Source organism: Akebia trifoliata, chromosome 2 (assembly GCF_017979445.1).
Source record: "Akebia trifoliata isolate Shusen 1 chromosome 2, ASM1797944v1, whole genome shotgun sequence".
Taxonomy (NCBI): Eukaryota; Viridiplantae; Streptophyta; class Magnoliopsida; order Ranunculales; family Lardizabalaceae; genus Akebia; species Akebia trifoliata.
The window spans coordinates 23,060,340-23,132,428 of record NC_141376.1 but is presented as its reverse complement, the minus strand read 5'-3'; the positions used below and the strand labels follow the sequence as shown (position 1 = coordinate 23,132,428).

The following is a 72,089-nucleotide window of genomic DNA, read 5'->3' as shown; positions in this document are numbered from 1 at the left end:
AAGAAGTATTAAATGGTGTGCAAATAGTAGTGGTGTGTCTATAGTAAATATATGCATTGAGGAATAATATTCATGTCAAATATGAGTAAAACATAATAAACGATGTAATTGGTGAGAAAAATAAAGGTAAAGAATAGAGAAGATGGGAAAGAATTGTTATTGGTTGATACTGGTGGGGAAGTGATATAATGTGAATTGATTGTTATCTTAGAATTATACAAATGATGGATTAGTTGGAACATGAAAGTGATTTGGAGTGATTAATTGATGGATATATTGGATTGATGAAAAATATGTGACATAAGATTTATGAATTGAAAATGAAATTGGCAAAAATCGAGAATAGATGATAATTGATAGTAGGTATCGTTTATTATACATATTGTGTGGTCACGATGAAGTTTGATAAGGTATGATTTCAATTTCAAGGACGGAATTTTTATTAAGGGGGGGAGAATGTAAAACCTTGAGTTTTCTATTCCTCTCTCAAGGAAAAATAAATAGTGAAATTTTGAGAAAATCTTGAAAGTAGGACTTAGGGTAAAATTGTGAGATTTTGTTTTAGTTATTTTTAATGAAATCTGACCTCACCATTAGATTTAAAATGACCGGAAAACATATTTTAGCCTATAAACACGCTCAAATGAGAGTCCGAACAGAAAAGTTACAAAATTCCTCGATTTTCAAGTCGGACCAGGTCAAAATAATAACTTTTTACTAGAGTAAGAATTTTTAAAATTTGATCATACCATTGGATTCGTAACGAAAAATGATTGAAAATGGACTATTTACTTGTCATTTTTGGAACCCAGAAAGACGAATTATCATCAAAAACGAAAACGACGTCAATTTTAGGGTCCCATCGGATCGAAAAAGTAAATTTTTGTTAGAAACATAATTTATAGAATTTAACCATACCATTAGATCTAGAATGAAAAATTAGATAAAATAGAATATTTATTCATCACTTTTGGAGTCCAGATGGTCAAGTTATCGTCAAATGAAACAATAGGTAAAATACCGATTTCATCTCAAAAAATATTATTTAAATGAAAATACTATTCATTGTCATTTTAAACAGAACAAAACCAGCCAATGTATTTTGACAAAAAATTTGGTTTTTCTCCCGAAGTTCAACCTCATATTCATCGCGAACAAGTCACCGTTGACTTCCAATGTAGAAGGGAAAAACGTCCGTAGCCTCATTCCCTACAAAACCAATCTAATTTTCTTTCATTTTCTTTTCTTTTTCACCCCGTATCATAAAACATCAGTTGTATATATACACTGGGATTTTGAAACATCGACCCTAGATTTTATCTATTTTGAGGTCAAACCGTCCTCTGTCACAGAAGAGAGAAAAGACGACGACATCGAGATCTTCAAAATTACCGGGTCAAATTAAAAAATCAATCGTCTCAAAGTTTGATCTGCATAGATTTCTATGCCGATCATCTCGATTTCCGCGTACGCGTTTCATTTCTTTCGCACAAAGATTGTATGTACTCTCAATTTCTATTAATATCCGTAGATTGTGAGAATTGTATTAAGGATTTTTATCAAAAATTTGTATTGGATTTAAAAACTATAGAATTCTTTTAGTTATTTTAAATTTACGCCAGAACTTGTATATTTGATATGTTTAATTATATTTTATAACAAATTATCGTGGGTAGGATATTTCACCGGGTTATTTCCGTTAGTTGGGTTTTGTGCACTGTTCAGATCCTGTTTTGATATAAGTTTTGTTAAGTTTCAATGTAAATTGTGGGGGAAATTCTTAAACATGGACACGTGGCTCAATCAAAGCCCGGAATTAAGCTCGGATAGACTGCTATATTGGCCCAGTTGACTAAACTCTTCAGATGCACAGATGTCCAGCTCAGACTTGGGCCACCGACCAATTAAGTAGCCCGGACAATGGTAGTATAGGTCGGTAAGACGGATCTGACAGATGTGCCATTGATTGACAGCTCTAACGACCCCCATCATGTCAGATCAACCCTGATCATCCCAGAAGTGGCAGGGCAGTTGCAGCAACTCCTGCAACTGACATGTCAAGAAGTGAGCTAACTGCCCTTATCAAACTAACTGCCCTGGGTCATTTCAAAGGGTGGCACAGAAAGCGATCAAGTTTAATGCCTATAAAAGGAAGAGGACTATGGGTAAAAGAGGTTCGAATCCTTCTTCTCTCTAAACTAAATTACATTGATCAACTTGTCTAACTTGATCGTTGGAGTGGGCTGATTTGCAGGTCCGCCCGAGCTAGGAGAGAGGAAAAATGTAGAGCGAATTCTTGCATCTACATAAATGATAAAAATAAATTTTAAAATGTGAAAAAGGATTTGATATCGGAAAATGAATCTTTGAGTGATTGAATCTGAAAAATGAATAATGTATTTGAAAACGTAAAAAGTACAAGAATACAGGAAAAATAGGATGAAATGATAAAATGTAAGAATCACACCAGATGGGTGATGTCTGCATTTTACATTGTAATGTTGTGTGTAGATTGGCGAAGGGATATCTAGGGATAATGATTGGTTGCATATTTATTTAAATTATGTTGGCACAAGGGCTTCGAGTTCTGTTATTTATTTTAGGCTAGATGGCTATAATTGCATGCTAGGAAACTGTATATCCATTCTACACCTTGTATTGTTAATTTCTCTTTGGTTTTCAAATGAAAATAATATATATATATGGAGGGCGTTCAATGGCAAACTTTTTAGCAAACTTTTTGGCAAAACATTTTTCAAAACATGAGTTAGAAGTTTTGGAATGGGCTGATTTTTGGTGAGGATGATCTCTACAGTGAGGAGATCATCCTCACCAAACATTAGCTCATTCCAAAACTTCTAACACCATCAAAAATAGTTTACAAAAAATGGACGGTCCACGATTTTTCAACTGGCAAACATGGGTTAGAGGTTTTGGAATGGGCTGATTTTTGGTGAGGATGATCTCTACGGTGAGTAGTGTACTATCTTGGGATATACGGTAGGGACAACCAAACTTATACGTGGTATGGTCCGCATTTGATAGTGGAGTCATAATTGGAATACGAGTTTATTCTTCTCTATCTTTACTAGTGAACTTGTAATGTAAAGGTGTTTGTATACGAATGGTTTGTATATTTGGGAATCACATGCACGCTTGATAGGCATATACGAAGATGATTAGTCCGTGATCACTTACAATCTATAATAGTCGAACATTCTAACACATCAAAAAGAGACCCATTGCTTACGATCACGTCAAACGACCAACTTAAGTTGGATAAATGATCCCACAAGTGTGGTAAATAGTGACCAATCACAAAATCAATAACTAATACATTATTATGAAACATTATGTCTCAACTAGGTGTGATCCTGTCGTGAATCTTAATTCTTTAATTCCACTACTCCACCATTGTGTATTATGTATTTATTACCTTATTTTGATATATAAAATGAAATGCATGTTTAATGTTTCCATTTGGTCAAGTAGATTTGGATAAAAAGAAAATGCTATAGTGGGTATTGTTGATTGATGTAATGTGAGTTTTAAAATGTTTAGTTGCTCATCCCTAGCTATATGTACTAGTTAATCGTAATTTCTTCTGTAAACTTTACATATTTTAAAATGATTTAGTATGTGTATTCGTTCATGTTAGGAGAGGTTATTGGTAGAAATTGTTTGCTTTCCTACTGGGTAACCAGTATTACTCACTTTTCCTTCTACATTTTTTTTAGTTTCAAATTCACACCTTAGCGAGGTAGGTATAGAGCGTGAGTAAGGATCATCAGGTGGGTCAGATGGACAACCAGAATTCTTCACCTGGTGAGTATTGGGGCTATACTCCCTAGTGGTGTCGATTTGTTCAAGAGTATTATAGATTTTGTACTGAGCGTTAAGATTTTTGTTAAAGTGAGGAATGTTTGTATATTCTTGTATTTTGTTTATCTTTTCGCACTCTGATTTATTGTACATTATTAGATGTATATAGGCTTTCGTTAGTATTATATTTTGTATGTATATCTGCAAGATAATGTATGTCATCTATCAGGTGCAGGTTGAACGCCTTGGAATACTAACATAAACAAAGGAGGCCGTGCCAAAATTTCGAAGCGCTACCTTGTGCCTTATGATCTGACATGGGGGCTTTGTGTTAGCGTTTGGTAGGTCGCCACATCTTCACCCCTTTAAACATCGATCTTAAGCCATTCACGATGGCTGGGTCTCCTCTTTAATCCTTAGCCTTAACAAAGAAGCTTTTATTTTATTTTGTTTTTGTTAAATGATTTTGGTTCTATAAGAAGAAGATAGGAAGGTAAGAGTTCATAACTTTTTTCTTATTAATAGATTGTTATTGTATTTTTAAATATACAACAGTAGTTTAATTAAATGACATTGGTTGTAAAAAAAATTTAATATACAACTGTAGTTGTATAACTATACCACACTGAGTTTATCAGAACTCTATAATTGTTGAGATAATGCATTAAATTGGGATTTTTCAATATACAACAGCAAGTTGTATAATAAATTGCATTTAGTTCAACAGAACTCTATATTTGTTGAAATAATGGATTTAAATGGATTTTTAATATACAACAGTAGGTTGTATATTTAAATAACATCGGTTATAAATATAGATCACCAATTTTATATTGATTATTATAAGGTGTAGCCTTGGAGCAATTTTTAATTCTAAGATTTTTTTTATACATCACCCTTCAAAGAATTGTATGGATGCACTTTAAAATAACTAAAATTGCTTACTAATAATGTAGCACATATCATGCAAATGTATATCTTTGTATATATCTGTGATTATTTGTTTGATTATAATTATTGGAATAACATGATGTCAACAATTATTTTTATGATCAAACCTTTGGGGTTCCTCTTTAAAATTTGCGAGTCATAGATTTTGCAATTAATATCAAAAGAGATGATTGCTAACTTTGACAATCATCAATGTTTAGTTTTTTTATATGATGTCATAATATTGATCTTGATTGGTTAATATGAGGGATTGATCAAATTTTGTGTGTGGCATAATTGATAAATATAATAATTTTTTTTTTTAATTTGTGCACGTTTTTTGCATTTTTTATACAGTATATTGCAATGACATCTAAAAACGTAGTAGCGGATTTAAATAAGGGAGAGAAACTGGATGGTAATAATTATGGCATTTGGTACCATAAGATCTAGTATCTCTTAGATGAGTAAGGGGTCCTGAATACTTTGACCATAGTTATGGACAGACCAGAAAAAGGGACTTCTACACAACACCGTCGTAGCATAGACACATACTTGAATTGGCAGAAATAAGATCGGTGTACTTGCTTTACTATGCTGAGTAGCATGCATAATGATTTTATTGGCAAATTCGAGGGTTATCAAACAGCCAAAGATATGTGGGATGCTTAAAACTATCATTTGCAGGTGCTTCAACAACTAGATTGCGTGCATTGACGTTTAAATTTGACTCATATAAGAATGCTACTAATGACATCATGGTCGAGCATCTTAGGAAAATATTTCAAATGAAATGCGATTTAAAAGCTACTGGAAATGTTCAGACAGATGAGCAGCAAATTCTTATTGTCTTGAGATCTTTACCTGATTCATCGGAGAAGATGAAACTCAATGTGACACACAATGAGAGTATTACCAATTTCTCTGAATTGTCGCGACATCTTGAATTAGAAGTTGGACGTCAATATGCAAGGACTAATAGTGTCGTTTTCACTACTGAATCTGGTAAGCGCGGGAACTTCAGATCCAAACGCAAGCCAATGAAAAGAACTCAGACTAATGAAATTATACCTAAGAAGAACCCAAATTTGAAATGCCGCAAAGGTAAACATGGAGGAAAGAAAGACAAATCTAAAATGGCATGCCACAATTGTAAGAAATTTGGACACTTCGCTCTTGAATGCACTGAGCCGAAGAAGGTAAAAACCAACTCTTCAACCCCCTTTCATTGTTTGTTTGTACAAAGGTACTTGTTGCTGATTCTTGTGATCCTAATTGGATTGTAGATTCTAGAGCAACTAAACATATATCTGTGGATACACCATTTTTGTATTTTCCTAATTCGACAATTTGTCATCCAGATTCCATGATTTCCTAATGATGAGCGCAAAGAACTCGAAGGCTTATGAGTACTGTTTTTTATTCCTTTCGTTTCTAGTCTTTTCATCCTTCTACTTGTCACGATTCGACATAGAAATTTATGCACGCTTAGGATCATTACGCCTTACGCCTGACTTAGCAAGCTTGTACGCCTAGGTTCGCTACACAGTTCGATAACTTAAAGACTTCGCTACTCTAGGAAAATATGACTTTGAGACTTAAAAATAATCACGTTGGAATTGAAAGAAATTTCACGTCAAAAATTATAAAACTTGCAAAAATTACCAAAATGATGAAAATACCCCTCACAAATTTTGGACCTTCGAAAAATCTTGAAAATACCTTCATCACATTTGGATTATGATTTCGAGTCTAACGGGACCCAAATCGACAAAAATAGAGAAATTTATAAGAAATCACAAAAATGATTGAAATGCCCTTCAATGTCCAATTGTAACTTAGAAACCTGATTCTTAGGAAACCATGATAAAAGTTAATAAAATCAAAATAAAATTAAAAATCTAATAAAAATTGAAAATCTAATAAAAATTCAAAATTAAAAGTGAACCGGCCAATTAAAATCAATTTAAATTTCAAATTCAATCAACCTATTCAAAATTCAAATTAAAAACCAAACAAATCAAAATCAAAATCAAAATCAAATTTTAATTTAAAATCAAATTAACTCAAGTTAGAAATAATTAAAATTCAAATTAAAACTCAAATTAAAAATTAACTGATCAAATTGAAAATTGAACCAAACAATCGAATTTAATCCAATTCAAATTTAATTTCCAATTAAAAATTACTCAACCAATTAAAATGCAAAATCAAATTAAAATTTGAAAATCAATTAACTAATAAATTCAAAATTTAAATCAAATCGACCAATCAAAGCGAAATTAAAGTCCATTTTGCCGATCAAGTTGAAATCCAAATCCAATAGAATTAAAATTAAATTCCAACCGACCAATCGATTTAAAACTGAAAATTCAATCATCAATGAGAGACCATTAAGGCAAGTAGCGTGGGATCACTTCTCCCATTCTCCTATTCAAGAAAGGTCGAAAAGAAAATATAAAAAAAAAAAAAATGTTGGAAGAGGAACAAAAAAAAAAGTTTATTTTTTAAAAATACTACCTTGAACCCACGTTATCAATCCCTTGTTCTTTGGTAGTTTAATTCTTCTCTCTCTCTACAACCTCTTCTCCAACTATTCCCATCATCCCACGTCCCTGCTGTACTCAACCCCTCAACCTTCACGTCCCTACAACTGCCTAGCCAACCCCATTGTCGTCTTCATCTTCTCCATGATCTCCATAAAAGGGGTAACACAACCCACTTGTGGGAAGGATGCATCGATTGGACCTTCACTCACCTTCTCCATTAACTTGCAACAGCCCTTACCTTCAATCACCCATTCATAACATTTTTTACAGTCCCATTCATTACATTTTCACAGCCCCAAACATCACCCATTCATTACCATTTTACAGCCCCATTCATTACGTTTTTACAGCCCCAAACATCACCTCTTTCATTTGATTTTTTAGCCCCATTCATCACATTTTCACAACCCCAAACATCACCCATTCATCATGATTTTACAGTCCCATTCATCATGTTTTTATTGCTCCAAACATCACCTTTCCCGTTCGACTTTTCAGCCCCATTCATCACATTTTTACAGCCCCAAACTTCACCTGCTTTGCTGTCCCCCCCTTTGGTTTCTCTATTAAACTTGTAACTTCTCTCCAGTACCCTTTGCTCCATAAAATAATAATAGTAACTTTTCTCTCTTTGGCATCCTCTACTCAAACGAGAACGCTCCTTCTCTGATTTATTGGACACCTCACAACAGTCACCATCTTCTCTTCTTCCTATATCCTTTGGCGTCACATGCTATTTCGAGTTTTTTTTTAGGAATCCCAGCATCCGAGATTATTTGGTGAAGGTAAGCCTTTTTTATTTAATTCTTGATTTCATTTTTTTATGCATCTGAATTGATTCGTTGTTTTTGGGTATACGTGGCACTAATAGCAATCTTTAAGTTTTCGAAGTATTAGTGGATCGATTCATTGATTTTTAATGTTGATAGATCGATCAAATTAATTTTTATACAAAATTAGAGAGTCGAATCATTGATTTTTTAATCGGATCGACTCATTGATTTCATGATGTTAAGGAATCAACTAATTGATTGATATTATTATCAGATTGATTCACTGATTTTGTGATATTAATGAATCAACACATTGATTGTTAATATTATCGGATCGACTCGTTGACTTTGTGAAATGTGTGGGCTAACTCATTGATTTTGGTGCACGTGGCATTTTAAAAAATCATGTTTCTTTAATTAAAAATGTGTGAACTAATTCACTAATTTTGGTGCACGTGGCGATTTAAAAAATTAAGTTTCTTTGATTAAACATGTGTGGGGTTAACTCGTTGATTTTGGTGCACGTGACGATTTAAAAAACCATGTTTCTTTGATTAAAAATGTGTGAGGCTAACTCACTGATTTTGGTGCACGTGGCGATTTAAAAAATCAAGTTTCTGTGATTAAAGATGTGTGGGCTAATTCACTGATTTTGGTGCACGTGACGATTTAAAAAATAATGTTTTTTTGATTAAAAATGTGTGGGGCTAACTCACTGATTTTAGTGCACATGACGATTTAAAAAATCAAGTTTCTTTGGTTAAAAATGTGTGGACTAATTCACTGATTTTGTTACACATGGCGATTTAAAAAATCAAGTTTCCTTGATTAAAAATGTGTAGGCTAACTCACTGATTTTGGTGCACGTGGTAATTTAGAAAATCAAGTTTCTTTGATTAAAATGTGTGGGCTAGCTCACCAATTTTTGTGCACATAGAAAGTTTAAAATCATATTTTTTTCTATAAAATGTCATCAATGAGTCAACTCACTGATTTGTGCGCATGTGGTATTGAAAATTAATTTCCTACTTTTCAAGATGTGACCGAATCGATTCGCTAATATTAGTGCCACGTAAACCTTATCAATCATGGGATTTCACTATGTGAAATTCGAAGAATTCACATGATAAAGATAAGTTTTGAAAAAATCGTAATTTACATGAATTTGGAGATTCATGTAAATTCGAATTTTTCATTGGGTGGGTGACTTTCCTAAAATCATAATTTTCTATTCAGGAAAATTAATAAGTGTAAATTGTTAATTTGGAAAATTTAATTTTCATAATTGTCCATTTAGTGTTGATTTTGAGGAATCATGAGATATTTGAGGAGAATTTTAGTTGTGAAATTCGTTTCGCACCTTTGATATAAATTGATGATGATGGGACCTTAGTTTGACCTTAATTTTTTACTTGTTGACCGTAGGATAATTTGGATCGTAGTAGAGATTGATCATATCGATCGGGCGGATTCGGTGCCTAACACCTTTTGAAATCCGTAATCTGACCCCTTACCCATTTCTCTTAATCGTAGACCAACCCGATCTATTTTAGAGTTATCTATGGTTCCTAAACCTAAACTAGGTGGCGACTCCCTATTCTTTAAAAATCCTTAATTTACCAATCCAACCCTTATTCGCTATTTTGTGACGAATGGGTCGAGATGATTTCAATAGCAAGGAATAGAATTGGATTCGTAGAGTTTTGTCGAGTCTCGCATGGTAGCATGAAGATTTTCATGAGAAACAATTCTTGTGAAGATGTAGTGAAGTGGGAACATACAAACTATAGATGCGCACAGAACGTACATTGTTACTACACAATATTCTTTATGCGCCAAGAGTTCGACGTAGTTTACTTTCAATTACATCACTATTAGATTTAGGTTTTGATTTTCATTTTTCATTAAAAATAGCTGGCATTTCTTTGGATTCAGTTGTTTATGGCTATGTTTTTATTTCAAATAGTTTGTTTAAATTAGATGTTAATTTTAGTAATTTAAACCTTAATGCTTATTTGATTTCCAATGATGTTATTTCTGATTCTATAAAATGATATGCTAGATTAGGCCATATTGGGCAAGATAGGATGAAAATACTAACGAATGATGGATTATTAGGTCCACTTTCAAAAGTCGATCTTCCGGTCTGTGAATATTGTTTGCTAGAAAGTCGAGTAGGAAACTATTTGGAAAAGCGGTATTGCGTCAATTCCCTTAAAGTTAGTCTATTCTGACATCTGCAGACTACTTAATGTGAGGGCACGCCATGGAGTGACCTATTTCATCTTATTTATTGATGATTATTTACAATTTGGATATGTTTATTTTATTTCACATAAATCTGAAGCATTAGATTGCTTTAAGAAATTAATGTTGGAAATTGAAAATCAGTTGGAGAGGAAAATTAAGACTCTTAGAACTAATCGAGGACACAAATATTTATCAGAGACTATGAAGAGACTCTATAAAGAAAAATATATCTATAGGCAATTAACAATTCCTTCTACTCTGCAACAAAACGACTAGCAGAAAGAGGAATAGAACCCTTTTAGACATGGTGAGATCGATGATGGCGCAACCAAACCTTTTTATTTCTTTATAGGGAGATGATCTTTTTTACTACAACCTACATCCTTAATAAGGTATCCTCCAAATCTATTACATCCACCCCTTATGAATTATGGACAGGTAGAAAATTGGATTTGGGTAATCTACGTCCATGGAGATCATCTGGTTTTATTCATATTCCTTCCCATCAAATTGGGAAGTTAGACATGAGATCTAAGAAATGCATGTTTATAAAATATTCTGACCATTTTAAGGACTTTGTGTTTATTTATGAATGAAACAATGGTGGAATGGTAGAGATTGGATTTCATTGAGAATGATTTCCCAAGCAGAAAGAAAACTCAAACATCACATGAGTTATATGAGATGATAGAATCAAATCTGAAATCATAAGAGGAACCTCCACCTATTCTTGGCGAAGGTAGGGTAAGTAATTCTTTTGATGATCCGACGATCGACAAGGATAGTAGGAGTGTACTAGTAGATGCTACTAATGATGATCTTGAATTACGTAGAAGTAAATATAGAACAATACCTCGTCGTCAATTTGAAATTTGAAGGGGAATCATTTATGTCTATTTTACTAGATGATGATGAACCTAGAAATTACTGGGAGGCATTGGCATCATCTACTTCTAAAGAATAGATGACTGTTATGCAAAATGAAATTAGTTCTATGATAACGAACTAAGTTTGAGAACTTGTTGATCTTCCGCCTAGACACAAGACTGTTGGAAACAAATGAATTTTAAAAGTCAAGTGAAAGGCTGATGGAACTATTGATAAGTATAAAGCATATGTGATTGCGAAAGGATATACCCAAATAGAGGGTATTGATTATTATGAGACCTTCTTACCAATAGTAAGACTCACATCTGCTCATCTCATTTTAGCCATTGTCGCAAATTTAGACTTAGAACTCTTCTAGATGGATGTTAAGATAGCATTTCTCGATAGAGATTTGGATAAGAAAATCTAAATGGATCAACCTGATGGCTTTAAAATAGAATGACATGAACGCAAAATTTACAAGCTTAAAAAGTTCATCTATGGTTTGAAGCAATCATCTAAGCGATGGTACTTTCGTTTTCATTGAGCCATTACTACAAATGGGTTTACAATGATTGAAGAAGACCATTGTGTGTACGTTAAACTGAATGGAAATTGTTTCTTAATATTGTCTTTGTATGTTGATGACATTTTGTTGGCTGAAAATGATATGAAGTTGATTGTCGCCACTCAGAAGTAGTTATCCTCAAATTTTGAAATGAACGATATGGATGAAGCAAATTTTGTAATTAGAATTAAGATCACACGTGATCGCTCCAAGAGACTTCTTTGTTTGTCTCAAGAGACTTGCATTAAAAGAGTATTCGAGCGTTTTCATATGCAAAATTATAAATCCATAGACACTCCAGTCCAGAAGGGGCATTCCTTACATCTTGGTCTTTGCCCTATGACAGATGCAAAGAAGGAAAAGATGGCACAAGTACCCTACACAAATGTAATTGGGAGTCTGATGTATGCTATGATGTATAATTAACCGGATATTTGCTTTGCAATAGGATTGGTCAGTCGTTATCAAAGTAATATAGGAACTACTCATTGGAAGGCAGTAAAGAGAATTTTTCGATACTTGCGACGGACTACAGATTATTCACTATTTTACCAGAGAGTAGATTTGCGATTACAGGGCTATAGTGATGTGGATTGGGCTAGTGATCTAAATGAGCGTAGATCCGCATCAGGTTATGCATTCTTTCTTGGAGGTGGTGTTATTTCTTGGTATAACAAGAAACAGTCTTGTGTTGCTTTATCCACGATGGAATCAGAATAAATTGCATGTAGTACTACAGTTCAAGAAGTTGTGGTTCAAAAGGTTCTTTATTCGAAGCACATCAACATTCGCTACCACTACATTTGAGATATGGTTGTTGTAGTTTTATCACATATTTCTTTAGGTCAGATGGTAGCAGGTCCTTTGACTAAACCTATTCCCCGTGACATTTATTATACTCATGTTAGGAGTTTGGGACTTCGTAGGTTTTGATTTGTGATTGTAATAGACTTCCTTTTTTATTGGATATTTCTTTCTAAATATAGATATTTATTCCTTCCATTCGATTATATCATCATTATATTGCATTCTTTTTGGATTATCTTATGCCCATACATTTTTTATTATGTTTTTGAACATGGACTTGATTTTCGTCATCAAGCTAAGGTCATTCACTCACACAATGATCATCCTAGTGCATAGACTGTGACAAGAAGGTATTATTTATACAATTAAATCTTAAGGGTTGAATCAATTTTACAAGGCGCAATGATTGCAAGCTTGATAATTGCATTATTGTCACCTCGAATATTGTCAAGATGAGATTCATAGGAATCAATTATGATTCATAGACTTGTAGAATCATAAAGCCTGAAAAAGTCAGATGTAAACTTTAATCAGGTGCTTTGGTAAGCATTTGGATTAGAAAGTTTAGGTTAGGCGCTCATAGTGCAACTTAGATCTATATAGTGTCGAGGTTGACAAACTCTTGAGGAAGTCCACCATAACATGTAAGTCATACTACATGCGCTATTTATTTTTGACTTATGTTTACCTATATGAGTAAGTGAATGATTCACTGTTTCCTTACTGTGTGAGAATTTTGAATAATTAGGTAATTATTGTGCCCTTAGTGACATATGATTATGTCATAAAGTAGAGGTCAATGTTTACTGACTCTAGCATGTTACCTATGACTAGGATTAATAAGATAGAATGGAACATGACTGGTAAAAAAACTTGCCCAATACTAAGTAACATGAGGGCTTGAGAAAGATTATTTGGCATCACATTCTATTGATAGATTGTACACAATGGCTAGAGCTTGTCCGGTACTGATATTTTTACTTTCAAAAGTTTTTTTAATATATACTATTGTATATTCAACAAAATATATAGATTTAAAAATTAATTCATTTTTGGAAAGAAAGCTCATGCATTGTGTACAGGGTTGAACATTGTTCAGAGCTTAGGCTCATAAGGTTTGGAAAATGCTCAATCTGATGTAGCCAAATAAGTCTGGGGCATATGTGAGTTATAGGAGATGAGATGTGTTTGTCAGTTAGATAGAAACTTAGTATAATGCTCTCTCTGGAAGTCAAACTACTGTTGGTCGAACACCTTATTCCTTTGTATGAAAAAAATACATGCATAACATGAGATGAGAAGATAATTGTTGAGTCCCACCATGGACGAGTGGGAGATGTTAGTTGTTTTGGGTGTCCATGTGGAACCAACCCATGTTGTTAACATATTAAAACTCTTCTTGGAGTCAGAGTCTTAATAAGGTTGAGTTCCTATTTTAATAGGAGACTGCAATCTCTTTTCTTCTAATTATCTCTATAAATAGATGATATGTGGAGATGTGAAACATAACAAGAACAACAGACTACAGAAAATCAGATTCTTAAAAAAAAAAAGAAACTTCTTCTCTCTAAGTAGCAGTTTTCTAGGTTTCTATCAAAAGGACCTTAGGGTTTAAGATGTAGAAACAGCGACAGCTTTAGAAGCGTCAACATGACAGGTATTTGGACTTTCGATATTCAGCAATCGACTCAACGTGACACGACTCAAGGTTCGGATCTCCACAATGACAAGAAGGTACGGTCCCTAAAACCTTTCAGTAATAGTTATTCAATCATCCATTTTCTAACAGCAAATGTCTCTTTGTACTAGAAATGCGTACAAAGGAACTCCCAAATACACCACATACAACCTAGTAAAGTAGAAGTATACATTTATCCCATCTATGACACCCTATTTAAAAGAAAATGACTCAATTTTAGACAGGATACAGTATGATCTATACACAAAGCTAATTTAAAAAAGAAATACCTTAAGGTCTAAGATCAAGAATATACAAGATCAAAGGAAAAAAAAACTTGAGCCCCTTCCTCCAGCTATTGAATGGCATAAAACAAAACCCTCAAGACTATCACTTCCATTTGCTTCTCTGTCAACCATGTTCATTATATCCTCCTGAACTTGCTCTCCCTGATTGTAGATTTGTAATTACACCAACAATGACACATAGACAAGAAACTCAAGAATCTTGCACATACGGGTATAAACTTGACAAACTAGTCTCACCAAAGTAGAAAACTAAAGACATAGTAAATTAATTGTGTTAATATATTCATTTGAGATGTAGCCTACACAAAGTCTAGGCAATAATTTATTTGGACAATGTTATTTTTTATCCCAATTCTCATATATTAAAAAAAAAAACCATAAACTACATAGGCAAAGTTGGAAATAGTAAAAAAAATAAAATAAAGTAATACTATAAAAATATATATTTATTAATAGATTCCAAAGTTATAGAATGATGTTTGCTATGTGAATGATGTCAATAAGAAACTTGACATCATCTTCACCCAGAGGACGCCCATGTACAGTAGAAGGGGTAGTATCGTTTTTCCAACTAGAACGATATTTCTTCCCCAATATTAAACCACGCTTTAGAAAGCATTCAAATCGTAACCTTTTGATGATTATCAAAGAAGCAATATGTATACTAACATCATTAATTAAAAAATAAGAACTAAGAGCCTAGACATGCTTAGGTGACTATTTTTGTCATAGCATCCACTTAGGCCCTCTCTTAGGTGCTGAGCATCCAAGCGAGGTAAAAAGTTAGCATAGAAAACTACACGAAACTAAATTCTATTACTTTATGAAAATCTCACAAAAATATAAAATGTTTTTTTATTTGACATACAAAGGGTCCCAATTAGACAAAAGTCTGATTGTAATTTAAGATGTGTATAGTTTTTTCACTAGAAATTAAAGTTATCACATTCGGAAAATCTCACAAAATACACAAAGATTCTTGATGATATTTGTGATACTTCTTTATCATAGCTATAAAAGGGTTAGCCCCTATTAGAAAGAATATGCAAATTGATTGTTATACAAGAATGAGTGGAGGACCCAAAAAAGAAGGATTGAGATAATGAAAGTTGACATGGACACACTTTCAATAACAGAAGGCAGAACTCAAGCAAAAATTGATTGGAAGAACAAGGTTTGATTAGCCAACCCAAAATCTACGAGATGAATCTTCACCGCTGTTGATTTTTTGGATGGAGCAACATATGGTTTATATCAGGGGTGTTCCTGCCTTTCTTGTTTCTATAGCCCATTGAGGACATTTATAGAGTTTTTGACATTGGGGATTAGAAAGAACACTTACTTTCTCTTTTTATTTGTTCTGCTTTCCCTTTTTTCCTTTCTTCTTATCTTTCTTCACCATTTTAGTTGCCTATGATTTCAAACAAAATTAGACCACCATATAAGGGTTGGAGAAAACACTACAACACTTAAAACAACAAAAATTAGAGTAAGGAACCTACTGAAATAATGGAATAAACATGAGAACTTAAAGCTGAGAGGTAAATGCCATTTTGGTCAAGGTAGTATCACTTTTCATTAACAAAAATGTTTCTTTTTTTTTTGTTTGGAGGGGGGGTGAGGGGCTTGTAAGGATTTGTTCTAATTAGTATTCCCACTATTCAGCATTAAAAAGAAACTTCATACTCATTGCTTAAAATGAATTTTACCATTTAGTAAGGGATGCTATCAGAAAGCCTCGGAACACAGTTTCCTCTAGTAGTGGCGCCAACACACCAATGATGGCTACTAGAAAGGCAGTGTTATGTCCAACAACATCAATAATATATCATTAGTATCATATTCTACAAGGAAAGTATCTTTAAGCAAATTAGATTTGCAATTTGACAATCACATACGAGATTGCTTAATTAGGAAAAAGGAAAAAAAAAGGAAACAAAGAAATAAAGAAAGATTTATGTTGGATTCAATCAAGAACATAAATAAGAAAATTTAAAATTCAAATTTTAAGATTTATATGAGGTTTTCATTGTAGAAAAAGTTCATGTTTTGTTTTATGTTGTATTGGATTTTTGTTGTGTTAATATTATTACTTTCATATATTGTTCTTTTAATATACCCTACCTCATGTATATGTTTTACTTGAAAATCTCTAGAATTAATCTTTAATATAACTGCATATATGTTGATCAAGAGACACAAGAGACTAGTGCATGGAATACTGCCTCTATAATCCTTTAAGATTGCAACCCATTCTAACAATGGATGAGTTAAGTCTCAACCACTAGTAGCCTAAGATTTCTTTAGTTTTCTTCTTTTAATTTTAATCTTTTCTAAAAGAGATAGAATAGGAACTCAAACTCATATCCCTGCAACCTAACATAATGTTTAAGGTCACCTACCAGGCATAAATGAATTACTGTACAAAAAACTAAAAAATTCAAGTAGACAAGATCAAGATTAGAGATGCCTTCATACATTCAAATAAACGCCAAATTGTATAGACAAGAGCTTATGTCAAGTGCTAATTACATATACACACACTTGACAATAGAAAACAGTCATTACCATAAGTAGGAACTAAGGGTATTGATATTTAGATGAGAAAGGAGCACCTAAGAGATCATATACACGCGACAACAATCATGGAAAACCAGCCACACGTGTTAGCTAGTCGTTCCATACTCGACAAAAGGTCTTGTCATGCCTCTCATGAAGCTCTCATATTTGTTGCTTGATAGAGGGATCAAGGTTCATGTTTGTGAACATAGAGTACATCCATTGTAGGGTCATGGTAGCATTATAACATCTATCAAAAAAATGTTGGAAAAGAACAAATAATTTCAATCACACCTTCTAATTGCTTCCAGTCAATCCTCAAACTACCCGTCTAAGACAATATTGCTAGATTTTCCATCCAATCAACTACTTAACCCAGATGCCTCTGCAAGGAAAATACTTTTAGCAAGAATATATAAGTTGGATTAATCAAGTACAAGATGACACCATATATATATATATATAAAAGTACAAGAATGATAGTAGTGTATAAACCAATAATAAAAAGAACACAAACGTACAAGGAAAGAAGCAAGAAAAAAATAAATTTACTATTGGATTTTACCTGTAGGACTATCAATTTTTACCATTAGTTTATAACCCACTTTTGATACTTGATATATATTCGAATATATTGGATTTTACCTGTAAGACTATCAGTTTTTTCCATTAGTTTATAAACCACTTTTGATACCCGATATATATTCGATCTACACAAACTTTCTTAGAAAAACTAACTTTTAAAATGGAGGGAAGAGATTTCCATATGAGAAGGAAATGTAAATAATAAAATAGAAGAATGGACCACAACCATAGTCGACCCAAAAATGTTGCATACTTTAATCCTGAATTAAGTAACTCCAATTATCAATGAACTTTAAAATTTACCTCCCTAAAATCATTCCTTATTGATGCCAAGTCAATAAGATATGACTGGAATATCTCAATACTTTTTTTTCTGGCTAGGAGGGAATATCTAAATGTCAGTTTTGGAAAATCTGGGACTTTAGTTCCTTCCAAAGATTTGAACACAAAATGTCAGGCAGAACCTTCCATAACCAGTAATAGCTATAACCAAGGAACTCACAACACGTTACTTTACTCTCTTTAGCTCTTTGAGGTGGTCCTCCTAAAATCTATTATTCTTATTGCTACTAGCCCGGTGCATCAAGTTTGTATCTCAAAATGGTAATGTTTTATATCTTTACAAGTGAAGTCTCTTATCATCTCATACTCGACTTTACTAACATGATACACTCAGTCATCAGTTCATATCTATCACAAAATATAAATAGAAGAACTTGGTATGGTTTTACTCACTTATACTTTTTCATCATTTCCCAATCACTTACACTCTTTAGTATAGTTTTCCCCTCCTTAGTAGAATCCTTATTAGAAATTGGGATTTTCAAAAAAAAACAAACCCACATTTGAATTTCTATTTTGATCTCATTTACCTAAAGCATTCCCACTATGTTCTTCTCTACTATTTTTTCATCAGATTTTTATTTTCTGAAATAGACCAGATTACTAATGCATTATAAAGAATCCTAATGACTCAAGTTAAACCTCTGTTTTCAAGTTCAAACCTACTTATCATAGGTAATTTACTCTACCCAACACTAAAAAGATCAACACTCCAATATCTGATCACAATACCAAACCAACCCAGATCGGAACCAAGTCTTATGGATCTCCCACTCTAATGGTTTCTCAACCATTTCTAAAAATCCTCCTCACAGTGGATTCCTCAAAACAGCATTGTCCAACAGTTCACATTAGACCTCACACTAAATCGCTACCAAACCTTAACGTTAGGTTTGAGCTTAGGGATGAGATTTGAGGGAAGACAAGAGTATCTCCAACTGTAGACTACAATTAGGTTCGTTTGCTATCAATCCAGATAAAAACAACAAAAATCTCTAACAACAAAGCAGTCAATTTGTCACTCATCTACTAATAGAATCATGTTAGATGCATGAACGAAAACAACCAAATCAAGAGCAAAAAATATATCAAAAAAAAAAATTATAGAAGGTTTTCTTACATTTTCCCTAAAAAGAAAATTATAAAATCGTAATTTGATATTAGGGTTTTAATTCAATTCAAAATGATAAGAAGAGAGTGGGAAACCTTACGAACCTTGATAATGAGATCGAGAAAAGATTTCTTCTGAGATTGAGATCAAGAGCAAAAGAAGATTGCTTGCTTTTTTTGTTAAAACAATATCAAAAGAAGATTAGCATTAGGATTTGGGGTACTAACCTTGAGGGGGTTCCAAGGATTCCTTCTGCGAAAGTAACATTCGTTGTGTTTGGGTTTCAATTTCTTAGAAAAAGTAGAAGCTATGCAACCACGAGACCAAGTTTTGATTCCGAAACTTGCGTAAAAAATGGAGGAGACCGAGTTTTTATTCCGTAAAAAATTGATAGTAGAGAAGGAGACGATTTAAGATAATAGGCAACCAATATCAAAGATTTGAGTGCGAGCCGAAAGAGAAAGAGAGGAAGAGCTCTTCGTTCTTTAATGGTGTTTCCAACGAAACTGCCTCTAAACCTCATTTTTCAATGGCATTTAAAAAAAAAACTACCTCTAAAAAGCCATACATCTACTTTTTAAGAAAATTGTTAAAAAATAGAGCCTCTAGAAGCCTTTAGTTTTGTAGTGGAGAAATCGAGAGAGAGAGACTAAGAGAGATCCGTTCCCATGTAATGAGACGGGAAATGGTACATTTAAAACACAATTAAAATAGTTTTAATAGGTAAAATAATTGTAGATACGTGGATTTCATCATTACGATGGCCACATCTACTAAGAATTGGAATCGCCACCATTCATGTTATAAGTGGGTGTAAATGGTCACCCGATGTACATTTTCCAAAAATGATATTTTTGGCATTTTAGTGACTCATGACGGATAAGGGGCTAATCAAACCTAGAGATCAAGATAAGTGGCTCGATTGGAGAAAAGGGAAGGTGTTAGGCACCCCTTTCTCCCTGTCAAGTGGTGGTAGCCTCAAAGAACTCGGTCATTTTGATTTTAAAAAAAGATGAAAATAAAGTGCCACGTGTGTGCATTTGTACCCTACAAAGAGATTTTATTCTTGATTTGATCATAGGGTATTTTCATTGATGGAAATTACCCTTATAGACCTTTAGCCTTGGGGTCCATTCATCCTAAATCATCTAAAATAAAATGAAGAGGATGGGGATGATAGAAGAGGGAGAAGGAGAGGATAGAGAGAGAGAGGGGGGATACATTTTTAACCTACCTTGAAGCTTCTCTTCTCTTATTTCTTTCTTCTTCTATGTCTTCTTGAGTCCTTAGTGAACTATGAGAGAATGTGTATATATTTTTTAAGATTATAGTGAGAGTAGGAGAGTAGAAGAGAGATAAGTTGAAATTATATTTCTTTTTTTCTAGTGAGACTTGATGAGGATTAGTGAGAGAGAATTAGTAAGATTTTTCTTAGTGATAGTGGGTAACCCATTTTGAAAGGAGGGGAGGGGTATTTATAGATGTTTGGAGGAGGTTTAGGGGTATAATGGGGTGAAAGTTTGAAAGGAGGGATAATGGCATAGGTTTTACAGGTAGAAGGTATGAAATTTAGAATGAAAGTGAGGGTATTTCTGTAATGAGAAAAGTGGGTTGTGTTTTAACCCAAATGGTTTAGATCCTACCCAAATCCATTTGGGTAGAGTGTTTGGTGGGATGAGATGAGTGATGGTTGATGGGGGTGTAAGGGGGTTGTTTGGAGAATGAGTGTTAGGTTGGTTGAAGAGGTGAGGTGTGTAGATTTAGGAGAATGAGTTATGTAAGAGGTTGGTAGATTGGGTAGTTGATGGTGTTAGAGAATGATTATAGGTTATGGTGTGTGAGGTATGGGTTGTGGTGTGGGTGATTGATGATGTTAGAGAATGCGGATAGGTTAGGGTAGGGTAGGGTATGGGTTGAGGTGATTTGGAGGAAAAAGTGATGTGGTTGGTTGATTTTTTAGAGAATGATGATAGAGGTAGGTGATTAGATGAGGGAGGTGAAAGGGGATGATGACATGTGTCATCTTTTGATGTTGAGAGGATGTTTGGTTGATTTGGGTAGTGGTTAATGGGTTAGGGTTGTGGGTTGGATAATGAATGGGGTATGGATAGTGGTTTGTGGGCTTTTAATGTATTGGGCTTGGGTTTTAGGAGGGTTGTGCGTTATTTTGGATTAGGTGGGGTTTGTTTCGGGTTGGATTCTCAAGGGTAGGTTTATTTTAGAGTTTAGGTGATATGGGATTGATTTTAGGTTGAGGGTAAGGTGAGAAATTATTTTAGGAAATAGGTAAAGGTTTGTGGGCCTCGAATGGGCTTAGGGTGTTTGCGGGTTTGGATGTGGAGTAATGGAAGGTAAATAAGGGGTAGGTATCCCAAGTCTCACATTTTTTTAATTTATTAATTTTTTTGGATTTTTGAAATCATTGATTTGATCAAAAATGCCACGTGTTGGCAATCTGGGCCTTTTAGGCCCGTTGGATAATTTTATCGATTTTTGGATGCAAGCGTGGAGCGGTGAAGGTTGGGACAACGTAAGATGAGTCTAGTTCCTTTGGTGGGTCCCTTAGACCATTGGGTGGTCTTAGGGGCCTCGATTCAATTGAAACGACACTGTATAGTGATTTGGACTTTTGAAGCCCGTTGGCCAATTTTGTCAAAAAATCGATGTTTTGAGTGGAGCGGGGTAGATGGGAGCATGTCGAGTGCTTTTGGTGGGCTCACAACCTAGTCGGGAGGTTTTATGCGCTTCGATTTTTCAAAAATGTCAGATTTTAATGCTTCAGACCTTCGAGGCCCGTTGGCCAAATTTATTGGAAAATTACTATTTTTGGGCCCTTTTGAGTGAGGGCCCGTTCAAATTGGGTGTATATAGCTGCCCTTCTTTGTAGGAATTACGTGCAAATAACTGCAAAGGGCCAGATGAAATTTTGTAAAACGCGACTTTGAACTACTGGTTGAATTGACGACTTTTGTAAATAATGGTTACTCAAGCATGGGGTCTGACAGAGTTACCTTATTATTTCCTTGATCTCGATGGCGCGGAGCTCGTGTGAGACCTTAGATTTGAAAATTTTATTATTTTTTTCTTTTTTTTTTTTTTTTTTAAATGTGGGTACTTTTTCGGTTGTGTTTTTGACAAATCGGAATTGTGTGCAACTTGAAAAAGCTTTTGAAAATTTTTTTGATTTTTTTTTTCTTTTTTTTTTTTAGACTTTTTTATATACTCATATATATATATTTTGTATTTCCTTGATTTTTTTTATTTTTTGTGAGAAGGTTTAATGGGGTTTGAATAAGCTGGTGTTCACACTCTCCTTGCCTAAGGTCTCGTTGCAATGAGGCTTCATCGAAGCTATGTTGACATGTTGGGTTCCCGAACTCAACCTCTTCCATTTTGGGGAACACGAAATGATTCCCACCATTGAGGAGCTTGAGGTGTTGCTGGGTTTCGAGATGTCGGGTATGGTTATTATTCCACCTTTGTGTGATGGTTATCGAGGCGAGCTTCCGACTTCTTAGAGATAAATCGTAAGTTTTTGAAGATTCCGGATGGTGGATCAGTTTTGAAGACAATGTCCAAATCCTTCTTGATTGAACGCCTCACGGATCCATTGAAGCCATTGATTCACTTTAATGCTCTCATTTTGATGGTGGTGAGTCAACTCTTGTTTTCGGGTGGTGGAGAAGTCATGGAACTTTCTCTCATTCACGTGATTCAACAAGTCCGGGAGGGACGCCGGTTGGCACCTATGCTTTTGAGCGAGATGTTCCAATCTCTCACGGCTTGTTCGTCCGGTCATGATTTAATTTTTCAAGGATGTGCTCCACTCCTGTAGCTAAATTCCAAACTTAGCTTAAATTTAAATTTAAATTTACTAGTTTCCAAAGTTTAGAATGTTCATGTTATTGTAGCTTTGGTTTATGGATCACATGGCTTCAACTGAAGTTGTTAATTGCCCATTTTGCGTTAATGCCGATCTCATACTTATGATGTTGAGACGAGTTGCTCCCTTTATTGGCAACCTTGATGATGAAGAAGTGAGATGGGTTGGTGCCTTCCAACCTCGAGGGTCTCCCGTGATTGCATTCGATGGTGCTTATTTTCTCGTTTTGATTGGTCTTCACGGGGCAACCCATTATGTACCACTTTGGATTCTTCGTCAATTTGGTTATGACCAGGGTGTGCTCATCCCTAGAATTTCAATGAGTTGGTTGGTCCTTTGTCGACTGCACTTTTGAGTCGACTTGTAAAAGAATAGGGTCGAGTTGAGGTTCTGAGTCGACCCATCTTTGCAACACACCTATTCCCAGCAAACTTGCATTAGATTCGAGAACTCATTTCTGGGAGACCCTCGGTATCGATAGTTCCCCGAATGCGCCATGGTACTTCATCCTTCTTTGATTATCGAGATCAAGTGGAAGAGTCTCAGACTGATCATCGTCGAATTCAGGCTATCTGGCTCAAATCCAAGAAGAAAATGCAGAAAGAGATCGTTCGGTTGACATCTACCCTTGTCCAGTCTGGATCTAGTGATAGCGGTAAAGTGGCTAGGCTTCGAGCTAAAGTTGTTGAGTTGAGGGATCGACTTGCCCAGTGTCCTCATTTTGAGGACTTTGCAATATATTTGGTGAGTCGCGATGCTTCTGATGCCGAAAAAGTGATGATGAGCCAGGCTGCCCGGATCTGTGCTTTGGAGGAACGCCTTGATTTTTTTTTCATTTCTCACCATGATGTTTGACTGACTGCGTTGTATTCCCTCTGTTTGTATTTTCTTTTCATTATCTGAATGTACGCAAAATGTTGAAAGATTAATGCAAAGAAAATAGGTTTTGTACTTACTTGACCTCAGGTATATCTATTGTTCTTGAAAACTCGAAGTTTTGTTGAATACATCCTAGATTTTTCATCATCGGCCAAAATAGTAGTTTTCGAAATGCAATTTTGTGAAATGTCTTTATCAAATGAGTTTGATAAATTCAGAGTTTGTAAAAATCTTTGATTGTGACGATCTTGGTGTTTTTGCCAAATACAGGGGATACAAGTGTCAATTATCTTTTGGTTCCTTTAAAGTCATTCCCAGTGCCCTAGTATTGGAAGACTGTTATTCGTTTGGACCATGGGTTTTGAGAAAGATTTCACCGTTCACAGTTTATACTCTTGCGGGCCAGGAGTTTTTTTTTTTTTTAATTTTTTAATTTTTTTTGTTTACCCTTATTGCCCCTAGTGCCAATTACGATTTTTACCTGACCCGATTTTCACATTTTTGCGTATTGGCGTCATTTTTGAGATTTTCATCGTGTCGGTGGCTTTGATCTTGTCATAGTCTGATTTTTTTACTCATAGTGCCATTTTGGGTTTTCACTATGCCCTTTCAGATTATGCTTGTATTTTTGAATTTTTACATTGCGGTTCATGCTTGGAGTCTCTGTGTCTTTGTGGCTTGGTAACTCAAGTTGAGCTGCGAGATCGGCGACTCTACTCTTATAGTAGTACTCTTTCTTGAGTAATCGATCTAGATTCCCCTCTCGAGTTTGCTGACGACTATTCGTGGTTCGGTAACTCAAGTTGAGCCGCGAGATCGGCTACTCTAAACTTCGAGTACTATTTTTTTTTGAATATCCGACCTGGATTTCCCTCTCGAGTCTTCCAACGACTAATAAAACTTTGAGATCTGGATCAAGTTGCAAGATCATTGGTGCTGCTACTGTCACTATGTTGTCCTAGAACATTCCCTGATCAGAAAGGACTTTTAGTAGGATGAAACATTGGCTTAGGTTAATGGTAGTGGAAGGATACAAAAAGGTTAAGGTCTGGATGTATTTAGAGTGGTTTAGACATGGGGCTCGTCTATTTTTATTTCGAAAAGGTGATCTATGTCTCCTCCCAGCGTCTCTCGAACTTATTTAGGCTGGAGATTTGGGTCGAGCTCAGATCAAGTGTCCAAGTTTTTGACTTTTTTTATTTTTTTGTGTTTTTAGCCGTTCACAGTTTATCCTCATACGGACCAAGAGTAATTTGATACTTCTGATTTTTGTGATTTTCTCTTTTCTTTTCTTTTGTCACCTCTTTTTTTTTTGTATCGTTTTGTAGTTGTTGACTTGCCCTATTCTTAAGTTAAGAAGTGAACGTGATGGCTCAAAAAGGTTGACTAGGGTATGATAGTTAGTTTGGGATAACAAAGATGGCATTTCTTCGTCTCAGGATCATTTAGGCGTAATATTTCTTGACAGTGTCAGCATTGATCGGTTGCGGGAAGACTTGTCTATCCATCTCCGTAAGGATTAGAGCTCCTCTTGTCATTACCTTCTGCACGATGAATGGTCTCTCATAGTTCGGTCTGAATTTCCCTCTAGCATTTTCTTGGATTGGCAAAATTTTCTTCAGAACAAGGTCTCCTGGAGAGAAATCTCTAGGTCTGACTTTCTTGTTGTAGGCCCGGGCTATCTGTCTCTGATAGATCTGTCCGTGACAGATGGCTGCGAGGCGCTTTTCTTCAATCAAATTCAGTTGATCAAACCGAGCTTGAATCCAATTCGCTTCATCTAACTCTGCTTCTTTTAAGATCTGGAAGGAGGAAATCTCAACCTCTACGAGTAAGACTGCTTCCATTCCGTAGACCAAAGAATACGGAGTTGCCCTAGTCGAAGTTCTGAACGAGGTTCGATAGGCGTGAAGTGCAAAAAACAACATGTCGTGCCAATCTTCGTACGTAACTGCCATCTTCTCGATAATTTTCTTAATATTCTTGTTGGGTGCCTCGACTGCTCCATTCATCTTAAGTCTATAAGGTACATAATTGTGATGAGTGATCTAGAAGTCTTCGCACATCTTGATCATATATTTGTTCTTTAAGTTTTTGGCATTATCAGTCACTAGCCTGCTAGGAAGCCCATATCTGCAGATAATATTGTTCTTGACAAACTTCAAGACATTGCTTTTTATGACGTTAGCATAGGACGCTGCTTCTACCCATTTAGTAAAGTAGTCGTTAGCAACTAGAATGAAGTGGTGCCCGCTTGCAGCTTTAGGTGAGATCTGTTCGATGACATCCATTCCCCAGAGCGAAAAAGGCTAAGGGGTAGTCATATTATGCAGTTCTGAAGGTGGCGCATTGATTTTGTTGGCATAAATCTGACATAGATGGCATTTATGAACATGCTGATAGCAGTCACTCTCCATTGTCGATCAATAGTATCTCATCCTCATGATATTTTTGGCCAGCATATGACCATTCATGTGGGGCCGACAAACTCCACCGTGTACGGTCTTGATTAGTCGTTTCGCTTCTGTTTCTGCCACACACCTAAGTAAGACCTCATGGTGCGACTTCTTGTATAGAATACCATTACTCAAGAAGAATTGCCCTGCTAATTTTTGAATGGTCCTTCGATCGTTTGGCGTTGGATCTGAGGGGAGGGTTCGATCTTCTAGATATGCCTTAATGTCCGAGTACCGTGATTTTTTTTTTAGATTCTTCTACTTCGACGGGTAAGAAATAGGCCGGCTCATCTTGAATTCCAATCTCAATTGGGTCGATGATTAGGTCTTCCGAGATGCTGATCATAGAGGCAAGTGTAGCTAGAGCGTCAGCAAACTGATTCTTAGCTCTCGGCATGTATGTGAATGAAATCCTATCAAAGTGCGAGCTTAATTCCTCCAAATACTCGTGGTAAGGGACCAGTCTCTGCTCTCGGGTCTTTCATTCTCCAGTCGTCTGATAGACTACTAAGCTTGAATCTCTGAAAACATCGATCTTATCCACCTCGAGATCCAGTACTGCCTTCAACCCTGCTATGCATGCTTCGTATTCAGTTTCATTGTTAGAACATTAGAATTTCAATCTGATTGCAATGGGTACGTGGGATCCATCCGATTTGACCAAGACTGCCCCTATTCCGTTTCCTTTTTTATTAGCTGCCCTGTTGAAATACATTTTCCAGCCTGGTTCGTCATCATCGTCTTCAATCTCTGTGAACAGTATGACTTCATCCGGGAAGTTCGTCTTTAACGGCTCGTAATCAGGCAATGGGTGCTCGACGAGGTGATCAACTATGCCTTGCCCTTTGATGGCTTTTTGAGTGACATAGGTGATGTCGAACTCAGATAGTAACAATTGCCATTTCGTTGTGCGACCTGTTAATGCTGGTTTCTCGAATAGGTACTTCAGGGGGTCTATCCTAGCAATGAGCATAGTCGGGTAACTCAGCAAATAGTGACGCAGTCGTTGAGATGTCCAGACTAATGCACAGCAAGTCTTCTCAAGTGTCGAATATTTTGCCTCATACTCGGTAAATTTCTTGCTGAGATAATAGATGGCATGTTCCTTCCGTCCTGATTCGTCATGTTGCCCTAGCACACACCCCATTGACGTTTCTTGCACTGAGATGTACATAAGTAAGGGTCGTCCTAGAGTTGGAGGGACTAGGACTAGTGGATTGAGCAAATATTACTTGATTTTATCGAACGCTTCCTGACAGTCCTTGTTCCACTTCTTTGACGTGTCTTTTCTGAGTAGTTTGAAAATTGACTCACAGATAGGTGTAAGTTGAGCAATGAAATGACTAATATACTGTATTCTCCCCAAGAATTCCCGTACATCTCTTTATGAAATGGGTGCTTTCATCTAGAAGATATACTTGATTTTTGCCGAATCTATCTCAATACCTCTTCTGCTGATGATGAACCCCAGCAGCTTGTCCGATGTTGCCCCGAATACTTATTTTGTCGGATTTTGCCTCAAACTGTACTTCTTCAACCTGTCGAACAACTTCTTGAGATTCACCAGATGGTCTTCTTCAATGCCGGATTTAGCAATCATGTCGTCTACGTAGACCTCCATTTCCTTATGGATCATATCATGGAATAATGCAGTCATTGCTCGTTGGTAAGTCACCCCTGCGTTCTTCAGCCCAAATGGCATGACTTTGTAGTGGAAAATACCTCATGATGTGATGAATGCAGTCTTTTCTTGGTCTTCTTGTGCCATTTTTATCTGATTATAACCTGAGAAACCGTCTATGAACGAGAACATGCCGTGCCCTGTTGTACTATCGACTAGAGTGTCGATGTGTGGTAGCGGGAAATCATCCTTAGGACTGGCCTTGTTCAAGTCTCGGTAGTCAACAAACATGCGCACCTTCCCATCTTTCTTGGGTACTGGGACGATGTTAGCCAACCACTCCGGTACGTAGAGATGGCGAGAAATCCTACTTCAAATTACTTCATGACCTCGTCTTTGATCTTGAGGGTCCATTTTGGTTTTAGCCTTATCATTTTTTGCTTGATTGGCTTACTTCCGGAAGTAATGGGTAGTTTGTGTACAACAAGATCTGTGTCTAACCCAGGCATATCCATGTACGACCATGCGAAGACATCCTGATACTTCCGTAAAAATTCGACCATTTCTTCTTTCTGTTGCAACGTCAATAAGGCTCCGATCTTGACGATTCATGGGTCCTCTTCGGTACCAAGATTGATTGATTCTGTATCCTCAATGTTTGGCTGAACACCTTTTTCGCAACGTTCTACCAAGTCTTTGATTTCTTTGGATGGGTACTCCATTTCGTCTTCAGACTCTTCTTCGATCCCCATGAGGTCAAAGTCAAATTCAAGATCGAAATTATACTCATCCCTTTCAAACTTCGTTCTATCTGGATACTCATTTGATTGAGACAAATCTCTTGAAAACTCTTTTTTGGTTTTTGGAAAATATCTATTTTTTTACAATTTTGAAAATTTTTTGATTTTTTTATTTTTGAGAAAATTTTAATTTTTTTGATTTTTGAGGAATATTTATTTTTTTGTGATTTTCTAGGTACCTGAAATAAGGAAAACAATCATGCAAATTCACTAATAAAGATAGGGAGCCCTCAAAATAGTCGTTCCCCGAGGATGAGGGCTCGTTATGATTCTCGGGCAAACTAAATTCAACTAATGGCATTTTTTTTAGGCCTCAGCAACCTCAAGGGTCAATGGGAATTTCTTTCAATTGTTTAGAACTTCTCCTTCTCTTAGGGGGCGAATGAGATGAGAGAGTGATTTTTTGGGTGATTTGGTCAATGGTTCGGAGATGACCATGATCTCCGATTGATTGTTACTGTTGTTGTCAGGTTGGGGCATAGTCCCTCCCAAGCTTGGTGAGATGACAACTGACGCCCAGTCAATACCCATGGGGAAATGTGATTCGTTCCCTTGGCTGGTAGTAGTTTCCACTTTGGTGGATTCTAGAGCGGTCTCTAATTGACTTTCGTTGGAGTCCCCATTGAATAAAATATCAATGCCTTCTATGAAGGATGAATGGGACTCAACAACTGAGTCTTCATGAATGTGCACAGGTTTTAGATTTACCACTTTTGGCTTTTTTACTGATGTTGTTGGCAATGGTTTTGATAAACTGTCGGGTCTAATATGAGATTTTGGGAAGCTAACGCTGATATGAGGGACCTTGCCCTGATTCCAAACATTCGTTTCCCGATTTTGCTTTCTTGCTAGTCGAAGCTCTTTCTTCTTTTCGTTCATTTCTGCTATATCCTTTTTTGTAGGCCTAAACCCCAATCCAAAATAAGGATTATGCTTTTTTGCTTCGACTGGCGTAGCTTTCCCTTTTCCTCCTGGTCCTAACCCTTTTCTAGGTCGATAACCTACTCTTTTCAAGACCCGGCCAATCATCAGATTTGTCCTTGATAGTTCTGTTTTCACCTTTTCCTTTCCCTTTTCCACGTTGTTACCAGCAGTGAATTGATATGAGTGATAGAGTACCTTGTCCTTCGTCATTTCGATATCAATAAATGACACATCTGGAGTTCTCCCAACTAGGATAAGATTTTTTACTAATATCGATATCATCTTCTGTGCCCATGATGAACTTGACTCTTTGGTGCAATGAGGACGGTACAGCCCCTGCTATATGGATCCGTAGCCTGCCTAGCAACAAGTTAAAGGTTGTCGGTATTTCCATGACCTCAAACGTTGCCTCGAAGGTGCAAGGACCTATTCTGATCGGTAAATTCACCTCTCCCAGGGAATCCCTTCTCGAACTATCGAAGCCTCGAACAACCTTGTTGTTGGGCTTGACGTGTGACCAATCAGCGTTGAGTTTCCGGAAGGTTTCAAGCGGACAGACATTAAGCGCTGAGCTATTGTCAATCAGTACTCTGGCAACCATCATGCCCTTGCACATGACCATGATGTTTAACTGTTTTACGTGCCCCCGCCCTTCTGGCACAAATTCACTTTCAGTGAAAATAATGGGATTGGGGGCCATGATCTGGCCAACCGTTTACTCTAACTGTGCCGGTGAGGTAGTTGCAGGTACATGTGATTTTTCCAAAACTTTCAGTAATGCCTCTTGGTGTTCCTCTGATTTTTGCATTAGGCCCAAAATACTGATTTGAGTTGGCTGTTTGCTTAGCTGGTCCACAATATTATGCTCACTCTTTCGAACGAGCTTAATGAAGTCTGTAGCCTCTTTGTCTGTTACTTTCACCTTTTCTTCCGGCTTATCATCTTTATACAACTTACCCTTTCCCTTCGCTTTTCTTTTCTCTTCATCTGTTACTTCTTTCGTGGCCTTTTTTGTTTCTTCACCGATGCTTACCCCCTTTTCTGGTAATTTTTGACACCTGTGGTAGTGGTGATGGTGGTCTCATAGCTCTAGGACACTGCCTGGTTGGAGCTATAGGGGAATGGTTTAGGCGAGTATATGGTCATAGGAGGTGTATTGAGTTTTACATTGAGAATGAGAGGTGGTGGTGGTGGTTTGGATGTAGTGATGGTATGAGGAGTTACTTGAGTAGTTGATGGAGTGTATAGAATGACGAGCGGTGGACGTGAAGATGAAGTGTATGGTATATGAAGGGGGTGTCGAGTTGATCCTTGTGAAGTTGGCAGTATGTATGGTATAACAAGAGGAGGTCGAGTCGAATTTTGATGGTTTGGTGATCCATAAGGTATAGCTAAAGGTGGTCGGGTAGTAGTATTTTGATGAGTGGGATGGATGGTGAGGTCGGCCAATCTGAGTGGCAACTGAGATGGATTCATTATGTAGTGGTTGACCGTGTTGATTGTTGGTGCTTCTAATCTCTGAGTTAAGTGGACCCTGATTTTTCCCCGATAGGCGCTATCAAATCCGAAGGATTGAAGTCGAGTTCTCCGCAAACGACATTTACTCTATACACACTCCCCTCTCCATGGTGAGTAGGTAAAGGGTTTTGATTGATGTTCTGTTGTTGGGGCGGATTGGCAGGCCCATCTAGGATGAGAGCATTCTTATCGATCAAGTTCTGTACTTGATGTTTGAGCTACCAGCATTGATCTGTAGAGTGCCCTGGTGTACCCATGAGGAATTCGCAAAACAAATTGGGGTTGTACCCTAGCCCTTTGGCAGCCTCAGGATTTGGTAGATGTTTTGTAAGATACTCACCCCTCAGCAAGATTGGCAGTAATTTCGATAGTGTCATGGGTAACCTGGTAAACACTCTGTTTACTCTGTTGGGTCGTGCCTGCTGGTTCTACCCATATAGTGGTGCCTGCTGTGCGACTGGGGGAGGGTTTGCCCTGAATTGGTTTAGAGGTGCAGGATTCCAAACTGGTAGTGCTGGTGCCCACGAAGTCGATGGCGCTTATGGTCTTGGTGCTGGTAAAGGGATGAAAAGGGGTCGGTTTGGCTGTACGTTATTGACCTGTGGTTCTTCCCTTTTCTTTCCTGTAGGCACTGGCTTTCTCTGAGAAGGGATTCCTGACGTCGTCCCTAGACTTGTGAAATCAAAAATCAGACCGGTTTGGATCCCGTCCTTGAGCCGGTCTGCCACTTGTACTAGATTCGAGAATGTGCCTGTGGTGTGCCCTACCAGATGAGTATAGAAGGCGTGCCCTAGTGTTGAGATAAACGTGGTGTTCATCTCTTGCTCGGTTATTGCAGGCCTTACTTGTGAGGCTGACTCTCGCCATCTCTGTGTGTACTCCTTCACCGTTTCCCGTTGCTTTCTTTCCATCTTGGCCATGTCGTTTCGGTCTAGACCAACATCCGTATTGAACCGGTAATTCTGCCAAAACATCTCAGCTAGGTCTTGCCAGTTCTTAATGAGTGAGTGATCCAATCCAGAAAATCATTTGAGTGCTGGCCCCGTTAAACTCCTCTGAAACAATTGTACCAACAGCCTGTCATCCTCGCCATACTGGCACATGGACCCACAATATAACTTCAAGTGTGACAGTGGGCACCCCATTCCATTATACTTTTCAAACTCCGAACACTTGAATTTAGCCGGTAATTGAGCATTGGGATAGAAGCAAAGGTCCTTGAACCGAGTTCCACTCATCGTGTTGAGGCCCTTCATTCTTTTCATCTCTTCCTGCAAAGACTCGATTTGCTGAGCCAATTTTTCGTCTGTTGCGCTCTTGGCCTCTGTGGCCCTGTACTCACATTCGTCATCAGGAATGACCACAGGGGGTAGTCGATTCTGTGGAATATAGAGCGGGGGCCCCTGGTATTCAGGCATTGCAGGCGGCATGGTGGTCTGTGGTCCCTGGGGAGGTTGCTCGAGTAAATCCTGATTTGATCCAGACGCATGTTGTTGTATTGTTTGAGCTTGTATGATGCTGGTATTGGCTAACACAGCACTTACTATCTTTTCTTGCCTCTCGATTATTTTTAATAATGCTGCGATTTGTGGATCGATACCTGACGTTTCGGTTACTGGGGGTTGTGCTGGTTCAGAAGAACTCATGGTGACTGTAAATGATCTCAGAAAATATGGAGGTACTTCTGGCTACTTGTATTTCTTTCGCTTGGCCACATGTGGATACAGAAGACCAAGTGTTACTATCTTATTTACAAAAATGAAGATGCATGATGTTTTATTAAGTGGGGTAAAATTGTTTATTATGAATTTTAACGGAAAAATAATTTTTTGGCGCGGAGCCGGCATGAACACGGAGTTGGTAAACTATTTTTTACAAAAGAATTACATCAGCACGGAGCCAGTATCGACACGGAGTCGGTAAAATGTTTTTGAAAATGGAATTTACTCAGTGCAGAGCTGGCATCGACACGGAGTCAACATCAACACGAAGTTCGCATCAGCACGGAGCTGGCATCGACACGGAGTCGGTAAAATATTTTAAAAAATATAATTTCATCAGCACGGAGCTGGCATCAACACGGAGTCGGAAAAATATTTTGAAAGTGAAATTATCTCAGCACGGAGCTGGCATCGACACAGAGTCAACATCAACACGGAGTTGGCATCAACACGGAGCTGGCATCTACACGGAGTCGGGAAAGCATTTTGAAAAAGTAATTTCATCAGCACGGAGCTGGCATCGACACGAAGTCGGAAAACATTTTGAAAAAATAATTTCATCAGTGCAGAGCTGGCATCGACACGAAATCGAAAAAACATTTTGAAAGTGAAATTATATCAACACAAAGCTGGCATCAACACGGAGTCAGGAAAGCATTTTGAAAAAGTAATTTCATCAGCACGGAGCTGGCATCGACACGGAGTCGAAAAATATTTTGAAAAAGTAATTTCATCAGTACGGAGCTGGCATCTACACGGAGTCGAAAAATATTTTGAAAAAGTAATTTCATCAGTACGGAGCTGGCATCGAGACGGAGTTGGAAAAATATTTTAAAAAAATAATTTCATCAGCACGGGGCTAGCATCGACACAGAGTCAGAAAAATATTTTGAAAAGTAATTTCTGAGATAAATCGAGTTGGAACAACCCATGTTTTTGGTAGCCTCCAATTCAATTATCTAAAATCACCGTCGGCCAGGTAAATCTCCAAGGAAGATGTGGCGCAGACTGCAATTGATGCTTTTTGAAATTTCCTTTTTTTTTTTGAGAAAGTTAAATGCATTTGAGTTGCTTGATCGGTTGTTATATTTGTTAGATCATGGACTTAGTTCGAAGTTGGATATGGATCCGATTTGTAGTGGATCTGGGTCTTAGACTCAGTCGAAACGGATCTGGATCGTAGACCCAGTTTGAAATGGATCAGGGTCGTAAACCCAGTTGACATAGATCTGGATCTGGGTCATAAACCCAATTTGAAAATGGATCTAGGTTATAAACCCTGTTGAAATGGGTTTGGATCTGGGTTGTGGACCCAGTTGAAAAGGTACATGGATCTGGGTCGTGGACCCAGTTGGATTGGATCTGGGCCATAACCCAGTTGGATTGTATCTAGGTCGTGGACCCAGTTGGAAATGGGTCTAGGTCGTGGACCCAGTTGGATTGGATCTTAGTCGTGGACCTAGTTGGAAATGGGTCTGGGTCGTAGACCCAGTTGGATTGGATTTGGGTCGTGGACCCAATGGGATTGAATCTGGGTCGTTGACCCAATTTAAATGGATACAAGTGGGGATCCGGTTCACAAAATTGTTTTAAGTTGGAAAATCCGCAAATTCTTCACGTCCCTTTTTATTTTATTTTGTTTTGTTTTTTTATTTTTTTTTTGTTTTGTTTTTTTTTCATTTTTTTTATTTTGTTTTTATTTTTTATTTTTTGGAAACATTGATTAACATAGTCCATTTTACATAATTTGTCCCAAAACTTGGGATTATTCTAAGGGTGCCATCAACGTTGGATAGATTAGTAAGTGAGCCTCTTAAAAAATGGACTGTCGAGTTCATTTTGTGGTGTCGAATTCACTCTGGTCCGTGTCAATGGCACGGATGTATTCCACATTCTATTATCCATTTTTTGGGCACGGATGACACATGCATTGTTTCAACCGTGCTTAAAACACGGATGACGTGATCCCTATTTCAACCGTGTTCTGAACACGTATTATGTACATTTTGCTTCAACCATGTTCCCAACACGGATGATGCACATTTTGGTTCAACCTTGTTCCCAACACGGATGATGCACATTTTGGTCTACTAGTGTCATCGATACGGACCAGAAAGAATTCCAGTTTCTGGAATTTCACATAATTGGTTCTTTGGTCCATTGTTTTGCTTTCCTCTTTTCTGTTTTTTTGTTTTGTTTGTGTGTATATGCATGATGCACCACATTTCCCCCCCCCCCTCTTACCTAAGGGAAGGAAGATAAAAAGAAATAAAAACCTATGATCGATACAACCATGCCTTCTTGGGCTTACAATGTGGGCTTCAAGGCCCGACAACAACTAAACCAATACAACTTTTGTCCGGGGGTCGATGTAACATTAAAAATTTGTGTCCTAACTCATCTAGCCGGGCACATGCATGAGTTTAATATGTGGCTTCACGGCTACCCGATCTTCAAACCTCTATGCATACCGAAGTACACACGTCGTTGGTTGGTGATCACGTTTGATGTGTTCATTTCTGACACTTGAAATAACGATCTCAAGCCGTGGAACTACTAAGCATCGGGGCTAAGTATATTGAGGGTGGGGTAGCTCGGAAGTGAGGCTATGCTCACAAGTGCACACGTGCATTTTCGTTCATTATTTTTCATCGACCCCCTTACAAATATCATGAACGAGAATGTAAGTAAATATTACATCGAGATCATAGTAATGAAAGCAAAAGCAAAACAATACACACACAACAAATAACAAACAACATTAGTAAAAAAAAATCTATTATTTTTTCAAATGATCGAGTTATCCACGAGGGATGAGCCATTGTTCCCCAGTGGAGTTGCAAGCTGTAGATACGTGGATTTTGTCATTACGACGGCCACATCTACTAAGAATTGGAGTCGCCACCATTCATGTTGTAAGTGGGTGTGAATAGTCACCCGATGTACATTTTTCAAAAATGACATTTTTGGCATTTGAGTGACTCATGATTGATAAGGGGTTACTCAAACCTAGAGATCGAGGTAAGCGGCTCGGTTGGAGAAAATAGAAGGTGTTAGGCACCCCTTTCTCCCCGCCAATTGGCGATAATCTCAAAGAACTCAGTCATTTTGATTTTAAAATAAAGATGAAAATAAAGTGTCACGTGTGTGCATTTGTACCCTACATAGGAATTTTATTCTTGGCTTGATCATAGGGTCATTTCATTGATGGAAATACCCTTTATAGACCTTTAGCCTTGGGGTCCATTCATCCTAAACCATCTAAAATAAAATGAAGAGGAGGGGGATGATAGAAGAGGGAGAGGAGAGGGTAGAGAGAGAGAGGGGGGGTAGACTTTTAACCCACCTTGAAGTTTTTCTTCTATTCTTTCTTTTTCTATATGTTCTTGAGTCCTTAGTGAACTATGAGAGATGTGTATATATTTTTTAAGGTTATAGTGAGAGTAGGAGAGTAGAGGAGAGATGAGTTGAAATTATATTTCTTTTTTTTTCTAGTGAGACTTGGTGAGGATTAGTGAGAGAGAATTGGTAAGATTTTTCTTAGTGATAGTGGGTAACCCATTTTGGAAGGAGGGGATGGGTATTTATAGATGTTTGGAGGAGATTTAGGGGTATAATGGGGTGAAAGTTTGAAAAAAGGGATAATGGCATAGGTTTTAGGGGTGGAAAGTATGAAATTTAGAATGAAAGTGAGGGTATTTGTGTAATGAGGAAAGTGAGTTGTGTTTTAACCCAAATGATTTGGATCCTACCCAAATCCATTTGGGTAGAGTGTTTGGTGGGATGAGATGAGTAATGGTTGATGGGGGGTGTAAGGGGGTTATTTGGAGAATGAGTGTTAGGTTGGTTGAAGAGGTGAGGTGTGTAGATTTAGGAGAATGGGTTATATAAGAGGTTGGTAGATTGATTTTTGGGAAGAGAAAGGGGATGATGACATGTGGCAAATGTGATGAAAAAGTGAGGTGATGAGATTGGTTGATGGTGGTTGTTTGATTAGAGAGAAGGGTATGGGTTGGTTAGTTGATGATAAGGGGGGTATGAGTTGAGGTGATTTTATTGGAGTGTTTTAAGGAAAGTGATGGGTAGAGATATGGGTTGTGATATGGGTAGTTGATGGTTTTAGAGAATGATGATAGGTTAGGGTATGTAGGGTATGGGTTATGGTGTGAGTGATTGATGATATTAGAGAATATGGATATGTTAGGTTAGGGTAGGGTATGGGTTGAGGTGATTTGGAGGGAAAAGTGATGTGGTTGGTTGATTTTTTAGAGAATGATGATGGAGGTAGGTGATTAGATGAGGGAGGTGAAAATGGATGATGACATGTGTCATTTTTTGATGTTGAGAGGGTGATTAGTTGATGTGGGTAGTGGTTAATGGGTATGGGTTGTGGGTTGGATAATGAATGGGGTATGGATAGTGGTTTGTGGGCTTTTAATGTATTGGGCTTAAGTTTTAGGAGAGTTGTGGGTTATTTTGGCTTAGGTGGGGTTTGTTTCGGATTGGATTCTCGATGATAGGTTTATTTTAGAGTTTATGTGATATAGGATCGATTTTAGGTTGAGGGTAAGGTGAGAAATTATTTTAGGAAATAGGTAAAGGTTTGTGGGCCTCGAATGGGCTTAGGGTGTTTACGGGTTTGGAGGTGGAGTAATAGAAGGTAGATGAGGGGTAGGTATCCCAAGTCTCACATTTTTTTAATTTATTAATTTTTTTGGATTTTTGAAATCATTGATTTGATCAAAAATGCCACGTGTTGGCAATTTGGGCCTTTTAGGCCCGTTGGAGAATTTTATCGATTTTTAGATGCAAGCGTGAAGCGGTGAAGGTTGGGACAACGTAGGATGAGTCCGGTTCCTTTGGTGGGTCCCTTAGACCATTGGGTGGTCTTAGGGGCCTCGATTCAATTGAAACAACACTTTTTAGTGATTTAGGCTTTTGAAGCCCATTGGCCAATTTTGTCATAAAATCGATGTTTTGAGTGGAGCAGGGTAGATGGAAGCATGCCGAGTCCTTTTCGTGGGCTCACAACACAGTCGGGGGGTTTTAGGCGCTTCGATTTGTCAAAAATGTCAGATTTTAATGCTTCGAACCTTCGAAGCATGTTGGCCAAATTACTGTTTTTGTGCACTTTCGAGTGAGGGCCCATTCAAATTGGGGTGTCTACAACGATTTAAACCCGTTTTTAATTAGAAACGGATAAAATCCATTTTATAATTTGGTTCTTGATTCATCATTTTCTTGTAGTGTAGGGTTGGCAAAAATATGAAACTTATCTGATATCTGATCCAAAAAACTAGTGTTTGAATTAAGATTTTGGATTTTTGGATCAAATTCAAATCAAAGTTTGAAGATTTGACATAATTTCAGATTAACTTCAATTTGATCCCACAAAAAATCGAGCCAATTATATTTCTTAGTACAAAATCCCCTCTCTTTACACGCACACACACATACTCTCTCTCTCTCACTCACTCACTCACTGTGTGTGTGTGTGTGTGTGTGTGTGTGTGGATTATAAGAAAGGGATCTAACCCTAGACGAAGATAAAGGAGAGGATCTAATATGATATCTTGGGTTTGATACAATTGAATATGAAATTACACTTAGACAAAGATGAAACTATAGTTGAGTTTGTTTCTTTTGATCGAATTAGGGTTTTGATACCCCATTAAACAATGGAGAAGTGGAAATTAAGCACATTGGGTGAGTGCGCCTAAAGAGACAAATATCTCAAATGGGTAGAATGGTTGATGGAAATCTCTAGAGCCATGTATGCTCCCCCCCCTTCTCTCTCAAATGGGTAAAGAGTGGAGGCTCCACTATCTCTATGAAAATTTAGGGTTCGGATTAGGGAATTCCTGCAAGAGCTTTCAGGAAAGGAGGTACCTCTCGGGCTACAAGCACACTAAAGGTATACCCGCCCTTCTTGCCTTAAACAAAGTAGATCCCTGGGGGAGATCACATACTGGATAGGGAAGAACGGGGACTTTGACTTCCATTAATTAAGAAGGAACAAAACCACAGGAAAATAGAGAAAACTCAAATGGATCGAGTTAGATCGACTTTGGATTCCTTGAATATTTAATCAGATCGAATTTGGTTCAAGGATTAATTAATCATCAGATCAAATAGGATTTAGATCACATGGTAAAAATTTCGGATTGATACTAATCGGATACCGTGTCAATCCATTGCCAATCCTTTCACAACAAAACAAATGAAATGGGAATATCTCGAATATTCACCAAAACCTCGACAATACATTTTCCAAGAACTAGAATAGATACAGACAATTTAGTCCTCGTGATGCGTACCTCATTTGAAAAAAAAAATCAAACGGTCTGAAATGTAGAGAGGACATCTCTCAAGACGACAACCGTTACACCACTTTTCGATTTCATACCGTAGACATCACATGGTAGTAGACTGAAGCGCCACCTCCTCCTCCTCCTCCTCCTCCTCCACCGTTACACAACTTTTTCTTCTCCTCCTCAGACTCCCCGAAATTAGGGTTTTAATTGCTTCTCGTTTCTCCCTCAAACAATCAAGCTTAATGTAGTTTTCCTCCTCATTGTTTTTGTGTCGTTGATCTGGTTTGGTGGGCATTGAGGGGTTGGGGGAGGAATCAATGGAGGAGAATTGGTTGTTTCAGTGGAGCGTGGTTCGGGCTCTTCTTGCTATTGTTCAGTGGTGGGGATTTAATGTTACTGTAATTATCATGAACAAATGGATCTTTCAGGTGTGCAATCTGTTTTTTAATTGTATTTTTATTTATTAAAATTCTGATGAGAATGTTTGCATGATTTGTTGGTATTTCTTCTGAGGTGGTGTAAGATTTTGATTTGATTGTTTAATTACTGTTTTTTTTCCTAATGTTGTGAGATACTGAAAAATTGTTCCTTTTGTTTTTCAATTCTATTAAATGGGTATGCATGATTTGTTGAGATTACTTCTGGGTATGTTTTATTTTATTTATTTTATTGGGGAGGGAAAAAATGGTCCAAACGGGCACTAAAAGTTGTGTGTGATCAAACTGTGTAGATCCAAACTGCAGCAACTTCCAGATTACTCGGCAATCTTGTTGAGATCTGTAAAATTAGAATGAAGCACAAACAATGTTGACAAATAAGTGGTATTGCAGCCAAGGTGAAAAATATCGTATCGTATCGTATCAAAATGTATCGGCCGATACATATCGTTTTGTCAACATTCCGATACGATACCAGTAGGGAATCGAAACATTCATGTTTCGACTCCAAATCCTTTATGTTCCATGAGAGGTATCACTCTTAGTTATGGATACTTGTCTAGGCATCTCTCTTAGTAATCATAGACAACGCATGAATTTTTTGCATGAGAGTGTGTGACATAATAATACCAGAAACTATGGAATGCCTTAATAGTGAGGAAGTAGATTTCCAAATGTGCTGCGTTTGCTCCATTTAGCCATTGTAACACATTTCTGTGACGGGAAAGAGGATTAAAAAAGCAAATGAATATATTAGAAAAAGAAGTGCCAAAAGTAATTTTCTTATACCTAAATGAAGTAACGATGAAGACCAATCTCTTTTTTCCCGTCACAGGAAAATATATCTTGTTCTTGATGTTCCTTTTCTTAAGCATTCATTACATTTTCCCCCTCATGGCTGGCCATATTATGGGAAAAAAATATGCCACAGTTACTAGGTAACTTGTCTTTTTTAATTTGTCATTGAGATTACTATTGTAACAAATATTGTCAAAAAGTGTTTTAGGCTGACAAATATTTTCTTAATGTTGGAGATATAGTTAGATTCATTTTTCCTTACAAATATTTTCATTCAAAAGAATCAGCTATATATCTACAAGCTATACTTCAAAAGAAACTTTGAATAGTTGCTTTCTTGATCCTTGGTGTAGAAGTCCTAAAAGTAGTCAAAGTATTGATGGTGTAGGCTCGCTCCCTGCTCAACATATCCAGTTTGACTATCTTTGGGTGCCATATCTCTCTTAACCCCTCCTCCTCCCCACCGCCAACATGCAAACCACCACCAACTCACCCGCTCACCCCACCCATCCTAAGTAGTTCAATGTTTGTTGGTTGATGCTTTAACATGTGACGCAAATCAAACCAATAGTCACAAGATCCAATGATAATTTTATAGTTATTTGGGTTTTCACTTGTTTTTATATAATGTTTATTTTGTTTGGATTAGTTTTAAATTAGTTAGATTAATTATATTCTAGTTTTGAGTTGCTTTTTTGTTATTTCATGAGTTTGAGCATCACTTATGTCTTTTTTCTTGAGTTCTTATTTTCAAGGGTCAAGACTTGACATATTAGGTTGCTTTTGTGTCATTTGAAAGGTTATTCAATTACCTATCCAATGAGCCTGAGGTTTTGCGAATTCAATGTGATTTGAGAAAGTTATAGCCAAAATATAGGTAGTATGTACCTATCAAAAAAATAAAAATATTGGTAGGTTGTTAGTTTCTGACGAGATATGTATCTTAGGGTCAAAAATGTCCAAGTTTAAGTCATGTTAGGATTAGGGTTTGAGTCTGACCTGTATATATGGCTATTTTAGTTCATTTCTTTTAAGTTTATGGAGTTTATTTTTTTTATTTTTTTATTTATAAATCTTTTTTGAGAAGTTCTTTAGTGATTGGAAACTATGTGGTGTGATGCTATTGAAATTCTTGATGTGTTCTAAATTAATCCATCATCATCTTATTTTGCACTTTTTTTTTTTTTTTGAGAGATATCATTCCAACCAGGCCTTTCTTTGGGCTAAAAGAAACGACCTAAATCTACTCTAGTGCATCTAAATTTATCTAAATTCTTTCAAAACTTAGAACTTAAATCCGCAACCTTCAAACTTTCTCTCCATTGAACTTAACCCTATTTTATACCTCTAAACCTCATTACAACACCCTATTGCAAAAATTTGTATTTCACATACCAAGTTAGTGTTGTTAAAACCTTTCAACAATAGACAGTAAAATTTTTGGTGTAAGACCTTTTCTTGAGACACTTTATATAATTTTTCTTTCATTTTCTTCACCTACTTAGCCTTTCCTCCACCATTTCTCAAGTAGAACAAACTTTGAACTGATAAAACATACGTTGTCCTACATCATGCTTGAATAACTTAGTCAAATGATTTGGCACATGAAATTCTGGTCTTTATAGTGATTCCTTGTCTTTGAGGATTTTATAATTGTTGGAATGAAACACTATCTCAGATAATATCAGGTGGCAATGATTATCTTTGTGAGTTATGGAGTTATTGGACCTAAAGTTATTGTGTTGATTAATTTGACCACTAGAGATTTTGTGGTCATCTTATTTTTTTTCTCTCTATAATCCACTAAATGGAAAGTTCAACTATTGCAATGTTTGTTTAGAAGGCATGTCTACTTTCACTAGCATTTGTTATTTTAACTTTCTGTTCGAGTGCACAAGATATCTCACGAAATTTGAGTGCCATGTACAAACATCAAAATTGGATGGTATTAAAGTAATTTTGAATAAGCACGTGCATCTCATGATCTCAAAATCGCAGATAGTACAGTAATGATGCAATAGAATCGTCTTATGCTGTGGACTAGTTACAACAATGACCTTTTTTTTTTTTTAAGTATAAATTTATTTTAGATAAAGAGAAGAATGTATGAAGGCAATCAAGGTGACCAACCTTACAAAGAGAGCCAAAAGAAGGAAAAACTAGGAAGTGCACAAAGTCTCCCACCTAAAAACAAAGTCTTCAAAAAATACACCTTTGAACTCAAATAAAAGTTTACACAAAAAAAGCAGCCCTAGTATGCTAATTAAGATCTCTTGGGTTGAGGTCTCTGCCCCTTGGAAAGCTCTCTTGTTTCTCTCCAACCATAATCCCCAGCACACTTTTGGTATGTTTCTGTAGTTACGAATTTGTATGAATGAATCTCATTCTTGTTGTCATTTTCCTTATTCTACAATATTAAGCTTTTGCATTCCAATTTCTCAATTTAAAAACTGTCTTCATTCCATCACGTCTGCAAAAATGATATGATGCTAAGAAACGAAAGAAAAATAATAGTTAGGTTCTTATTTTTTCATTGGAATGCATTGTTATAGCAGAAACATGTGCAACTGATGGGTTTTATTTTTATATATCTTTTTCCAATACAGAAATTGGATTTTAAGTTCCCTTTGTCAGTATCTTGCGTTCACTTCATATGCTCAGCTATTGGGGCATACTTAGCAATCAAGGTTTTGAAACTTAAGCCCCTTATAACAGTAGAACCTGAAGATCGTTGGAGAAGGATATTTCCTATGTCATTTGTTTTCTGCATCAACATAGTGTTGGGAAATGTGAGCTTACGATACATTCCAGTTTCCTTCATGCAAACAATAAAGTCATTTACTCCGGCAACAACAGGTTTGGTTTAAATGTCATTTTCTCTCTCTTAGTCTTTCTGTGCTTGTTAAAATTAATTTATCATAGATGCGTCTAATTCCAATGCATTTGAAATAGTTATGCTGCAGTGGCTAGTTTGGAGAAAACATTTTGATTGGCGCATATGGGCTTCTTTGGTACCCATTGTAGGAGGAATTCTTCTCACTTCCGTTACTGAGCTTAGTTTTAATATGTTTGGATTTTGTGCTGCCTTATTTGGTTGTTTGGCTACCTCTACAAAAACTATCCTTGCAGAGTCTCTACTGCATGGATACAAGTTCGACAGGTAGATTGTTTGCTCTTGTTTCTCTCTCTCTGATAGTTACAATATTTCTAAATTGATTTTGTGTTAGGCTTTCTGGTGGTTTGATTTGTGCTTTCTCAATATTCTTTGGTTATTCCTCATGTTATTTACAGCCCATTGGTTTAATGCTCGAATTAACAAAAAATATGGAATTGGATATAACTGACTTGAGGGACAAGTTTTATTCTGCCGATCCACAAAGTCTTGGGTTGTTGCTTAGGTTACTTGATGTTAGGTGAAGGGCGCATGCGATACACATGATGCTCGTGAATTGACATTGCTTTCATGTTATAAATAATTGATATTTTTTCCTAGATGAAACTCATCACCATTATAGTCAAAGACCTATCCTGAAACTCCATCTAAAATGTATATTTTTTCTTCCATTTAATTCTATCCAAAGCCATGTTTTCTATTAATTCAAAGTCTTTTTGGTCTTCCTCTTGCCCTTTTAGAACTTTCCACTTCCACATTTCTTCTGAGGTTGTTATTGGTCGCCGTGTACATTGACAGGACTATCTCAACCATATATGTCTCCTAGCTTGTCATTTGTTGGGGTTATTCTTGCATTTTCGCAAGTATGTCTTCTAATTTTCTATTTGTTTGTCTTTCAACTCATCTATCGCAATATCCTCATCTTTGTTCCTCTCAATCTATGAACATGTTTCTTGATTGCCTGACATGAAATTTTGTAAGGTATAGCCGATGTTAGTATCATCTTATATTCCTTTTAAGTTTGATTGTGATGAATTGATCACATAGCACTCTAGACGCAACCTCAACTTTTACCATCCAACTCTAATTTTCTGGTTAACACTATCTTCACTCTCTCCTTCCTTGTGAAAAATAAAAAAATAAAATAAATATTCCAAATGATTTCTTCGGTTTATTTCTTGGCCATCAGTTTTTGTTGGTCCTTCCTCTCTCTATGTGACATACTAAAGATGCACTACATGTATGCTTGAACCTACTTGTTCTAGAGTCCTTGTATAAAAGTTGTACTCCATATTTTCTGTGCTTGTCGTACACATTTGAAGGGTAACTGCGCAACTTGAATATTTAGTTCTATTCTGTACCACATTTTGTCACAAAAAATCAAAACTTTTAGAGTAACACGGGAATTTTTAGATTAAAGTAAATATTGTTTTCCTAATTAAAGGAAATTCAAATAATTATGGAAATTTTGGGGCTGATCTTTTCTTGGAGTAAACTTTTGAGGAATTTATGGCTGCCTTTAATCTCCAACTTTCGTCTCCCTAGAAAAACATCTCCCATCGTTCTATCTTCCCCTTTAAAGCAAATCCACGGCTACCTTTAACCCATCATATCATCTCCTCTCTCACACTTCTCAGAACCCCAACTTTCATCACCCTAGAAAAACATCTCCCATCGTTATATCTTCCCCTTTGAAATTTCCCCAAAATCCAGTTCAAACTCAAGCCCCTGGATGAAAAACCTGCCTCTCCCCTTTAAACTTGCAGGGACCCTTTGTTGCTCTGAACTTCAAAGCTCAATGACATCCCAAACATGTATGGCATTAAGATAATGATGTCAATTTTTTGAGCTTTGGGTGCTAATGTCGATCTATTTGATGGGAAAGTGATGGTTGATACGGCTGAGATTTGCAGATGAAGGAATAATGATTCCCGCCCCTCCATCATATGATATGGTTCCGAAATTGTTCGAAATGTGCTATTATGGACATTTTATTCATGAACAACAAATAAGTAAATTCACCTATCTATCTATCTACCGATCCAAATGTTGGTCAGAGTCAAAAAGACGAAGCAAAGTAAGACAGAAATTTTCAGAAAAAATCGAAGGTTTTTTGTTTGATAAAGGTATTCGAATGGGATATTATCGGATATCCGATAATTGAATCGAATTCGGATATCAAATTTGGATATAAGCTCATCCGATTCAATTAGTATCCGTTGACAGGCCTAAATAAAGGGTAGAGGAGATGTGAGGTTGTGTTGTCATTTTGAAGTGAGCCCATAAGTTAAAATTATAGAAAGTCTCTTGTTTGTGTAGATATTATAGTAATGTATGGCATATTTTGACTTGAGATTGTAAGGGTTTCTTTGAGAAAAAGTGTCAAACAGTCACAAAGGGTTTGTTTCATTTGCAAGTTGTGGAGACCGGGTAACCACTGACATCATCAACCAGCTTGTTATTGCTAGTTAATTTTAATGCATTCATAGCCCCAATAGGTTGTAAACTATGGAAAATATGATATATTTATTGAAATTGAGTTTATAATGTATTAGTATTTATATTGTAATCTTTCTTTTCTTGTTTCACAAATCATGTTGATGTTGAAATTTGTGTTTGTTTACTGTGCAGTATAAACACTGTTTACTACATGGCACCCTTTGCGACCATGATCTTGGCAGTTCCAGCCCTGCTACTTGAAGGGTCCGGCGTCATGGAATGGTTTCACACACACGAGTCTATTTGCTCTTCACTCATCATAATATTCAGCTCCGGGGTCTTGGCTTTCTGTCTCAACTTCTCCATCTTTTATGTCATCCACTCTACAACGGCTGTAACATTCAATGTCGCGGGTAATCTCAAGGTGAGATTAAACAAGATAGATTGGCTCCTTTACATCCTCCTATTTATCTGTAATTTTATTAGTGTATTAATAGATTAAGAGAGATTCTATTGCCACAGCATCTTCTGCTAATGTCACACCAATTCATATGTAATCACCAAAACATCAACACACATCTTGGGGGTGGTGTTAGCAAAAGTTGGTGTTGCAATAGAATTTCTCTATATTAATCTCATAAATGGGTGTAATGTTGGGTTTATTTCTATTCCAGGTTGCAGTTGCTGTCATGGTGTCGTGGTTGATATTCCGAAATCCTATCCCGGGATTGAATGCTGTGGGATGTGGGGTGACGCTCATTGGTTGTTCGTTTTATGGGTATGTGAGGCATAAACTCTCCCAGCAACAACCAGGAACGCCTCAAACTCCCCGTACACCTCAGAACCGGATGGAGATGATCCCTCTTGTAAATGATAAATTAGATGATGATAAGGTCTAAGTATAAGGTCATGCATGTCAGCGATGAGGTGCCCTATATCACTATGTTTTTTCTTATGAGCCTATTTTTTATCAATCAGGAAACTTTAGAGTTCCTCCTTGAAATCCTTTCACTTCTCATCCTCAAGTAGAGGGTTGAGTCTGATGATTTTAGATCCTACCACCCCGTGTTACCTGATTCGAATTTGGGTTTGTGGTTTGTGGTGCACCACTCTAGAATGATCCCGGTTTGTACTGGTTGAGTGAGATAATTCAATTCTTGGTTCGCTTTGGTTCCCTAGATCTGTTGTGGTTCACATATGCCTATCTGTTTGATTCAAGTATACAAGTTATAAGTACAATTATACTGTTAAAAAATTCTAAGTTAAATAAAAACAAATTGATATAATAATCCAAATTCTAAATATAAACGATGAAAAATATAATAAATTGGTTTGGTTCACCGAAAAAATTAAAAATTGTTTGGTTTGCTGAACCCAATCAAAATTTGGAGGGGGGTTTGTGGTTCGTTTGATTTTACGAATCCAATATGAACTGTATTGAAAACTGGTTCGGTTCAGGTTCGGACTAGTACCAACGATCGTAGTAGTGTTTACGCTTATATAATATAACACATTCTTCTTCGTTTTATAGTGTCTAGTTTAATGCAGTTATTTTAGTTACATTTCCAATATTTTCATTTATATGTGTCGTTTTATAATGCACATGGATGCCCCAATTCCTTTATGACTTTGATTTTTTTATTTTTTATTTTTAACTTAAAGGTGGAAAATGAATGCTTACCATATTGTGTGTAGACATTTTTTTTTTTTTTTTTTTTTTTGGCTAATCAAGCAATCATCTTTACTATTAGAACAACGGAAGGCGGAGTAGGAGTGGTTCGACACCAAAATTTGGAGCCTACAAATGCCCTCACCTTTACATCTAAATACAATATGGCCATTTTGGCAGGAAACCAAGAAAATCACATTGCACATAACTAGAATTACGTTGATTAATTTTTAAAATTATAAAAATATCTTTTTTTTATTATGTAATATTAAAAAAAATCCTTTGATCAATGTTTTAAATTATAAACAAACCCTTTAGATAAAAATAGAATGATTCTAACAAAACTATGCTCAGACGAGATTTTAAACTTATCTTACACTTATGGACTGCTTTTATATTTGAAAAAGTTACTTAATGAATGCCGTTGGAGGGATTTGTTTTGAAATACCCCCTAATTTTTCTGTGGTACATTGTTAGTAAATTTTCTCTCTCTCTCTCTCTCTCTCTCTAATGCCTCTCTTTCTCCTTTCTCCTTTCAATTGTTGAGATCAACCTTTGCTCCAATCATCAAGATCAAGAATTATAGATCATCAATCTCGATGTTTGAACATGAATTGCCAAGATCAATGATTCAAATTGTCGAGATTGATGATTTGAGTGGTTGATCCTCAATCATTTGAATATCAATTGCCATTTTAATATGAGGAGGAGGGGGGGGGAGAGGGTGTATTCTTATGTACTAGTTTCCTTTCTAACCTATCTATTAGTTCTGCCCTAATAAATAAATCCTGGACATGCTACAGGCTAGAATTTGATTTGATTCCCATTTTTTCTTCATTCAATTATAAATCCCTTACAAATCCATTAACTCAACAACAACAACAACAACAACAACAACAACAATAAAAATAAAAATAATAATAATAATAATAATATAGGATTGGGAACCGATAACTCATGGGAAAACACATGATCCCAACCGTTTAGATACAAAATCCAGCAGTTGGGATTTATGTGTAACTTGATAAGACAAATCTCAGACACTTATCCTGTGGATAAATCTCAACCATTGGATTTTGTATTTAAACGGTTGGGATCATGTGTGTTTTTTCATGAGTCAAGGGATCCTGACCCACAATAATAATAAATTTAGTTAAAGGGAAATTCTAGAGCTCTTTGTCCTTCCTAAAATAGTCAACATCCCTGACATTCATGTTTTCAAGCAAATCTCTCATGCCCAAAATCCTAACACGTATCCCCGTGATTAAGTTTTAGAATATCGAGGTGTTAGATATTTTTCATACGGTGATAAATCCCAAATAATACGAAAATTTCTAACAATGAGACAATACTGGAACTGAAGCATAACTAAACACTTTCTATAAACAAAAGCAATAGTTCTATCTCACAACTCCCTTTATTTATTATATATAACAAAAAGCAATATTGGCATATATACTACAAAATATATACTAACTGCTCCCTCAACATAAACCAATTACTCTATCTATCGAAACTCACTACACCCCAAATGTATGGATCCCAAAATTGCAACAATTTTAAAACTAATCAACGATCACTAGAACATTTTGAAATTGAGATGATTGGTAAGGTGAATAAGAGGAAAGTTATCCAGTAGTAAACACACATTTTTAAATCATACTCATTGTATTTAGATTTATTAAAACAATGAATAGATCTAAAATGATCTCAAATATCTATGAAGTAAGACATAATAAAATTTTAAAATAAATATGAAATATGAGAAACATGTCATTAACACATAATATAACACACATAATGACATTCTAATATAATAAAGAGATAAGGGTCATGATTGATGTAAACATCTCAGTAAATATACGATGGATCCAACACTTTACTGGTGTGGAACTTTACCATTAGTTATTGATTGTATGACCAATCTTTGCCATATTTGCGTGATTGATTTCCCAACTCAGGTTGGCTGTTAACTATGACCTTAAGAAACGAGCCAATTAAGTTGGTCATTATTTCTTTATTACTATAGACTATTATTAATGATTATTAACTAATCATAGTTGTCTATGCCAATTTGGCGTGTATGCGAATGCATCCCATACTATGCGGGAATTTTCGAATCTCCCCACTCTTTGGGATCTATGTTGAAATTAAAGTTTCTCTTTGATTATCTAATGAGTTTTCAATCGTCTTCTCCAATGAGCCTTCCTTTTCTAGATAGTCTTTTTCGTCAATCTTTACCTGAAAAGACACCAGTGTAATGTCGATCAAAGAACTTTCGATGATTAAGTTAGTACTTTATGAAGATTGCAAAGCAAAGAGAAAAAAATAAGACTAAAAGAATTTTGTGTGGCTTTTACCTTGGGTTTGAATAGGAGAAACTTCTTTATTTACATAGTAGGCTTTTTAATGGTGGTAGAAAACTCAATTGTAATCACCTACCCATGTTGTTCAATATTTATGATAATAAAATTTCATGATGCCTTGATGATATTGAAGATCCACTCCTTTTGGTTCCTGCAACTTACATGAGGAGTGATTTTAAATATGTAACTGATCTAACTCAGTAGTTCTTCAATTTTTGAGTTGACTCAATCGTGTTATGTAGTTGCACCTCTTTCCGTCATCATACTCTATTTGAGTAATATTTGGTAACGCATTTGTTACTTAGGTAGCCTTGCTCAATATCATTCGTGTTACAAAGTAGATTGGATCATAAAGTTGATTTAGAATGCCGAAATTTACTTTGAAGTATATATCGTGGGATTTGAATTTACCACGAAAGGGGGGCTGGACTAAAAGCCAAACCTCTCAGAGTATGTAATTAGGGGGGTTAGACTAAGGGCCGGACTTCTTGGTGTCTATCATTAGGGAGGGGGGGACTAAAAAGCCGATCCTCATGGTGATGTGTTATAAGGAGGGAATGACTATAGGCCAAACCACTTGGTATACGTCATAAGGAAGGACAAACTATAAGCCAAACCTCTTAATGTGCATTATAAATAGGGGCAAATTAAAGAGGCCGAACCTCTTGGTGTGCGTTATAAGAAGGGACGGACTAAAGAGATTGAACCTCTTTGTGTGCGCTATAAGGAGGGATGGACCAAAGAGACCAAATCTCTTGGTGTGCGTTACAAGAAGGGACAAACTAAAGAGGTCGAACCTTTTCGTATACTAGATAGGGGGTTCAACCAAATTGCCCATACCTCTACTTGCCTTTTATGGATCGGATCCTTTGGGTTGAATTAGATTTGGTAAGATTTGAATATCTTGATTTGGTGATTTTGCTAATCCCCATGAAGGAATATTTTTAGTTCCTACAGTGCCCTCTCTTAGGACTTTGGATCTTGATGAGATCGAAGGTTCTAAGAATAACTCTCATTCCTTATTAGCAAATGTTAAGGTTAACACTTTGTTGACTTTTTTGAGATGAGGATTTCTCACACCAACTCATTTGAGATGATGTTTGAATCATTGATCATTGACTTGTCGTCAACCCCTTGAGTTGGGAGTTGTCTCAACGCATTATACGAGAAATCTTCAAAGAAAAGAGATTCCACAAATTCCTAAATTGCTTACACCAATAAAATAACAAACCTAAGATACTCATGATGATATCCTGAATACAGTTTTCAACTCTTGAAAATATATTTTTTGTTCCTTTATTTCCATAAACCCAACAAATTGCAATGGGATAAGAGGCTAAAGAAATTCTTTATATCTAGCCTTAATAACACTCCTTTATAAATTATCATTTCATTCCCAAATACGACACACCTTTTTCCATTAAGGTCGTATTCATAAAAAATTCTCTCCTAATTGTAAGCACCTATTTTCTTCTTACGATAATAAATAATCTTCTTGTTAAGCAGATGCAACTTTTGATTACCAACTTTATCATTTTAAAGAAAATCTTTCACCCATGTCTCTAATCAAATTTCTAATTTCTTCAAAATCTAAAATAAGAAAGAAAAATTGGGATGCTTGATATAGTGTATTTAATCAATGTAAGCTCTCCTCATTTTAGAGTAGTTTCTAGTCTTCTAGGACTCTAATCCTTCACTTAATTCGTTCAATTATTAAATCCCAAATTTAACCATTAATTGATTGAATTTTGGGAGGGTTAAGGGTATATAATTATCTTCATTGATGATTATAGTCGAAAAACTTGGGTTTCTTTTTTGTAAGAGAAATCAAAAGTTTTTAGTGCATTCAAAAGCTTCAAGGTACATGTTGAAAAAGAAACAGGGAGATCCATCAAAATTCTCTGAACTGATTGTGGTGGAGAATATTGTTAAAAAGAATTTGAACATTTTTGTGATGATCAAGGCATACGAAGAGAACTCACAACTACTTATACACCGCAACAGAATGGTGTATCGGAGAGAAAAAATAGAACCATCCTCAACATGGTGTGAAACTTGCTGGCAAGGGGCAAAATTCCAAAGAATTTTTGGCCGGAGGCAGTGAATTGGAGTGTTCATGTGTTGAACAGAAGTCCTACATTTTCTATTCAAAACATGACTCCAGAGGAGGCTTGGAGTAGACGAAAACCAGCTGTAGATCATTTCAAAATTTTCGACTGCATCGCCTATGCACATGTCCCAGATGAAAAAATGAAGAAACTCGATGATAAGGGGGAAAAGTGTGTTTTTCTCGGTGTAAGTGAAGTGTCCAAAGCCTATAAACTGTCCAATCTAATTACTAAGAAGAATGTGACCAATAGAGATGTCATTTTTGATGAGGAGAACACTTGGAATTGGAATGAGCAGCAGCCTACTTCAGACATTTTCGATAGTGAAACTGAAGAAGAAGGGGATCAGCTCCTACAACAACAATTTCCAACAACTTCTATACCCGAAATTCCACCAAATGAAGTTTCAACAATGGTTGAAACTTCACCACCAGCAGCAGTAGCTACTGATACAGCAGTTGAATATTGTATTTGCCGTGTTCAGAAGAGGCCCTCATGGATGACAGATTATGAGGTAACCAAAATTGACTCAACTGAAGATCCGATCACTCACTTTGCTTTATTTTCAGACTGTGATCCCACAATCCCTGAAGATGTTGTCAACGAACTAAAATGGCAAAAGGCTATTGAAAGGAATAATATTTGGGAGTTGACAGAACTTCCAAAGGGATAGAAGACGATTGGTGTTAAGTGGGTATACAAAACAGAGCTGAAGGAGAATGGTGAAGTTGACAAATACAAGGTGCGCCTAGTAGCAAAAGGTTACAAGCAAAGTTTAGTGTCGACTACAAAGAAGTATTTGCTTGCAAGACATGGCATAGTTAGATTGATGATTGCATTGGCAGCTCAGAACTCATGGCCCATTTTTCAAATAGACGTGAAATCGACATTTTTACATGGAGAGTTACAAGAAGAGGTATTTATTGATCAACCTCCTGGTTATATGAAATTAGACAGTAATCATAAAGTTTATAAACTAAAAAAAGGCTCTATATGGAATAAAACAAGTACCTAGAGCTTGGTATAGTCGTATAGATGCTTATTTTTTGAATGAAGGTTTTCAAAAATGCCCATATGAGCATACTCTTTATATAAAAATTGGAGTTTGAGAAAAAAGGCTCATGGCATACTTGTATGTAGATGATTTGATTTATACAAGAAATGATTGGGCCATGTTTAAAACATTTAAGGAATCTATGAATGCTTGAGTTTGATATGTCTGATCTTGGTAAGATGCGTTATTTTCTTGGCATAGAAGTAGTGCAATCTACCACTGGAATTTTTATTTTTCAAAAGAAATATTCCCAAAAAAATTTAGACAGATTTCAAATAAAGAATTGCAATCTTATCACCACTCCAGTTGAAAAGGGTTTGAAGCTTGTGATGGATCCAGCAGGGAGAAGAGTTTATAGTACTCTTTATAAAAAAATTGTTGGGAGCTTAATGTACTTGACAACAACAAGGCCTAATACAATGCAAGCAGTGAGTCTCATTAGCAGGTACATGGAGAATCCGAAAGAAATCCACCTTCTAGCTGCGAAGAGGATTCTTAGATACTTGCATGGAACTACTGATTTTGGCCTTTTTTTTTTTCTATAAAAGAGGTCAAAAATTAGATTTTCTTGGATATACAGACAGTAATTATACTGGTGATTTGGATGATAGAAGAAGCACAACTGGATATGTGTTTATGCCAGGGTCTGCAACTGTTTCATGGTCATCAAGGAAGCAATCATTGGTTACATTGTCAACAACTGAGGCTGAGTTTGTAGCAGCCACTTCTAGTGCTTGTCAAGCATTATGGTTGAGAAAAATTCTTGAGGAACTTCAGTTCAAGCAACCAGGATCTACTCAAATCTTTTGTGATAACAGCTTAGCTATTAAGCTCTCAAAGAATCCTGTTTTTCATGGAAGATGCAAGCACATAGATGTGCGATATCACTTCTTACGTAATCTCACGAAGGATGGAGTTATTGGTCTTCTTTACTGCAGAAGTGAAAACCAAGTTGCTGACATTTTTACTAAACTCCTCAAATTGGATAGTTTTCTTAAGTTGAGGGAGTTACTTGGAGTTTGTACCCTGGAGGATGCAATTTGAGCTAAGGTTACCGCATAATTGTTAAACTGAATATTTGCAAATGTTCAGTTTAAGGGAGGGTGTTAAAGTATCATCTGCAAATTGGTCATTTTACTAAGTCTCTAATATTAGTGGTTTTATTTAATGTTGAGTCATGTGGTCTGTTATTTTGTCCTAGTCCTTAGGAGGTTGTTTTTTACTTGTTTATAGTTTCCTGGTCATAAGGTTGTATCTCCAGTAGTGGGGAACGTGTTTTTAAGGTCCTATTTTTACGAAATAATTGTTGAGTTTTTTTATCAAATCAGTTAGTTGTACAGCCTATATTTAGGCTACTCTCAGTATGAATAAATAACAGATTTTTGCTCTGTTTATCTTAAAAGTTCAGCAGCCAACAATGATACACTACAAATGATGGCAACAAGTTCAATGCTCAAAATCCAGACCAAATTAATGTCTTTCGCGGAGTCACAAAAAACTGCCTCTTTGTTGGCATAGTGGTAGTCACACTTGTAGTTTAGGTACAAAGAGATTTACATTAATTATCATTATTATTTCATAAGCTATTTCTTGCATGGAGTTACAAGTCTGTACCTTTCTTTCTACAGATCATTATCGTCGAATTTTCAGGGAAACTTACCAAGACGGTTAAATTAAATTGGAAGCTATGGCTTGCTTATTTCGCCATTGCTATTATGAGGTTGGTTTTGTTACTAATAATTTGTGTATAAAAGTTACTTCTGTATTTCATGTCTAATCTTCCTCGTTTTTTTTGTGGCTAAGCTGTTTAATTTCCCATATTTTCTTTAGTTGGCCTATTGCTGTTCTAGGGAAATTCGTACCAGTCCCTCAAAAACCTCTTAGTGAGTTCTTTGGGAGGTGATTTCCTCGTCTTAGCAGACGTCGGCCATCTAATAGTGTGAGTACCTTTAAGTCCCACAAGACTTGTATTCCTTTCATGTGTGGGTGACTCAATAAGTGGTGGATTAACACCTTTCTATCTTTCAGGCTCAAGTAATCGAAGAAGGAATTCATGGTAACTCAATAAGTGGTTTGTTGGGTTCATTTCCTTCGGTTCTTTGCTAGTGTTTTGCCAATGGTGATAAAATAACACTATCAATACTTAACCTCGGAAAGTAGTTCTTCACATAACCACCTTTCTAGATGTGATTTTTGTGACTATTTGTATAAAATAAATTATACATTAATAATCTGGTGTCGATATTAGGCCAAATCCCCGCCCATTATAGACACACATAAATTATGCTACCAGACACACCTTTTGATTCATAGAAGTTCATAGAAACATGGCTGATTCAAGTGGTCACTCTTGAAATTAACAATAACCTTTTTCAATAAATAAAAAAGCATAAGGTGGTCTTTTACTCTTTAAAAAATTTGTCTTCTGTATTTCCTTTAATTTGGCCTTCTTACTTGAGTTATGTAAAGTTGGTATATAGCAAGCTTTATGGGATTTACTCCCTTTTGTTATGTGTGCATATGTATATAATAAAACACAATTGAGTTGGAACAGTTTTGTGTGACACAAACCTCCAATCGACTACAATGTTGTTGGAGACAAACCTCTTGTAAAGCTATAGTATCACGGGACCCACTTTATTTCTTTTGTTTTTTGCCTCCTCTAATTTTACTTTATTTTCTCTTCTACTCCTCTAATCCACTTTATTATTTTTCATCTTTTACCTTTTTAATCATGTTTTTTTAATTTTATCCCTTCAATTCTAATTTTTTAACTTTTACCCCCTTAGTCTAAAAGATATCTGATCCTTTAACTTTACGATGTTTTCTCTTTTACCCTCTTAGTCTACAAGAAGATGTTTGACTCTTTAACCTTACTATATTTTCTCTTTTACCCTTTTAATCTCAAATTTTTTAATAATACCTCTTCCATCAAGCTATAATTTCTTAGGACTCATTTTATTTCATTTATTCTCCAATTCCTCATAATTTTATTATATTTTCTCTTTTACTCATTTAGTCTATTTTATTGTTTTTCATCTTTTACCTCTTCAATCCACTTTATTATTTTTCATTTTTTACCCCTTTAATCTCAAAATTTTCTTATCATAATATCCCTCCAATTTTAATTTTTACACTTTTAACCCTTTAACCTGAGAGAGGATGTCCGTGTTACGGCATGAGTGAATCATAACACGGGTATCCTTTAGTATATATATATATATAGGTTAATGATTTTTAGACTCGAGTTTTTTCACTCGGTCTGTACTCGATTGACGTGATAATGGCATTGAACCATAAATTTTTTTTCCTTATGTATCCCGAAGAAAATGATCTATGGTTTTGTGTCTAGTTACATCAGTTGAGTGAAAAAAACCGAGTCCAAAAATCACAACTCATATATATATTGAAAATTTGGAAGGAGAAACATTAGGCATTTCAAGGCAAGGACGTGCTGTTTTGCTTTATTGTTCTGATTATCAACTCTCCTATTTTTATGCTTACATGATTTTCTATTTCTATAAAAAAAAATAATAATAAATAAATAAATAGATAGATAGGATATACTTAAAATTTCAGTAGAAAGATAAAAATAAGAATTGAAACACTTTTGACAACCTTATGATTTTTATATTTAAGCATTGTTTTTGAATAATCATTAAATATGAGAATTTCACCTGATCCTTGAAAAGTTTTACTATATATAATACATTTTCTGAAGAAAAAAAAAATGAAAGAGTCTTTTGATTTGTACTTGTAATATTTTATTGAACTTAGGGTAGCCATGCCTCGGATCAAAAAAAAAAAAAATAAAATAAAAAAATAAATAAATAAATAAAAAATAAACAAGAGGAATCTTGTTTTTGTCTACTAGTTAAAGTGTTGAAGATGAGGGCAGTGGGGTCATTTTTTGTTAGTCAATATAAAAAATACTGACTTCAAAAGGGTAAATAATAAGTTTTAAAAAATGCAGGTGTATTTGAAATCAATTGATCTCCAAAACGTAAGATTGAAATGTAAGTAAGGGTTATTAGTTGGACTCATGATCCAATACCGTGTTTCGTTTCACGTTTTAGTTGGTGTTTAAAACCCTTAGCTCCTAATCAAGCCTTTCATGCAACCGCAATATAATTACTTCTTAATCAAATTGTGCTACGTAGACACCGTTCCTACCTATAGAAACGGGATACTGTATGAGATATCGACTCAGTTAGTTAACAACCTTAATAACATTATTGGGATTCGGGACATAAGACGGTATATGTGTAATGTTTGGATTTGTTGACTGACTTGTCTTGTCTTGTTGTCTAAGTTTGTGTGACTTGGCACCAAAGTCAAGTAACCAAAAACCAAAATCAGTCGAGTAATTCTATATAAAGACTAAGAGTTGTATGGGTAAAGTGTCGAAGAGTTAGGGTTTAGAAGATAAAAAGACGTTGGGTTTGGTGTCTGAGTCAGTATTTGTGTAGGCAAAGCCTACCTAACAAAGTGTGGGATTTGTCTGCAAAAGTACCGTCTTTAGATGAATCCAGACTAAGAAATGTTCTCCATCTTACAAAATGAAGGTTTCGTCACGGTGAGTTTTGGTTGATTTTTATGCTTCCCATTAGGACTGTCAATGGATACGATTAGACCTGGAATCAGATCCGTTTCAAAAATTTGGATTTGAATTGATGTTTTGTATTCTAACAAGATCAGATCTGATAAGATTTTGATCCGATATTTTATTGGATTGGATCTAAATTAATTATGTCCTAATCTGATAAAGATCCCATCCCATAATATTTTACACTATATTATATATTATTGAGATATATTTTGTATACAAAACATGGTTTGAGCTTATCTAGGCACGATTCGGCTGTTAATGGATCAGACCTGGATCATATAATATTGAGATCCAATAAAATCCGATCTGATACTTATTGGATCAGTACCAAATCGACCTGATCCGATTCGGACCTGGTCCATTGACAACCCTAGCTTCCATGTATTATGTAACTTAACATTTCCCTATATATAGGATGGCGTTATTACGACCCTTATTACGACTCACATTGCGACACATCGTTTGTCTTATATGGGCAAAAATGTTAGGAATGGGTTGATTTTTTGTGAGGATGATCTCTGTGATGAGGGGATCATCCTGGCAAAAAATCATCACATTCCAAAACTTCTAACCCCATCAAAATTGATTTACAAAAATTGGACGGTCTATAATTTTTTAACTTGTAAACATGGGGCTAGAAGTTTCATAATGAGCTGATTTTTGGCAAAGATGATCTCCTCACCATAGAGATCATCCTCACAAAAAGTCAGCCCATTCCAAACATTTTTGCCCATATAAGACAAAATGGTGTGTCGCAATGTGAGTAGTAATAGGGGTATACGGAACCCGACCCATATATATTGTTATTTAGATAGAAAACTCAACCGATTCAACATGGCTATGCATTTTAATGTAAATAAATAAATTTTTAATGATTTAAATATTTATATTATCCAATAGAAAGTACAATCAATTTTAATAAAACTATTATAATTATTTTAGGTTTTGGGTGAGTGAACTCTGAAGAGAGAGAGAGAGATTGTGAAATTAGGTATTTTGGCATTTTTGTATGTAAACATTGTCACTTAATTGGAAAAGATGCACAGAGTGATTGATCCCATTAAAATTAAACATGTTTATGGATTTAAAAAAAACAAAAATCAGTGATTTGTTTGGGTTTTGTCTCACAACTTTAGGTCCACGACAGGTCAGTAAGCATAGTGTTCGTCTTCAACTGAGTTATTTTCAATAAAATTCTAATTTCTAACTTGGGTTCTAATACCGATACACACTTGCTCTGTGTTGGTGCATTTGAATACTGTTGAGCACTCAAAGAAGCTCGACGAGGCTACCCGAATAAATCAAATCTCAGATTGAGTTATTTTTTAGTAATACCTCAACATTACGAATTAGGATTGCTAGTTTTCGAAGAGCACTCAACAATACGCCACATTACGAATTTATCTTCCACTCACTTATCAAAAAATAAAAATAAAAAACAAAAGATGGTTAACAAATTGGATTTTAGCATGAACATTTTATACTAGAAGAGAAAAAAATGGTTAAGTGTTTGAACTGGTTTTGTGCCTACTTAGGCTTCAATTGTTTGATGTCTAGGTTAGGGTTGGCAATGATCCGAAATATAATCGATGTCTGAATTGATCCAATCCGGAAAAAAAAAAAACATGAAAATTTGGATTCGGATTAAAATCTTAGATCCGAAATGATTTTGGATCGGATTTGAACGTATCCCAATCAACTCCGAAAAAATTCTGATTTTAATATAAAAAAAATTATTCTTAATTTCATATAAATACATATAGATAAAACGTTTTAGTCTTTTTTGTTTTCCTTTATATTTGTAATTGAAAAGTAGATTTTTTTTTTTTTTTTTTTAATTTATAATTTTATATGATTTATATTTTTAAATTTTTTGAATATTGATAATTTGAAAATTAGGCATGTGTTCCAATCGGATCAGATCGGTTTTGGATTATGGGTGAAATGAAACGGATAGGATTCAGTTCACATATTCATTATTCTGATTGGATCAGATTGGGTACATGTTTTTAAAAATTACGGATCAGTATTGGAGTGGTACTGATCTGGTACCAAACAGATCCGTTGCCAGCTTAGTCCAGGTTGGTTTCAACTTCAAACCATGGTATTTTAAATGTATAGACGTTGTGTATTGCATTTTGTGTATAAATAATAACCATCGGTATGGTGTTAGTCTAATACGAGAGTATTCTCTTGTTCACTTGAATGTAAACTACTCCTAGATTATCTGTATTTAATAATTAGTATTACTTGCAAGAATTCCAATTTCAAATGGCTTGTAGAATTAGGGAATAGAGTTCCACTATAAGTTGTGCCAGTCGTAGATAAAGAAGGGTCAGGTTCAAGGGCCATATGAGAAAACATATGAGAAAACTTTCGTTTTTCAAAATAAGGGTTAGAGGTTTTGGATTGAGCTGATTTTTTGCAAGGATGGTCACTATGATGAGAAGATCATCCTCACAAAAACTCAGCTTAATCAGAAACTTCTAAATCCATCAAAAGTGATTTACAAATTAGTGATAAAAATTGATAAAAAATCGACGGTCCACATTCTAAATCACTTTTAATGGGGTTAGAAGTTTCAGATTGTGCTGATTTTTTTTTTTTTTTGGATGATCTTCCCATCATAGAGATCATCCTCACAAAAAATCAGCTCAATCCAAAATTTCTAACCCATATTTTAAAATTTTATTTACCGTCGAAAGTTTTCTTATATGTTTTCTCATATGGCCCTTGAACCTGACCCGATAAAGAATGTGTTAGTTTATTTATGGTCCCAATAGTTTGTTTGGTAGAAAACTATATATATATATATATATTTTTCCCTGAGGTATTTGCTTCTTTATTTTTCTATTTTTGTTGAATAATTTTTTTGTTGTGTTTTTCAATGACGCTTTTTCTTCCTCGTGCACTGTTCTCAAACTCATGATCTTTTAATGGGAAAAAAGTTATTAAACTTGGCCAGAAGTGTATCATGCATGTTATGTGATAATTTCAATCTAATTATTAGTTGAATTATGAAGGTAATGTCCTGCATAGGTTGTCTTTTTTGGGAAGATAAAGATATTTTTCAAGTACTTTTTGCTATAACTTTTTTTTTTGTTTTGGGGGTGCACAATTGGCAATCTGAAGAGATGAGAAGTTTGTGGTTTTGTTGTCTAAGGTTTAAAGGGAATGAAGGACTAAGGATGTAAATGAGGTAATGAGAGTTTTTTTGAAGAATTATGCTTAGTCAAGCTCTAAATAGAGTTGGGTAGGAACAAAGAACTTATGTTGCCTAACTTAAAATTTAGGATAAAGTATAGTTATGCTTTTAAGAAAAAATATCTTACATTTGGTGAAAAGATTATCGTGCCCTGTGATTATTTCAATGTAATTATTAGTTGAATATATAATGGAATACGCTATGTGAAAACTGGAAAATTGGACGGCTTAGAGCAATCACATTTCTCCCATCCTCCATTAATTCGGCGATTTCAACCCGTCAGAAGAAAAAAATCGACATTGAAAATTTTGACACAATGGTCCATCAAAGTTTTTGAAATTCAACGGCCTTGGATCATTGAATACGAGATATTTTCACGTTGTGATAGACCCGTGTGGATTGACATTTTTGTGCATAGAAAAATATTTTTTGGTGTTAGTATAATTTTTTTAGTGCAAAATTAGTGATCTTTCGATGCGAAAGTCTATGTTTTTATTGTATGAAGACTTCAAAAGGGTTATGAAAAACTGAAAGGATGTAATGTTGTAAGAAATTATTTCAATAATCATGCTTTAATATGCTCTAGATAGAGTTGCAACAAATAATTGATGCTTTTTTGATTAGCTACAAATAATTTATTTTTGTTACGGAGTCAATATTTAGGATGAGTGTAGATTAAGGGAAAAATTCTTAAATTTGAAGAAAAGAGTATCATGCCTTGTAACGATTTCAATGTAATTATTACTTATTAGTTGAATTTTTAGGGGTAAAGGACTACTATTTTTGTGTAGAGAAAATATTTTTAAGTGTTATTTGGTGCAAAATCGGTGATTGGATGAGTGAAAAGTTTGTGATTTTATTGTGTGAACCCTTTAAAGGGGGATTGAAAGAGAAATGATGTAGGAAAATATTTGAAGAATCAAAGCTTTAATAGGCTCTAGATACAGTTGATTGATGACAAAATTTATGTTGCCAACTCAAAATGTGAGAAAAGGTATAGAAACACTTTCGAGGGAAAAATTCTTAAACTTGATGAAAAAGATCAGTATCAGTGTTATGTAATTGATTGTTGAATTAATGTGGGTATAGACCTATTTGGGTCACCATCTTTATTGCAAAGAAAGATATTTATAGGTGTTATTTGGTGTGAAATTGATGATTCAAAGATACAAAAGTCTATGGTTTAATTGTGTGAAGGCTTTAAAAAGGGAATGAAAGACCAATAAAAATTTATATTTTGAAGGGCTCTAGATAGAGTTGAATAGAATTTATGTTGCCAGCTTAGTATCTTGGATAAGGTGTGGATCTTTATTATTCTTCTTCTTATTATTATTTTTGTAGACACCTCGATTTGAACGGGCCCTCACTCGAAGGGGCCCAAAAACAATTCAATAAGTTCGACTAACGGGCCTCAATGGCCCGAATCATCGGAAAATGATATTTTCGCCGAAACCCAAGCCACTAACACCTTTCAATGGGTTAGTAGGTCCACCAAAAGGGTTCGGCACGCTCCCGTCTACCCCGCTCCATGCAAAATACCGATTTTCCAACAAAAGGGGCCAACGGGCCCCTAAGGCCCAAAACACTAAAAGTAGTAACCACGGTTAAATCAATGCCCCTAAGACCACCCCGTGGTCTCAAGGACCCGCAAAAAAGGTAGTGACCCATCCCACACCTGTTCAACATCGTCGCTTCACGCTCACGTACAAAGAATCGATAAATTCCCCAACGGGCCCGAAAGCCCGGTTCGCCAACACGTGGCATTTTGATTAAATCAATAGTTTCAAAAAAATCAAAAAAATCAAAAAAAACAAAATGCGAGACTTGGGATGCCTACCCCTTCATCCAACCTTCATCGTTCCATCTCCAAATCCACAAACACCTTAAACCCACTCAAGGCCCACGAACCATTAACTCATTTTTAGAATTTTTTCACCTCACCCCTAAGATAAAAATCAATCCTACATCATTTAAACCTTAAAACCAACCTACCTTATCAAAATTCAATCCAAAATGAGCCTTGTCCAATCCAAAACAACCTACATCTCCTATAAAGCCTAAGCCCAATCCATAAAAAAACCCTCTAACCACTATCCATACCCCATTCACTATCCAACCCACAACCCAACCCATCAACCCTTACTCACATCAACCAATCAACCCATCAACATCAAAAGATGACACTTGTCATCACCACCCTTCACCTCCCTCATCCAATCACCCACTCCCATCACCATGCTCTAAACAACCCATCTAACCCATCTCACCTCTCTCCAAAACCACCTCAACCCATACCCTACCCTAACCTAACCTATCCCCATCCTCTAACATCATCAACCACCCACACCTCCACCCATACCCTTATCCATCACCATCATCAACCCCCACATCACCACCCATACCTCTACCCATCATCTTCCTTAAAACACTCCAATAAAATCAACTCAACCCATACTTCATTCATCATCAATCAACTAACCCATTTCTCTCTCCCTAATCAAACTACCCCTATCAACCAATCAACCAATCTCATTCCTCACCCTCTCATCATGATTGCCACATGGCATCATCTCCTTTCTCCTCCCAAAAACTAATTTAACAACCTCTTACACAACCCATTCCCCTAAATCTACACACCTCACCTCATCAACCAACCTAACACTCATTCTCTAAACCACTCTCTTACACCCCCACTCCACCACCAACCATCACTCATGTCAATCCATCCAACACTCTACCCAAATGGGTTCGGGTAAGATCCAACCCATTTGGGTCTAAACCTCACCCATTTTCATTCATTACACATTTACCCTCCATTTCACCTTAAATTTCACACCCCTCACTCCTAAATCCTATACCATTACCCCTTCTCTCACATTTTAACCCCATTATACCCCCAAACCCCCTCCAAACACCTATAAATACCTCCCCTCTCACCCCAAAAATGGTTACACCAAGTCTCCATAAGAAAAAAATCTACTCTATCTACTCCTCCTCACTACTTTCTCATAACACACTCTAAGAGAAATAACTTCACTCTCAACTCACCAAGGACTAAAGAGAATTCAAAGAAGAAGAAGAAGAAGAAAAAGAAGAAGAAGAAGTCCAAGAGTACAAGGTGGGAGCAATCAACACCCCCCCCCTTTTTCCTTTCTCTACCCTCTCTTCTTCCCTCTTCTATCATCCCCCTCTTTTCATTTTATTTTAAATGAGTTGAGCATGAATGGACCTCAAGGCTTGGATCTACAAGGATCATCTCCATTGATGAGATGATCCTATGATCAAGCCAAAATTAAATCCCTACTTAGGGAACAAATGTACCCATGTGGCACACTTTCCACTTTCTTTTAAAAATCAAAATGACCGAGTTATTTGAGGTTACCGCCACGTGACGGGGAGAAAGGGGTGCCTAACACCTTCCCTTTTCTCCAACCGAGCCGCTTGCCCGAACCTCTAGGTTTGATCAACCCTATCCGTTGCGAGTCACTAACGCCAAAAAATGGTAATTTTTCGATAGGTACACACCGGGTGACCATTCACACCCCTTTTCAATTTGAATGGTTGCGACTCCAATATTTAGTAGTTGTGGTCGTCATGACGACGAAAACCACGTAGCTACAGCTGGCGACTCCATTGGGGAATTTTCGGCTCATCCCTCGCGAGTAACTCGATCATTTGAAAAAAAAAAAAAAACAGATTTTACGTTTACTAATGTTGTTTCTTGTTGTTGTGTGTATTTTGTTTTTCTTTCGATGGCATTCTTGTATCCACAATTGTAATATTTACTTACATTCTTGTTTATGACGTTTGTAAGAGGGTCGATGAAAAAAAATAATGAATATGAAAATGCACACGTGCACTTGCGAGCATAGCCTCACTTCCAAGCCACCCCACCCATAACATACTTAGCCCCGATGCTTAGTAGTTCCACGGCTTGAGATCGTTATTTCAAGTGTCGGGAATGAACACATCAAACCCGATCACCAACCAACGACGTGTGTATTTCGGTATGCATCGAGGTTTGAAGATCGGGTAGTCGTGAAGCCACCTATTAAACTCATGCATTTGCCCAGCTAGATGAGCTAGGACACAAAATTGTAATGTTACATCGACCCCCAAGGCAAAGTTGTACGTGTTTGATGTATTCGGGCCTCGAAGCCCAAGTTGTAAGCCCAAAGAGGCACACGTAGACCGTAGGATTTATCTTTGTTTCTTTCTCACCTCCCCTAGGTAAAGGGGAGAGAATGCTTGTTGCATCATGTTCAAAAAAGAAGAGAAAAACAATGAGCAAGGGACTTAAAACAGGGCGACATGGAAAAACAGGGGCCAAAAGAAACAGTCCTGTGAAATTCCAGAAACTGGATTTCATTCTGGTCCGTGCCCATGACACGGATACACTAAAATGTGTGTCATCCGTGTTGGGAACACGGTTGAAACAGAAAATGTCTCATCCGTTCCCAAGACACGGATAACAAAAGATAAATTACAATCCGCGCCATTGACACGGACCAGAGTGAACTCAACCCCCCTGAATGAACTCGACAGTCCATTTTTTTAATAAAAGGAAAAAAAGAACCCTCACCATTTGTCAAGTGTTGAAAACATCCACGTGGGAAGATCATAAATTTTGAGAAAAAAAAAAACTACGGGAGATGGATTTTCGTCAATCAATCTTGTTCACAAGGTACAATCAAATTAAAAATAAAAAAAGAGGGGGAAGATATCGAGTGAAGAAAGGAAAGAGGGAAGGAATTGCGGATTTTCCCCAAAGTCAAAAACAGTTTCGTAAACTGGATCCCCACTCGTATCCAATCCCATCGGGTCCACAACACACACCCATCTAAAAACTGTGTCATGACTTAGACCCATTGGAAACTGGGTTCACGACCCAGAACCGCTTCCAACTGGGTGTACGACCCAGATCCAAATCCATTTTCAACTGGGTTCACGACCCAGATCCAATCCAACTGGGTCCACGGCCCAGATCTACTTCCAACTGGGTGTACGACCCAGATCCAATCCAACTGGGTCCACGGCCCAGATCCACTTCCAACTGGGTGTACGACCCAGATCCATTTCAAACTGGGTTCACAACCCAGATCCATTCAAACTGGGTTCACAACCCAGATCCGTTCAACTGGGTCCACGACCCAGATCCGTTCAAACTGGGTTCACGACCCAGATCCGTTCAACTGGGTCCACGACCCAGATCCATTTCAGACTGGGTTCACAACCCAGATCCGTTCGACTGGGTCCACGACCCAGATCCATTTCAGACTGGGTTCACAACCCAGATCCGTTCGACTGGGTCCACGACCCAGATCCATTCAAACTGGGTTCACAACCCAGATCCGTTCAACTGGGTCCACGACCCAGATCCATTTCAAACTGGGTTCACAACCCAGATCCGTTCAATTGGGTCCACGACCCAGATCCATTCAAACTGGGTTCACAACCCAGATCCGTTCAACTGGGTCCACAATCCAAATCCAACCCAACTGGGTCCACGACCCAGATCCATTTTCAACCGGGTTTGCGACCTAGATCCGTTTTCAAACTAGGTTTACAACCCAGATCAATTTCAAACATGGTCTTCGACCCAGATCCATATCCATACCAACTGGGCTCAAGACCCAGATCCAAATCCTTTTCAATTAGGACTACAACCTGGATCCGTTTTGACTAGACCTAAGACCCGGATCTAGACCCAATTTCGAACCAAGTTCACGATCTAGCAAAGATAACAACCAATCAATCAAATCCAAGGGAATTCAAAAAAAAAAAAAAAAAAAAAAAAAAAAAAGGATTTCAGAAAGCACTAATTGTAGTCCTTGATCAAAGTCGGTGCCTAGAAAGATCTTACCCTGTTGATACGAGGGGGATAGACCACGTCTATTCAGGGAACAAGGTGATTTAAGAGTGCCATTGTGCGCCGCCTCTTCCTTGGAGATCCACCTGGCCGACGATGATTTCATAGAACTGAATTGGAGGCTACCAAATATGAGTTATCCCAACTCGATTTACCTCAGAAATTACTTTTAAAATATATATATATATTTCCCGACTCCGTGTCGATGCCAGCTCCGTGCTGATGAAATTACCTTTTCAAAATATTTTTTCCGACTCCGTGTCGATGCCAGCTCCGTGCTGATGAAATTACTTTTTCAAAATATTTTCCCGACTCCGTGTCGATGCCAGCCCCGTGCTGATGAAATTACTTTTTCAAAATATTTTCCCGACTCCGTGTCGATGCCAGCCCCGTGCTGATGAAATTACTTTTTCAAAATGTTTTCCCGACTCCGTGTCGATGCCAGCTCCGGCTGATGAAATTACTTTTTCCAAATATTTTCCCGACTCCGTGTCGATGCCAGCTCCGTGCTGATGAAATTACTTTTTCAAAATATTTTCCCGACTCCGTGTCGATGCCAGCTCCGTGCTGATGAAATTACTTTTTCAAAATATTTTCCCGACTTCGTGTCGATGCCAGCTCCGTGCTGATGAAATTACTTTTTCAAAATAGTTTCCTGACTCCGTGTCGATACCAGCTCCGCGCTGATGAAATTACTTTTTCAAAATAGTTTCCTGACTCCGTACCGATGCCAACTCCGTGTTGATGCCGACTCCGTGTCGATGCCAGCTCCGTGCTGAGATAAATCTGCTTTCAAAATGTTCTTCCGATTCCGCGTCGATACCAGCTCCGTGCTGATGCCAACTCCGTGTTGATGCCGACTCCGTGTCAATGCCAGTCCTGCGCTGATGTAATTCTTTTGTAAAATATTTTACCAACTCCGTGTTGATACCAGCTCCGCAGCGAGCAATTACCACTTCGTCAAAACACACAATAAACAACTTTACCTGATCTAATAAAACATCATGCATCCTCATTTTTTGTGAATAAGATAGTAACACTTGGTTGTCTGTATCCACAGCTGGCCAAACGAAAGAAACACAAGCAGCCAGAAGTGCCTCCCTATTTTCTCCGGTCATCCGCCGTCACCATGAGTTCTTCCGAACCGGCACAACCTCCAGTGACCGAAGCATCAGGTATCGACCCACAGATAACAGCACTACTAAAGATAATCGAAAGGCAAGAAAAAATAGTCAGTATTGTGTTAGCCAACGCCAGCATCCTACAAGGGCAAACGATACAACAGCACGCATCCGGGTCGAATCAAGAGTTACCCGAACAACCTCCGCAGGGACCCCAGACTACGATGCCACCTGCAATGCCTGAATACCAAGGGCCCCCGCTTTATATTCCGCAGAATCGACCGCCCCCAGTGGTCATTCCCGACGATGAATGCGAGTACAGAGCTACAGACGAAAAATTGGCGCAGCAGATTGAATCTCTACAGGAAGAGATGAAGAGAATGAAGGGCCTCAACACTATGAGCGGAACCCGATTCAAGGATTTGTGCTTCTACCCTAATGCTCAACTGCCGGCCAAGTTCAAATGCCCGGAGTTTGAAAAATATAACTGTATAGGGTGTCCGCTGTCGCATCTAAAAATGTATTGTGGTTCCATGTGCCAATACGGCGAGGACGATAGATTGTTGGTACAGTTGTTTCAAAGGAGCTTAATCGGGCCGGTGCTCAAATGGTTTTCTGGACTAGATCACTCACTCATTAAGAACTGGCAAGACTTAGCCGAAATGTTCTGGCAAAATTACCGGTTCAATACTGATGTAGGGCTAGATCGAAATGACATGGCCAAAATGACAAGAAAGCAGAGGGAGACGGTGAAGGAATACGCCCAGAGATGGCGAGAATCTGCCTCACAAGTGAGGCCCGCAATGACAGAACAAGAGATGAATACTACGTTCATCTCAACACTAGGGTACGCCTTCTACACTCATCTGGTGGGACACACCACAGGCACATTCTCGAACCTAGTACAAGTGGCGGATAGGGTCGAGGACGGAATCCGAACCGGCCTGATCTTCGATTTCACGAGTCTAGGGGCAACAACGGGAATCCCTCTTCAGAGAAAGCCAGTGCCTCCAGGAAAGAAGAGGGAAGAAACTCAGGTCAATAACATACAGCCAAACCGACCCCTCTTCATTCCCTCACCCGCACCGAGACCGCCAACACCGACAACTTCATGGGCACCAGCACCACCAATGTGGAACCCTCCTCCTCAAAATCAATTCAGGGCAAATCCTCCACCAATTGCACAGCAGGCACCACTATACGGGCAAAATCAGCAGGCACGACCTAACCGAGTAAATAGAGTATTTACCAGGTTACCCATGACATTATCAGAATTACTACCACTCCTACTCAGGGGTGAGTATCTTACAAAACGCCCACCAAATTCGGAGGCTGCCAAAGGACCAGGATACGACCCTAATTTATTCTGCGAATTCCACATGGGTGCACCAGGGCACTCTACGGACCAATGTTGGCAGCTTAAGCATCAAGTACATAACTTAATTGATAAAAAGGCCCTCATCCTAGATGGGCCTGCCAACCCACCCCAGCAACAGAATGTCAATCAAAACCCCCTACCCACTCACAATGGGGAAGGGAGTGGGCATAGGGTAAATGTCGTCTGCGGGGAGCTCGACTTCAATCCTTCGGATCTGATAGCACCGGTAGGAGCAAAAGTTAGGGTCCACTTAACCTAGAAGCCAAAGATATCGTCAGTTAACACAGTCAACAACTACACAACCAATCCACCTCCACATCCACAATTACCTCTCAGAAAAGCCGACCTTACCATACATCCCACTCATCAAAATGCTGCTACTCGGCCACCTCTAGTCATACCTTGCGAATCGCCCAACCATCAAAGTCCAACCCGACCTCCCCTGGTTATACCGTGTACGTCGCCATATTCACAAAGATCAACCCGACCTCCCCTTCACGTACCCTACGTCCCATCCCCGCGTCCACCACTCGTCATTCCATACACCACCACTGCCTCCAAACCATCACCGCCACCCCTCATCCTCAACATGAAACCCGATCCACCCCCCATGATCATACGCTCACCCAAACCATTCCCCTACAGCTCCAAACAGGCAGTCCCTTGGAGCTATGAGACCACTATCACCACCACCATAGGGATCGAAACAGTAAAAGAAACAGTAGTGGCAGATATCGACCATACGACGAGGGTAGGAAAATGCCAAAATCTGCTAGGAAATGGGGAAAATATCGGGACAGAAATCGAAGAGACCGTGGAAGAGGGGACAGATGAAGAAAAAAGAAAAGCAAAGGGGAAGGGTTCGATGATATCCAAGGCTCCCGATAACGAAATTGAGTGAACTCAGGTTTTAAATTAATCTACTCGATGAGATCTATGTTTTATTAATAGGTGCCCAGACTTAATCCTCACTAGAATGTTCTGTAAAAATATTTTAACATTACTGTCCCAACCTTCATTCAGCAACAATTCCAGATTTACAGAGTAATCCAAACTTGCATCGATGATATCCAAGGCTCTCGATAACGAAATTGAGTGAATTCAAGTTTTAAATTAATCTACTCGACGAGATCTACGTTTTATTAATAGGTAATCAAACTTAATTCTCACTAGAATGTTCTGTAAAAACGTTTTAACATTACTGTCCCAACCTTCATTCAGCAACAATTCCAGATTTACAGATTAATCCGAACTTGCATCGATGATATCCAAGGCTCCTGAAAATGAAATTGAGTAAACTCAGATTCTAAATCAATCTACTCGATGAGATCTACTTTTTATTAATAGGTGCCCAGGCTTAATTCTCACTAGAATGTTCTGTAAAAATGTTTTAACATTACTATCCCAACCTTCATTCAACAACAATTCCAAATTTATAGATTAATCCAAATTTGCATCTATAATATCCAAGACTCCCGATAACGAAATTGAGTGAACTCAGGTTCTAAATTAATCTACTCGATGAGATCTATGTTTTATTAATAAGTGCCTAGACTTAATTCTCACTAGAATGTTCTGTAAAAACGTTTTAACATTGTTATCCCAACCTTCATCATTCCATCATTTTCATATGTCAATTTGAATATTTCATTATTTAGGGGTCATCAAAAGTGACGCTTAACTGGATAAAAATACAATACCCAAAATCATCCACAATTAAGTCACAAAAATAAATAAATAAATAAATAAATAAAATAAATCAAACTAAATAATAATAAAAAACTAGGTCATCCTCGCAATGCTCCCATACTTGGGATTTTTCAAGTCTGATCCTCAATAGTCTCTGAAAGCGCCCTCGATCCGTAGGGTTCCCGGATCCGCTTTTCACCTTAGAGGTTTGGGAGTCGTCACCTAGTTATTACGGTCTAGGAACCGATCAATGACTTAGAATGGATAAATCAACTAATCTACTAAAATAAACTGACTACGGGGATCATATTACGGGGTTGGAAAGTGTTAGGCACTAACCTCGCCCGGCCAATGCCAGTCTCTACTTATCCCAAATAAGAATACATTACTAACAAAAAGACCTAGATAAGAAAATAAAAGAAATTTTACCTTCGAACGCAACGATTTTATTCCTTCAGATCTGATAAAATTGCTCCTCGTACAGCACTCCTTACTTCGTTCTGTTAGCAGATTCGCTTCAGATCTCCAAGTTAAGGTATCTCCTTCTTAGATCTATGAGTTTTCTGATTTTTATGGACTTCGAGGTGTTTTGGAAGGGTTTTCGAGGGTTTTTTGATCTAAAATTGGGGTATGGATCTTAGGCAAGGAGTTGGGACTTCAAAATTAGGATTTTGGGAAAGTTGGGGAGGCTTCTTGACCTACTTTTTCTAGGGTTTTTTCTTTGATACGAAAACAGGATGTGGAGGCTCCTATTTATAAAGTTTTTTATAAGAATTAGGGTTTGATTAGGATTTCTTTTAGGGTTTTTGTAAACACCCGAATTTGAACGGGCCCTCGATGCAGAATACCCCAAAAATCGAAAAATTGGAACGGGCCCCAAAGCCCAAACCTACAAAAACCCAATGCATTTTTAATTAATAAATGTTCGAAGCCACTCACGTGGCCCATTGACCCGCACACCTCGCCACTCTCCTACATCCTTAAATTCAACCCAATACAATTCTACCCAAGCCCAATCACTCTTATTAAATTCAAGTCCATCCTCATTACTATTCAATTCCCTATCCAAGCCCACACCCAAACCCAAACTACTTTATTCTACAAACCCAATCCAACCTAAACCCAATCCATATAAACCCAACCTAACTTAAACCCAATCCAATATAAACCCAACCTAACCTAAGCCCAT

The 72,089-nt window shown here is 36.9% G+C and overlaps 1 protein-coding gene and 1 long non-coding RNA gene across 2 annotated transcripts; both read left to right on the top strand.

Moving 5' to 3' along the window:
* The first annotated feature begins 39,168 nt into the window (after positions 1-39,168).
* On the top strand, positions 39,169-47,010 carry LOC147409924 (UDP-galactose transporter 1-like). The gene is made up of 5 exons (XM_086432099.1): positions 39,169-39,693; positions 43,107-43,356; positions 43,453-43,660; positions 46,025-46,256; positions 46,507-47,010. The coding sequence occupies exons 1-5, from the start codon at positions 39,583-39,585 to the stop codon at positions 46,729-46,731; spliced, it is 1,026 nt and encodes a 341-aa protein (XP_086288225.1). The 5' UTR covers positions 39,169-39,582; the 3' UTR covers positions 46,732-47,010.
* A 7,407-nt stretch (positions 47,011-54,417) lies between these two features.
* Positions 54,418-55,260, top strand: LOC147409923 (uncharacterized). The gene is made up of 4 exons (XR_015183221.1): positions 54,418-54,570; positions 54,658-54,749; positions 54,860-54,968; positions 55,058-55,260. It is a non-coding gene; the product is annotated as an uncharacterized LOC147409923 (long non-coding RNA).
* Positions 55,261-72,089: the final 16,829 nt, after the last annotated feature.

Coding starts and splice junctions, on each gene's coding strand:
- LOC147409924 (XM_086432099.1), top strand. CDS start 39,583: ATGGAGGAGAATTGGTTGTTTCAGTGGAGCGTGGTTCGGGCTCTTCTT. Junction 39,694..43,106: donor TGAACAAATGGATCTTTCAG/GTGTGCAATCTG, acceptor TTTCCAATACAG/AAATTGGATTTTAAGTTCCC. Junction 43,357..43,452: donor ATTTACTCCGGCAACAACAG/GTTTGGTTTAAA, acceptor CATTTGAAATAG/TTATGCTGCAGTGGCTAGTT.